Below are 63419 nucleotides of genomic sequence, written 5' to 3'. Positions count from 1 at the left end.
GAAGTTCTAAACTTGCAGAAACAGTTTCAGTTTCACATTATTAGTAGGATTACATACACTGAGAAAAGATGTAACTCCTGTGGTTACTTAGGAAATCTTGAAATGCCTAACTGTCTTGGTCTCATCTTTAGAGACATTTTCAGTCTGTTATCTTTTTCTGAACTTTAAAAATGGCATTTACAGACCTGCAGTGCCTTTCTAAGCAGCTTGCTCTTTTTCATGATGAAGTTAATGTTCTTGAAAATGAGAAGCTAAAAATCATTTGTTATTACATACGGGTGACTATGGCAGCTCTCCATAAAAAGCGGTTTATTTTAGACTGTTAAAGGGATGTTAGTATATTGGGACTGAAAGTGTTGAAACCTCCTTTGTTGAAATGTACAAAAAAATCCCTAGGTTTCATTTGCATTCACTGGCTTGTACTAAAGAAACTTTTAGATGGCATTACCTCTGAATCTAGTCAATTTATCCATCCCAGATAAACAGGTAATAAAAAAATTTCTCTTCCTCTTTTATCCAAATTTAGAGAGTTGGTAGATTTTGTCCCTCATGCATCAGACAATGGCTGGAGTTCTTCAAAGAAATTATCAGCCTCTGGCCTTTACAACATGAAATTGATGTCTTTTTTTGTTTTTGTTTTTGTGGGGTTTTTTTGTGTTTAACCAGAGCTTCAGCCTGTCACCACATACAACCATGTACATAGTTTTATGTGCTTTGAGACTGATACAATGATTTAAGAGTCAGGACAACAGAATCAATTTAAGGATATCTTCCTTCAGGTGCTGGTGGCAGTCCTGTATTTTTCTGCACAATCTAGGGCATACTTAACATATGCCAGCATCTGACTTTGAAGTAACTTGATTGCATTATTACAAATCTGAAGCAAGCTAAGATGTATTCTGCTGAAAGTGTGCACTGTATTAGTGCAGGCTTCCATGTGCCTTTCTCCTGTGAGTGATGGTCGTGTGTGGGATTAAAAAGCCTCTGATAAAACAAATCAACTGTGTTTATTGGAGCAGCCTTCAAGGTGTTGTTGTGCACAATGTAAAGGGGCAGTGACACCAGAGACAGCATGCAAATAAGAAACGCAGTGCACCCTGGATTTTTAGTTTTACAGTTTTTATAAGAAAAACCCCTAAAATCACGAGCCAACAAAGTGACTTAAAGTGACGTCTAAGGATGGGAGCATTGTCCCGTACCTGCTTGTAGCTTTTTATTTCTCACCCTTAACCTAAAAGAAACTGATTAAAGAGACCCCCCGGGTTTGTAAACAAACAAACCAAGGACTCCACGACTCTCCCGTGAGGACAGAGTCCCCAGTTCTGCCTGCAGACCAGCGGACAAAACTGCATCGTCCTCCTCCTTCGTGCCACGCCTGGGAGCAACGGCGGCGAGGGTGCAACCCGTCGATTTCTCCCCACCTGAGCTGATTCTTCTTAATAAAGGCATTAAAAAGGAGAAAGATCTCCTGCCCATTTATTTCGCTGATGACATGCAACTAAAGATGCTGAACTGCAAGAAAGTTTGTACCATTGTCTTCCTCCAATATAGCATCTTGTGTTGCAACTGCTAAATAAGTAATGCCACTTGAATAAAGGTAACCCCACAGTCTTTTATGTGATCATTTAATATGCAATAAAATAAAATAGTCTTTGGGATTTGAATGCACTGACCTGCTTTTAGTTGCTGAAGAACAACTTCAGTTATTTCATAGGGAATTTGAGGTGCTCAACACTTCAGAAAATCAGGCCATGTATATTCAGGTGCCCAAGTATGCATTCTGTATCAATTCAAAACTACAGCAAGTAGGAGTGGATTTTAGTTGCCCTCCATAACCAGTAGCTATAACCATGATTATGATGAGGTCTTAGTAAAAATCAGAAAAAGCAAACCTTATGTAAAGAAACACAGCCTTAACTGAGGTTTAAGGAGAGTTTAGTAGCAGTGTGTATGTATTTTATTCATTGACGAGGTTCATTTTGCATAAAAGTGCTGATGACTGTCAGCACCCTGGTCTGTATTTGACATTTGCCCATGGAATATGGTGTTTAGAAATTTCATCAGCTTGTGTGGATATTTTCAAAGGTGGATAACTAAGTTCTGAACAGGACGATTAGATCAGTGCTATGATACGGCACATGAACTGCTGATAGAACAGTGAAGCAGTGAATAAAAGAAAGCCAAAGTATTTGTTTCAAGGGTTGTGTTCAATCCTGATTAAGTTGTTGGTGGAAATTCACATGATATTCTGCATAATGGTTAGCTGGGCACTGTTAATGGCCCCTGAGATGCCCTGGGTGCTGCCTAGTTAAATGGACATGACAGAAGAACTCTAGTTTTCCTCAGCACAGAGAATAAGAGCCAATTCTGCTCGGTACAGCTTTCCTCCATCAGACAAGGCCATGATGCTTTTCTTGTATGTTGCAAGGTTGGTAATGTCTAATTCCTATTTAAAGAACAGATAATGCCTTATAATCCTGTTTAGTTATCAGCATGAACAAGTTTACTTCCAATGGCAGGAAATGAGAAAAAATCCCAGGTATTCCCAGCCTGTCCAACAGTAAGACACTAAAATGTTTTTATAGATTTGCATGTTATCCATTATATGATAGCTATATGTTAGCTTGCTGCTAACAAGTGTCTCAGAAGCAAGCAAGCTTCTGGTGTCTCAGAAGCAAACAAGCTCTTGATAGAAGAACTCTAGTTTTCCTCAGCACAGAGAATAAGAGCCAATTCTGCTCGGTACAGCTTTCCTCCATCAGACAAGGCCATGATGCTTTTCTTGTATGTTGCAAGGTTGGTAATGTCTAATTCCTATTTAAAGAACAGATAATGATTTATAATCCTGTTTAGTTATCAGCATGAACAAGTTTACTTCCAATGGCAGGAAATGAGAAAAAATCCCAGGTATTCCCAGCCTGTCCAACAGTAAGACACTAAACTGTTTTTATAGATTTGCATGTTATCCATTATATGATAGCTGTATGTTAGCTTGCTGCTAGCTGGTGTCTCAGAAGCAAGCAAGCTCTTGACACTGTAACTCCCCTCGTTCAAGATTTACACTGCTATTATTTCCACCACAATTTTTAGTTGTGCTTTGACTTCAGAAATTATTACTTAGAAGCTCTATATTTATCTTATTAGGGTGGATTAAAGCGTCCTTAAAATCCAAATTAAATCTAATCTCTAAGGGGAAAGAAGTCCTCTAGGATTACCTTTTTGTTCTTTTCACAGAGATCCTTCAGTAGGGCATCAAGTTCATTTTCATCTATATAGCCATTGCCATCCTAAAAAATACCATTAAAGATAAGTTAAAAAATTTATTTTTAGTTCCAGAGGCTATGGCTACTTCTCCACAAATTCAGAAAATAAGTGCCAATAAACTACACCATGAATAAAAATTTACACTGCTATTATTTCCACCACAATTTTTAGTTGTGCTTTGACTTCAGAAATTATTACTTAGAAGCTCTATATTTATCTTATTAGGGTGGATTAAAGCGTCCTTAAAATCCAAATTAAATCTAATCTCTAAGGGGAAAGAAGTCCTCTAGGATTACCTTTTTGTTCTTTTCACAGAGATCCTTCAGTAGGGCATCAAGTTCATTTTCATCTATATAGCCATTGCCATCCTAAAAAATACCATTAAAGATAAGTTAAAAATTTAATTTTAGTGCCAGAGGTTATGGCTAGTTCTCTACAAATTCTGAAATAAGTGCCAATAAACTACACCATTAATAAAACCATTTTTTAAAGACTTACTTGATCATACATCTCAAAGGCATTATTGAATTCTTTTGCACACATTTTGACACCCTAAATGCCAAAAGGAAAACAAACCCATTAATGACACCAGTTATGTGTGATAGTAATAGATTACCTGAATAATGTGAATATTCATACCTGAAATTTAATAAGAAAATTTTCCTGTACAGGGAGCAGTCTTTGGAGAGAAAAAAAAACAAAGGTCAAAATATTTAACTGTTTCTATTACAGCACTTGGTATGTGATATTTGTTGTGAAAAGAAACAGAAGACATACCTGGCCAGTTCAGTAAGCTCCAGCTTTCCATCATTGTTTGCATCAAACATCCTGAGCTGAAAGAATATATATATTTAATATATCAATCAAAATTAATCAACCTAATGAGGAAAACACTTATTTAGAAAACTTAAATCCAATTAACTTTGTCCTGACATGATGTCCCCAGGTCACATTTACTGTGTAATACGTTTATTTTAAGTACTGACTAAGTAATTTAGAGTAATTAATTCTAAATCATGATAAGAAACCAGCTGAGCAATTCTGATTAACCTGTGGTAAGGTAGGTCTTAGCCTGCCTACACTGCTGAATGAATGTCCTGTATGACAAATGTGCATGTTATTATTTACAAATGAGAGGAGTGTTGATGTGATAACATTTTACTTTTGACTTCATGTCATGATTGGGTAATAGAATTATTATTCTCTGTTCATAAAGATGAAAAACTGTTGGGTTAAGTGCAGCAGAATCCAAGGCATTCAATTCTGAAGACAGAAAACAATAGACATTTCATTCAATTGAATAGGTCTAACTATTTAAATAAAGTGAAATATTTTTTAAAAAAAGAGTGAACAGATGTTGCAGATGATCCTATTTTATTGATGGTATGAAAATGGGAAAATAAATCTTTCCAAATAAGCTTAATTAAATTATAATAATAACGATGTTAATATAATAAAATAAGTTGTTATTATTTTTAATAATTTTCAATAGCTCTACTATTAAACTGTTTTCCTTTGAGACCTTGAAAGAATGAGTTCCTGCCACTTGAGAAGCACAAACAGCTTATAATAGCTGTTAGAAGTAGATGAACATATTGTTCCTGCATAGGACTTTCTCTTCCAGTATTTGTCTGTATAGTTCCATTCTTCTACTTTCGAACATTACATTGCACTTACTGTGCAATAAAAGAGTCACAAAAGCAGCAGACTACAAAACATTGTATTGAAAGCACCACCACCCACACTCCATCCCATCACCTGCAATCCCAGAAATTTTAGATGTAATTTATAGATAAGAGGAAAAGTAACATCCTGTACTGACATATATACATTAACATATATCCTTTTAAAGAGGGAGCTAACGTAATGCAATGAAAAAGGCCTAATTTCACTTTGTTAATACAAAATAAATGACAAAGGATACCAGAAAAAAGTGACCAATTCTATGAACATTTATTTCTACACAACACCATGGTTCCTTTTAACACCTCCTTCCTTTGTATAAAAGCATCTGCCTTGTATGCATTTCCCAGGAAAACAAATTTGCATTTGAGGGAGGTAAGCAGAGGCAGCTGTGAACTTATTTTGTATTTTGATGAGTTGTTAGTGGCTGGCTCTGCCTGCCAGCAGCTGCTCAGGACTGTGTGTTTTTTATTATCCTTCTGTTTTCTGCAGAGATGATTGGAGAGCTGGGCTTATTTTTTTCACTTTTAAATAAATTCTTTGTCAATGTGTGTCTCTGCAGAGGCCAGAACTTACAGCACACTCTAGGATGGAGGTCAAAAAGCTCCCTGAATGAAAATGTTATCTTCAGCAGTAAATGAACAGTGACAATTCTGTGTAAATGGTTTATACTGGTACAAAGAACCAGCTGACTTTTTCCAGGAGAAACACAAGTTTTGTTCAGCCAATCTTAAGCCAGTTTGAGGGCCTGGTGCACCTCCCTAGCACATTTTTGATTGTTACAAGTATTTTAGAATAAAAACAAGCTGGTAAAACAAAAAATGTAGATTAATACGTTTCCTGAAGACGAGAATTCTGTCTTTTTTCTTGAAAAGCTCATACAGAAGCCAGTACTGGTCCTTACCATCGACTGCCATAGCAATGGGATGGATGGATTGTTCAAAGGATGGGATGACCAAGGAAGCAAGAGTTTTGCTATAGTGATTATCTAAAATATCAATTATCTTCCTTGAAGCAAGGGGAGATGAAATGGTATTTAGTTGCTTGAGTTCACCTGAGGAATTCAAGGGTTCATTTCAGTGGGAGTTCATTGACTGTAATCTTGAAGGATTGAGCCTCATTGTTTGAGACACATTTCAAGTAAAATGCATTTGCTTCCATATGTTAAATAAGACACAGAAATGCATCTGAGAAGTTGGATATAGCTAATCTGCTAACCTGGAATTGCTTCCAAAACAGTTGTACATGGAGGCAGCATAGATTTATTGGCATTAAGAGACAGCCCAATTAACTCCTTCTCCAGTACTTACTGGGAGCAGTGGCCTGGACATTCACGAAGTTGCCTGGCATAAAATTGGTGTAAAGTAAAAAGGGAGCCAGGCCAAAAAACCCAAGGATGCAAGAAGATAGGGCTGCTTCATAGTATAGTTCCCATTTAAAAAATACATCTCTAATATAATAAAAAGCAGAGCCCACCATGTAAACTAAATCACTAAATTGTTATAAAATCTGTACTATTTTTTCTTCATTTAATGTCAATTTTTAATGCTAATGAGATATACTAATAATTCAATGTAACATCCAAGGAGGCACATTTTTTTAAAATAGTCACTTTGTCTTTTACATGGTACAGATACAAGAATCCAGGAGATACACAAACTAGACACCAATCACCTTAGGATATTAAATTTAATTATAGATTACACAGAATATGATGTAAAAACAGCAATTTACTAGAATAATTATAACCTGCAAAATGTGAAAATAGTTTAGAAAATGGATTGTCATATTCTCTGACACAGCAATAGTCATGAAAGGTACACTTACAATATCATATGTTAATCTGTGTGTTAACTATACTACCTGTCATTTAGCCAGGATTTCAAGACAGATTAAAGGCATTTATTTCTGAAGTGCCTATGTTTAAATTCAGTAAAACAGCTAGATTGAGAACACTATACTTTTATCAGCTACTGCATGGAGATCTATTCCAGATAAATGCTTTGTCTATATGCTATGAATTCACAATGAGAAGAGTAATTGTAAGACTGCAGAGAGTAAAGACCTGTAAGTGGGTGGTTTAACAACTCAAAGTATTTCTTAGTGCCTTATCAAATTTTTAAAATCAGACATGCAAATGTCTCTTTCCTATTTTAGACCTAGATCATATTTAATCTGAATTCATGTTTCTTATTTAAAAAGCCCACATTTATTTGTTTTGGGAAAGATACGTGTTTATGTGTAGATCTTTTTGTTATGTAGTTTAACAAGAAATGTTGCAAGTGTCAAAGGATATGATGACCACAGCAATGTCAGCAGGTTTAATTTTTCTCCAGCCATGTTTAGGAGAGCAAAAACCCAACCAAAACCAACCCTGACATATGTAGTTTCTTTTTGAATATACAAACTGGCCCAAACACTGACATTCTCTTTATCAATCTTATTGTTACAAAAACTGTACATTACGAACAGTATAGAAACAAACTGAAAGGAATGTGCCACACATCCTGGCTAATTTTCTACACGCAGTTTAAAAATACAGCCTACTCCCTTACAGTGCACAGTTATTGTGTAGAGTACATCACTAGTTAAATGGACATGACAGAAGAACTCTAGTTTTCCTCAGCACAGAGAATAAGAGCCAATTCTGCTCGGTACAGCTTTCCTCCATCAGACAAGGCCATGATGCTTTTCTTGTATGTTGCAAGGTTGGTAATGTCTAATTCCTATTTAAAGAACAGATAATGATTTATAATCCTGTTTAGTTATCAGCATGAACAAGTTTACTTCCAATGGCAGGAAATGAGAAAAAATCCCAGGTATTCCCAGCCTGTCCAACAGTAAGACACTAAACTGTTTTTATAGATTTGCATGTTATCCATTATATGATAGCTGTATGTTAGCTTGCTGCTAGCTGGTGTCTCAGAAGCAAGCAAGCTCTTGACACTGTAACTCCCCTCGTTCAAGATTTACACTGCTATTATTTCCACCACAATTTTTAGTTGTGCTTTGACTTCAGAAATTATTACTTAGAAGCTCTATATTTATCTTATTAGGGTGGATTAAAGCGTCCTTAAAATCCAAATTAAATCTAATCTCTAAGGGGAAAGAAGTCCTCTAGGATTACCTTTTTGTTCTTTTCACAGAGATCCTTCAGTAGGGCATCAAGTTCATTTTCATCTATATAGCCATTGCCATCCTAAAAAATACCATTAAAGATAAGTTAAAAAATTTATTTTTAGTTCCAGAGGCTATGGCTACTTCTCCACAAATTCAGAAAATAAGTGCCAATAAACTACACCATGAATAAAAACATTTTTTAAAGACTTACTTGATCATACATCTCAAAGGCATTATTGAATTCTTTTGCACACATTTTGACACCCTAAATGCCAAAAGGAAAACAAACCCATTAATGACACCAGTTATGTGTGATAATAATAGATTACCTGAATAATGTGAATATTCATACCTGAAATTTAATAAGAAAATTTTCCTGTACAGGGAGCAGTCTTTGGAGAGAAAAAAAACAAAGGTCAAAATATTTAACTGTTTCTATTACAGCACTTGGTATGTGATATTTGTTGTGAAAAGAATCAGATGACATACCTGGCCAGTTCAGTAAGCTCCAACTTTCCATCATTGTTTGCATCAAACATCCTGAGCTGAAAGAATATATATATTTAATATATCAATCAAAATTAATCAACCTAATGAGGAAAACACTTATTTAGAAAACTTAAATCCAATTAACTTTGTCCTGACATGATGTCCCCAGGTCACATTTACTGTGTAATACGTTTATTTTAAGTACTGACTAAGTAATTTAGAGTAATTAATTCTAAATCATGATAAGAAACCAGCTGAGCAATTCTGATTAACCTGTGGTAAGGTAGGTCTTAGCCTGCCTACACTGCTGAATGAATGTCCTGTATGACAAATGTGCATGTTATTATTTACAAATGAGAGGAGTGTTGATGTGATAACACTTTACTTTTGACTTCATGTCATGATTGGGTAATAGAATCATTATTCTCTATTCATAAAGATGAAGATCTGTTGGGTTAAGTACAACAGAATCCAAGGCATTCAATTCTGAAGACAGAAAACAATAGACATTTCATTCAATTGAATAGGTCTAACTATTTAAGTAAAGACAATATTTTTTTACTGTGAAATATTTAAAAAAAAGAGTGAACAGATGTTGCAGATGATCCTATTTTATTGATGGTATGAAAATGGGAAAATAAATCTTTCCAAATAAGCTTAATTAAATTATAATAATAACGATGTTAATATAATAAAATAAGTTGTTATTATTTTTAATAATTTTCAATAGCTCTACTATTAAACTGTTTTCCTTTGAGACCTTGAAAGAATGAGTTCCTGCCACTTGAGAAGCACAAATAGCTAATAATAGCTGTTAGAAATAGATGAACATATTGTTCCTGCATAGGACTTTCTCTTCCAGTATTTGTCTGTATAGTTCCATTCTTCTACTTTCGAACATTACATTGCACTTACTGTGCAATAAAAGAGTCACAAAAGCAGCAGACTACAAAACATTGTATTGAAAGCACCACCACCCACACTCCATCCCATCACCTGCAATCCCAGAAATTTTAGATGTAATTTATAGATAAGAGGAAAAGTAACATCCTGTACTGACATATATACATTAACATATATCCTTTTAAAGAGGGAGCTAATGTAATGCAATGAAAAAGGCCTAATTTCACTTTGTTAATACAAAATAAATGACAAAGGATACCAGAAAAAAGTGACCAATTCTATGAACATTTATTTCTACACAACACCATGGTTCCTTTTAACACCTCCTTCCTTTGTATAAAAGCATCTGCCTTGTATGCATTTCCCAGGAAAACAAATTTGCATTTGAGGGAGGTAAGCAGAGGCAGCTGTGAACTTATTTTGTATTTTGATGAGATGAATTGTTAGTGGCTGGCTCTGCCTGCCAGCAGCTGCTCAGGACTGTGTGTTTTTTATTATCCTTCTGTTTTCTGCAGAGATGATTGGAGAGCTGGGCTTATTTTTTTCACTTTTAAATAAATTCTTTGTCAATGTGTGTCTCTGCAGAGGCCAGAACTTACAGCACACTCTAGGATGGAGGTCAAAAAGCTCCCTGAATGAAAATGTTATCTTCAGCAGTAAATGAACAGTGACACTTCTGTGTAAATGGTTTATACTGGTACAAAGAACCAGCTGACTTTTTCCAGGAGAAACACAAGTTTTGTTCAGCCAATCTTAAGCCAGTTTGAGGGCCTGGTGCACCTCCCTAGCACATTTTTGATTGTTACAAGTATTTTAGAATAAAAACAAGCTGGTAAAACAAAAAATGTAGATTAATACGTTTCCTGAAGACGAGAATTCTGTCTTTTTTTTCTTGAAAAGCTCATACAGAAGCCAGTACTGGTCCTTACCATCGACTGCCATAGCAATGGGATGGATGGATTGTTCAAAGGATGGGATGACCAAGGAAGCAAGAGTTTTGCTATAGTGATTATCTAAAATATCAATTATCTTCCTTGAAGCAAGGGGAGAAAGAAAGTGTGAGGTATTTGTAAATCTAAGGAAGCCCCTATGCAGTGATATCTTTTAAGACAAGAGACAGACACGCACTGAAAGAAAGCAAAATATAGAAAGTAACTCCAAATTAATTTGATCTAAACAATATAATTATGTCAAGAACAATTTTGCTCCTATGAAATGTGAGTACTTTGGTTTTACAGCTAGCAGCACAAGGAAGCAAAACAGGAAAAATACAATGGCATGGCATAATATTATATTAATATTATGGTTAAAAATTCCTGGACTTTCCTTTTTTTGAGCAGTACTGCCCATTAACCCATTATGGGCAGTTACTGAGTAACTTCCCATTAACCCACTACAGCTTTAAATAAACTTACCATTATTTCTGTGTATTCCGTTAGCTTTGAGTCTTCAATCTGCTTATTTGCTTTCTGTAACAAATCTTTCAAGAAGCTCTGTTAAAATAAATAGAGTAATAGGTGAATTTTTATCTACAGTATAAAATGTTTGCTAACTGACTTTGCTAACTTCAGATTAAAGTAATGGGAAATATTATTTTACTTCCACTTTAGTATTTACTACTGAAGTTCCAAACAAGTAGGGAAAAAAAAAGTTCTTAACAGCTAAGAGTATATGTTTATTTTGGTAAGTTCAAGTATATTGCATTTTATTTGAAAAAAGTAACTAACAAAACTTACTGCATTGTATGCCATTTGTTGTATTGTGAATTTGGAAAAAAGTTTGGCTTTCGAGTATACTGCTTCTTAATGTGCACTATCAGTAAACTAAACTAATTAACCTTGGGTCTTCTTGAAAACTTGTATGACTAATCACTTCCTGCAGCATCTGAACAATTTTACAGAAAGGATCAATGATTAATTGAGTTTTGTCCTTGCCTATGGCATTACCTGATGCTAGAAGTGAACATTGCTTCTTCCTACTTTGTATTTTACATGTGTGCAGCCAATTTCATTGCATTTTTGAATGAGAATTTGATATCACATGACTTGAAACACCAGCCATTTTTACTTTAAAAGATAAGATGGTTTTCACCCATTCCATGTTTTAAATTTCTTTACTAGATCTGTGACATTCAAAAAAAGGAAGATACCAAATTGCAAAGCAAGGGCATTACAAGACCTGATGAAGGACTTAATTCCTGTCATCAGCTGGAGTGTCATTATCCTTGCAGAATTTTTGGCCACATTTCAAGACAGTAAATGAGAGAGCTTGTAAGCAAATATACTTGTATACTTGTATTCCTGGACCTGAATGCAACCATGACAATACAACAGCTATGACTAACACTCCCAAAGCTATTCAGTCCATGTCTCAAGAAAGATTCTATCTATCTAAACTTCCTGAATTAGCCTCTGATCTGAGCTATTGCCAAACCTTTCCTAAATACAGGCAGTGATGAAGAGTCTGCCTCCCCCTTAGACAACATATTCTACTGCCATTACTATTGTTAGAAAGTTTTCTTGACTTCCAGCTTAAATTTCACCTACAAAGTTGTAAGTGGGTGTACTCCTCCCATAGCAAATGCTTAAAATGTCTGGGCTTGCCAAGAAACACTGATCTAAAAATAAAACTGGACATTATTGTCTTATTTTCAGTATTAAAATGACCTCTTTCTCTGAGGCAAACAAATGTCACAGCACAAGAGAGATGAACCATTAGAGATTCAGTTAAAATTTCTTCATTCTTCAGCTGGCCCTCAATCAACCCTACCTTTAAAAATCTATTTTAAATTATAGCAGTCAGCAGGCATCATCTAACAGCGCCAGGAGAAAAAACCCCAGAAAATAGGGAGGGTAAGGGATGGCAGTTCTCATTTGTCAGTCACAGAGATATGTTCAAAAAGAGCTATAAATACCAGAAAGAAATCAAGAGGGCTTTTAGCTCTGCAAAACCAGGGATGGTTCTTCCAATGCCTCTTCTCTACAAAAGGCGTTTTTAAAATCAGACATTATTGTACTGATTATTGAAAATGTTCATTTACTATAACTCAATTTTGGCAAGTGACAAATGTAGAAGATAGAAAGCATGCTGTACAATTTAATGTAAATTCATGATTTGTTTTTAACAAAAGCCCATTTTTTTTCTGTCCTCAAAATGTATGAAATTTTTGATTAAAAAAAAAAAACTTTTTACTTGAAGAATAGACCAGCTGTGCTTACTATGGAGAAAATGGAGAAAGAGATTTCTTAGCTGCATTCTTTTATGTAAAATGACATCTGCAGACTTTCTGGAGTCCCATCTTAAAATTTGAATTCAAATTTTTGTTTTTCTGTCTTCGTTTCACACCCTCAAATCTTTTGTTCTGCCTATTTCAGTGCTATTGCCTAATTGCTGAGGCTTTTTTATTGGGAACCAGCAGAGCTATAAGTAACTTCATCTCTCACCTCACAGACACAACAAAATTTTGGAGACATATCACTTGTTTCTCTAAAATCGTATGTGCAAGGAATCAGTTAAATTCTTTTAGTGTTGGTACAGCTGAAAAGACACATCAGAGCACTCTCCTTACAGAAATGGTGCGGCTGATGACAGGCTGTCAGTCCCATCAGAGCCTTCTGAGTGCTTTTGCTAAGTGGCTGAACATGAAATCAAAATCATCCCAAGAAATGCATTTTTGTCAGCAGCTTTCAAAACCTACTCCATTAGAAACAGAATATACACGTATGGGTGAGTATATATTTATGTGTACACAATAGCTAAATGCGTCTAACTCAGTCCTGATTTATGAAAAAATGTTTTTATTTCTCTCATGACAGAAAAGCTTTGATTTTTAGAGTATGCTCCTATTTATCAGCAAATGTTGAATGGAAGAACTCTTCAGAATAAAAATTATAAGTTGGATGTGAAGTGACTGACTATAACAATGGAAAAGGATTTGCTTGTGGGGAAAATATAAATAAGATGTCGTTCAATGACATAGCCAATTCCTGTGAATTTTGCAAGGGCACCATAAAATAGTAACTGTCCAAAGGATCACTGACAGCTTATTAGCAGTATAAAACTGTAATTGAGGCATTACCTCTGAAAGAAAATTACCTTATTTTAAGCTATACCTCTCACCTTTTGTAAGTCTCAGGGGAAGGCATTAAATTGCTTTTTGTGGAAAACTCTGCAGTATTAAAGGGATGAGTAGATTGTGTGGAAACTGGTTCAACTTCCCAGTCCCAGTTTTATACCACTGCCAAGAAGAAAGATGGAAACCTGGAGCTATTTTAAGTGATGACTTCTTTGTGGGGATAAACATAGTGGGACTTTGTGAGCATATTTGAGTAAGAGTGCAGACCACTGCAAGTCTGTGTATGGCAGTAATAGGAGTTTAGTGAGCCTTGAGCTTTGCTGCTTTTATGGAGAAGGTTGGTTATCTCTGGATCGCAAGTAATAGAGGACAGTTACAAAGCCTGAGACTGGTTTGACTTCTCTCTGGTCAACTGCAGGCTGAGGTGTGTCTTTACAGGCTACCTAGCAGAAAAATACTCTCAGTACCTCAAACAATATCAGAACTATTTTCTAGACATTGTTCTCTAAGTAAATTCCCTTGATATTTAATGCTACTTAAAATTCCTTTCACCTGATAGAGTGAATTTGCTTTTTAAAATCCCATAATAGAGCATGGGAGTACAAAGAACATTTTAGGCTAATAAGTAGTCGATTTTTTGGCAGCAGTAATTTTAAAATAATTCGAATGTGAAATTGCTGCAGCTCTGAGTTTTGAAATCTTGGGTTCCACAGCCACATTTTAGTAAAAGCATTGGTCTCAATGAGTACAAAAGGTGAATTAAAGGTCTCTTACACAATGGAAAGAAAGTGAGCAGGTCAGGCTCTGCCTTTAGCTGGAGGACACTGGATAACAGCCAGCAAACTAACTGCAGTGTGCTTGCAAAGAGAATCAACACTTGATCTGAGCTGAAAATCCATTTCTTCCTCTGTGAAGCCACCCTGGCCTCCTCTTTATCTCAGTCAACAGACCTTTCCTGAAAACTCATTATTGGCTGGCATATTCATTCTTTGTCAAATGCTGGGTGTCCATTTTGAGGGCTGGGAATCTGAATGGCTTTACGTAAGTTTTCTTGAACAGCGTTCACACAGTTTTCAGAAAAATGATTTGATGTTCTATGTATATGGGAACAATCTGGAATTACTGGATTTTTTTTTTAATATAAGGAAGGAGAGTCAAGTCCAAATACCAACTTTAATATCATACTGCTCTGCACGTACAACACATTTATTTCATGAGTCCCATCAGCAGTTTCCAAATCAAACCTCATGCTGATGTAAGGGAAACAAAATACAGCTATTGGGTTTGGAAACTGCTATATTAAGGGAGAAAGTCCCTTCAGTCACTGAACTACATACTATCACTATTCAGTTGCTTCCGTGAATGCTGAACATGCTTGGCCCTTCACTGGGGGTGGTGAGCCATACCAGACCCTGTTGGATTTGCTCATCTTCCCTCAGTCTAACTCAGTCCTGATTTATGAAAAAATGTCTTTATTTCTCTCATGACAGAAAAGCTTTGATTTTTAGAGTATGCTCCTATTTATCAGCAAATGTTGAATGGAAGAACTATTCAGAAAAAAAATTATAGGTTGGATGAAGTGACTGGTTATAACAATGGGAAAGGATTTGCTTGTGTGGAAAATATAAATAAGATGTCATTCAATGACATAGCCAATTCCTGTGAATTTTGCAAGGGCACCATAAAATAGTAACTGTCCAAAGGATCACTGACAGCTTATTAGCAGTATAAAACTGTAATTGAGGCATTACCTCTGAAAGAAAATTACCTTATTTTAAGCTATACCTCTTACCCTTTGTAAGTCTCGGGGGAAAGCATTAAATTGCTTTTTGTGGAAAACTCCGCAGTATTAAAGGGATGAGTAGATTGTGTGGAAACTGGTTCAACTTCCCAGTCCCAGTTTTATACCACTGCCAAGAAGAAAGATGGAAACCTGGAGCTATTTTAAGTGATGACTTCTTTGTGGGGATAAACATAGTGGGACTTTGTGAGCATATTTGAGTAAGAGTGCAGACCACTGCAAGTCTGTGTATGGCAGTAATAGGAGTTTAGTGAGCCTTGAGCTTTGCTGCTTTTATGGAGAAGGTTGGTTATCTCTGGATCGCAAGTAATAGAGGACAGCTACAAAGCCTGAGACTGGTTTGACTTCTCTCTGGTCAACTGCAGGCTGAGGTGTGTCTTTACAGGCTACCTAGCAGAAAAATACTCTCAGTACCTCAAACAATATCAGAACTATTTTCTAGACATTGTTCTCTAAGTAAATTCCCTTGATATTTAATGCTACTTAAAATTCCTTTCACCTGATAGAGTGAATTTGCTTTTTAAAATCCCATAATAGAGCATGGGAGTACAAAGAACATTTTAGGCTAATAAGTAGTCGATTTTTTGGCAGCAGTAATTTTAAAATAATTCGAATGTGAAATTGCTGCAGCTCTGAGTTTTGAAATCTTGGGTTCCACAGCCACATTTTAGTAAAAGCATTGGTCTCAATGAGTACAAAAGGTGAATTAAAGGTCTCTTACACAATGGAAAGAAAGTGAGCAGGTCAGGCTCTGCCTTTAGCTGGAGGACACTGGATAACAGCCAGCAAACTAACTGCAGTGTGCTTGCAAAGAGAATCAACACTTGATCTGAGCTGAAAATCCATTTCTTCCTCTGTGAAGCCACCCTGGCCTCCTCTTTATCTCAGTCAACAGACCTTTCCTGAAAACTCATTATTGGCTGGCATATTCATTCTTTGTCAAATGCTGGGTGTCCATTTTGAGGGCTGGGAATCTGAATGGCTTTACGTAAGTTTTCTTGAACAGCGTTCACACAGTTTTCAGAAAAATGATTTGATGTTCTATGTATATGGGAACAATCTGGAATTACTGGATTTTTTTTTTAATATAAGGAAGGAGAGTCAAGTCCAAATACCAACTTTAATATCATACTGCTCTGCACGTACGACACAGTTATTTCATGAGTCCCATCAGCACTTTCCAAATCAAGCCTCATGCTGATGTAAGGGAAACAAAATACAGCTATTGGGTTTGGAAACTGCTATATTAAGGGAGAAAGTCCCTTCAGTCACTGAACTACATACTATCACTATTCAGTTGCTTCCGTGAATGCTGAACATGCTTGGCCCTTCACTGGGGGTGGTGAGCCATATCAGACCCTATTGGATTTGCTCATCTTCCCTCATTAAGTCAATATAAGAATCAGAAATAGAATTTGAAAGGTAAAACTTCCAGTTATCATTACTAAGTGAAGAAGCACAGTCTTTTTTAGGCACTGGTCACACATTCTTCTTGCATCAGTGCTGGCTCCACAGATATTAAAAAAGACTAATTTAAATAAAATTCTTCAATAATAAATTAGTGTTTGTTAGTCCAAAACAAAAAGAGTTGTTGTACCAAATAAATTCCACTTCTTTCTAGTTGCAAAGGTACTTGATCAATGCTAAGTATTGTTAAAAGATGCACTTTCAAAAATCAATTGTGGCTGCGAGTGAAACAAATTATTCATATTTCTGTGGTAGTTTAGTCATAATTACATATGCCTTTAAACAAGTATATAAAATTCATACAACAGAGGAAAAAAGATATCTTGAAATGATCTATTCTATCAGCAGTGATACTTTCTATTGACTTCTACAGATTCTATACAGTCCTCAGTTTTAAAATTAGATACTGACCCAAAGCTGGTCACTGTAGAAATTTTGCAGGCCTGGCTTGTTTCCAGCTGTTTCTTAATTAGCTCTCTGGGTCAAGTTTCTTATTATCAGGAAAAAAAAATACAGTATGTTTTAATTAATAAAACGCAGTGTCACTGCACTCGGAGTGGCATAAATGAGTTGTTGATTTAAGCTCAGAGAAGTGACTTCTCAAACTGTAACCCTATAACGCCACAAACTCTCCTTTTTGAATTGCAGTGCTGAAGAATGAAATTCAGAGAAAACACAATGGTTCCCCCTTCCTATCAAGTTGTCTAAGTTATACAATTGTTGAGCAGCTGTACAAGGAGAAGCTGACAAAGGTACTTGATCAATGCTAAGTATTGTTAAAAGATGCACTTTCAAAAATCAATTGTGGCTGCGAGTGAAACAAATTATTCATATTTCTGTGGTAGTTTAGTCATAATAGGTTCTTCTCATTCTAGGCTATGGCAAGAAGTGCCAGTCTGGGATAAATATCTATATATTTGATTTCACACTTCAACTTGACCTGTCTTTCTTTGATATGAGAGGTCATCAACTTTCAATACTGATTGAACTTTTTATTTTCATTGTATTTCTTAGAGGTGGAAGCTAGTGAAACCATTCAGCAAGAATAGGATTACAGTTACATTGAAACAATGGATAATTCTACAGTTATAGATGAAGTTACATCAGACTTTGGAAATTAAAGGTTTAGTTGTTATAATAGATCTGATTGTATAGGACCTAAATGATTTTCTCACTGGAGACACGGGGACTCTCAGCTGTACAAAGTCTGTTGCAGCTTGTCCCAAATTTCACCTGCCAAAGCTAACTAAAATGTCAGTTCCTTGTGGCTGATACAGTCACGGCCTAGTATCCTATTTCTGTCAAAGTCATCCATAGCAAGTTAGTAATTTGCCGTGGCTTTAATTAGAGATGTGGTTATTAATACAATGGACTTCAAAGTCACCTTTCATCTAATGATCCCAAAGTGGGGACAAGTTTGCTTAGCAGGTAGAATGGAGAATTAGACACTTGGATTTTAATTAGTCCTGGTTAAAATTTTACTAATCTTTCTAATAACAGCTCTGCAGTGCCGGACAATGTCCAGCCATAAAAGGAGGTACAGCTGATTACAGGTTAAACAAACCAGGAAACTCATCCTCTAGTTCATTATTCAGAAATTATGATGAGTTTTTTGGTGTTCACTTAACCTGCTCATGAGTTGCTTGAAGAGTTATTTGAGTTATGTTATTCAAATAAATTTTTTTTATCAAAAAATTGCCTAAATTTAACCAAGTCTAGTTCTAAACCTGATAGAGATGCAGTGCTCAACTTTCGAAATGAAGAAACTAGCCCTTCATGCCTTAGTCAGACACCTCAGAAAAGATATTTTCCAACAAGTGGAAAAAATTGGCTTTTTCTGATACTCAGTTGCTTGAAGAGGTATTTGTGTTATGTTTTTCAAATAAATATTTTTTATCAAAAAATTGCCTAAATTTAACCAAGTCTAGTCCTAAACCTGATAGAGATGCAGTTCTCAATTTTTGAAATGAAGAAACTAGCCCTTCATGCCTTAGTCAGACACCTCAGAAAATATATTTTTCCAACAAGTGGAAAAAATTAGTTTTTTCTGATATGATTTGACAATGTAAGGATAATTGGCACTACAGAAACACTCACATAATTGTATTCATAAATAACATACTTCTGTGGAGAAATGTTGTCGTTATCTATACAGGCAGGGAAAGTGAGAAATGGATGTGGAATAGCTCAGACAAGACCCAACTATTGGCACTTTATCAACCTCTGCACTGGTCACTTATACCCCAGGGTTTCTTTTGGCAATTGGCACTCCCAAACAGAGAATGTATTGCATAAATGTGGGTCACAATAAACAGAAACTATGTTTATACACTTTTGCAGCTTTTATCTTTAAAAAAGAGTTCTTTTTAGCATGGCTGAATTTATACCAGGTCAACCAGTATCTACCATCCATAAATGTGGGTCACAATAAACAGAAACTATGTTCATACACTTTTGTAGCTTTTATCTTTAAAAAAGAGTTCTTTTAGCATGGCTGAAGTTATACCAGGTCAACCAGTATCTACCAGAATGTATGAAACAAAAGAGCCTAATGTTTCCTAAGCTCAAACACTAAACCTAAACAAAAACTAAATACCATCATGTATGAAACAAAAGAGCCTAATGTTTCCAAAGCTCAAGGACTAAACCTTCTGAGTAGACATTCCCCCCTTCCAGGGGGGCTAGCCTGAATCAAGATGCATGCTACCTCTCTGTCTGAGAAAAAGCAGCTGTGAAAGTACAGGCTTACTGAGTGGATTAATGCAAGGATTAGCATCAGAACATAATTAGAACAGTTCTGTAGTTGGGAAGAATATTGGGAAATATTAAACCATCCTATTCAATGACAGCATCAATGTGATTCTTTAATGCATATGGCATGACTGATGTAAAATCCAGCTATGGAGAATGCATAATTGAATATTTCAAAAATAGTGAGCAGAAGAGCGACCTGAAATGCAGAAGTTAATGATGACAAAGAAGCTTTGGAGTGTTAAAAGAAGGACAGACAGGGAAATTACATATAACCTACACTAGTTTCTCAATGTGTCCCTCCTGGCAAAAGAATAGATATTCAAAGATACTGAATTAGTATCCCGTGAGACAAGAAATGAACTAATGAGGTGCTTGTTTAGCAAATGAGCCTTCAAATGCAAGAATCAGGTTAGATTTGAAACCTAAGATGACAAATAGCCATACTCCAGAGCCCACAGACCAGGTGCTGAATTTGGTTTTGCTACTGTAGATCATTCTTTTCAGCAGAACACTCCAAAGCTAGGTTTCAATCAGAGAAACGGGACAGAAAAACTTAAATATCTGAGCATTTTTAGAGTACAGTGTCAGATACCGGCAGGAGTTATTTAAAAAAACCCCGCATACATTATAACATTTCTGACAGATAAGAATAGTCCTGCAAGGGTTTCTGTGTTGCTTTGAGTAGGCTATGTTTTTTAGAGATGCACACTTGCTTCAAGAGAGAAAATATTCTGACCTTAAAATTATAAATATTTTTTACCTTGAGCTTCTAATCAATTTTTAACTACTCAATAATATATTAACATTTCTACTAACAGTGTCATTCATACTAAATATAAAGAGGCTTTAATATCTTCTTTCAACTGAGCATACTTAAGTTTCCTGCACTTTAGCATAAAAGAGAGATTTGTTCTGTTGCAATACTTGAAATGTATTGAAGTTGATTAATCTTTTCTGTGAAAAAAATAGACTTTTTCCTTCAAAAAAAACCCACATCGATTTCCCAATTTTCTGTTTTGTTTTGAGTTTTTTAACTTCAATTTTGCTTTATTTTATTTTTAATTTTAGTTTGAACTTACTCAGGAAAATGAGAGCCTACACCAACATCTCTTACAAGAATTAACTGCTACCTAGACTACAGTAACATAAAAGGCATTGCTGAGAGACAGATTATCATAAGTTTAAAGTTTGTACTGATACAATTTAAATTATACGATTTTCCACAAAAACAATTAAGTTTCATATTAACTATTTTTTCTGCATTTAGGTCTAAAATATTTAGGAACTTTCAAAGCAAAGTTAATTATTGAAAAGCTATTTCTCAATTTGGAGGCATTCTTATTAGGAAGTATTAATCTATTTTCTCCATGCACACATCATCCACTTAAATTTTTTTCCTGTTTTTTCAGAATTCTTTTAGCACAGATTCATTTAGACTGGTTCCATTAAGTTATATATTGGGCTTTGATGGTAAGAGTGGCTGTATTTTTACATAGAATCTTTAATTTATTTTTATCTTTCTCCCTTTTCTCTTCTCCCCTTGCATGGATATAATTTGGAGGAAATTAATAATTAATGTTTCAATAACTCGTACACAGACATGTTTTGACAACACTGTCAAAACCTTCGCTGTCTCTCTGAGCCATTTAAACAGCCGGGATTTGGTACTCACACTCCTGGTGAAGAGCAGTAAGTGTTTAGGAGTCATCTGCAGATCTATTTAGTGACCACCAAGGGGCAGAAACGCATTTCAGCCCTTGCTGCCCATTACGTGTGAAATTGAGAGTCAAACTATCCTGAAGTGATGGGGTGATGCGTTTTTTCTCTTCCTCGTTTTCCTAGTCCTTTTTTTTTTTTTTTTTTTTTTTTTTTTTTTTTGGTGTGTGCGTGTGTCTCCCACTCTCCCCGCCAGTTTTAATGAGTACATATCTGGATCAGATAAGATTAATTGCAATGGGATAAGGTCCCATCCAAGACAAAAAGACAGCATCCGTACATTTCCTGACTTTTCTTTTTAAGCACTGCCAGGAGTATTTTCCTCTTTTTTCTTAGTCTTTTTTTTTTTTTTTTTTTGTGTGTGTGTGTGTGTGTGTGTATGTGTCTCCCACTCTCCCTGTCAGTTTTAATGAGTACATATCTGGATCAGGTAAGATTAATTGCAATGGGATAAGGTCCCATCCAAGACAAAAAGACAGCATCCGTACATTTCCTGACTTTTCTTTTTAAGCACTGCCAGGAGTATCAGCTTGTAGCCTTGCAAGGTACGAGCGGGAGCCGCTCATCAGTGAGGTGGACCCTGGTTTTACCTTTCCAAAGCTGACGATTTATCAGATTTGCAACTTGCTCCTTTCTAACCAAGCTATTTCCCTTTGCCCGCTGCGGCAGGTGCATGAACCGCGGGATGGCAAGAGAGAACAGGAGGAACCGGGACACCGGAGTCTGCTCAAGAAAAACTCTTCTTTCCCGAAGAAGACGGAAAAGTGGCACGAAACATTAACCTACCAAGCCTGCCTTCTTCCGTGCCTGCTGCAGCTCCTGGATGAAGTTTTGTAGCTCCTTCCCGTCCATGAACCCATTGCCTGAATGAACAACAGAAAGAGTTACTAAGGCTGCCGGCACCGCTCCCTCCAAACTCTCTCCGTTCTCCAGCGCCGGCAGGGGCGTCTCCGACCCGGCTGCTCCCTGCCGGCGGAGAGCGGCTCCCGCGCCCCTCTCCCGGCCCCGGCCCCGCTCCCGATGGCGCCGGGGCTGCGGGGGGCCCGGGCCGCCTTCGGGCGGGCAGCGCTGCTGTCCCCCCGGCCTCCCGCGGGCTCGCCCCCCTCGCCCCCCGCGCCCCCGAGGGAAAGGAGTCACCGTCGGAGTCGTAGTGGTGCCAGATCTCGAAGAACTGGGCTGCCGAGATCTCCACGCCCTGCAGATGGGTCTCCGCCGTCATGGTGGGCGCGGGGCGGCGCGGGGGGGGCGCTGTCCGCGGTCCTGACTCGCCTCTGGCCGCGGCCGGCGCGGAACGACAGAGGCAGCTCCGACGACTCTTCCCGCCGCCGCCGTCCTGAGGGCTATTTATGAGGCCGGCCCGGCAGGGCCACTCCCCCTGGCGCTGCCCTCCCCGCCCTGCGCGGGGGGGCCGGGGTCTCCCGACGGCGGCACCTCGGCCGGGCCAGCCCGGCGGCGGAGCCCTGGGAACCGACACCCCTCGACGTAGGAGGGGTGTGTGGGTGCCGAGCGAGGAGCCCCGAGCAGAGGGAGCAGCGCTGAACGACCCACTCAGGAGTTACTGCGCAACCCTTGCTGTGGAGAGCATGCCCATGAGACGTGGGGACAGAGGGTGAGCTCAGGCTCCCAGTTTGGCCGTGGGGTTTCCATGTGGAAGAGGGTCCTGAATATTGGAGCGTGGCTTGCAGCATCTCAGGATGTCCCGGTACAAGAAAAAAACAAACAAACAAACAAACAAAAAAAAACGCTTGGGACACCATGTGGACTGCAAGGAACCCGTTTTTCGCTGGTCCATCCCCAGTCCAGACCTGCAGACAGTTTTGCAGAGATATCTCTGAAGAGCCTGATATTCCTTCTGAGATATAATGGGATCTTGAGATACCCATATTGAGACAGCATAGAAACAGTGCTGAGGCATGAGATACACTACCACTGCCTGCTCTGACTGAGCAAGAGCTCCTTTTTCGTAGACCAGCTTTGGAGGCTTGCTCTCTTATAAGCACTGAGTTGGAGGAAGGGAAGAGAGCAGCCTATAAAAATCTTCCTCTTGCAGTGGGGAAACATGGTGCTGTGCTGGTAATGCTGACTGAATCCCTTTTGGGATGATTAATTTTAGTCATTAGGGCTACCTAGATACTCTGAAGCACTGAAACTGCCTTTCTCCTTCCAGCAGTATCCTTCAGATACTACACTGAGTTACGATGGTTTGATGGTCAAGATGACTGGCTGACAGGACATTGGCAAATGCATTCGGTAGTACAGTAAAGATGAGAGAGGCAAACAGCTGGGAAACCCAGAAATCTCCATGTGTTGAGTGATCGGCATGACTAACAGAAAGGCAATAGTATGTTAAGACTCACAAATAACATGAGCATAAAAAACCCCAGGATAATGCAGAAGACAGCACAATGTCAATGGGGATGGATAACCCATCAAGGATGAGAGTGGGATGTTTAGTTAAAAGCTGACATGTTGTGAGAGGGATTTCAGTAGATTGGGTGGCTGAAATCTTGTATGCATTATGGAACAAGATGTGGACATAGTGATTAAGAAATCATGAGACCTTATACTTGATTCCTTCCATCTTTCCATTCTCCTGTTTCTCCACATGTTATGTGCAGCCCTCTCTCCTTCTGGCACTGCTGTTTGGCTGTGAGTTGTACAAGAGATGCACCAGGTTGGCCTGTGTTTTTTAGCTACTGAACCAAACAGCAGCTAAGAGAAAAGACACAAGAAACTGATTATTAATCTCTTCAGTTCAAAATATTTGTATTAGTGAAAAATGTTTAGAGTACTTTTGCCATCACAGATACCCATTATACTTGCAAAAGGGCTGAAGAAATTTTAATATTTTCTTACAATCAGGCTCTGGGTTCCACCATGTAAAAAAGAAATAAAAAATCGAGACTGGACCAATTTCTCATGAAACTACTTTTCAGCTATGGCTTTCTCAGAGAAGGAGACTTCAGTGGGACCAATATCATGAAACTTTTGTCATCTGCCTACATCTTTTCTTGAAAATAAAATTCCGAAGCTAACACATTTCCTTCTCTAAAATAGCAATAATGACCAGAAAAGAGAGAATTCATGAAGTTTATTTTTACAAGGAGCAAGGACATGGCTGTGCTCTGGCCTCAATAAATGGAAGCACAGTGAATCAAGCCTGAGATTATTCTTTGTACTTGGAAAAGACAATGGGGTGCCAGTGACGCAAGGACACTGGAAGGAGACAAAGGTGGAACTAGCATTTACTTCATTTTTAGATAGAAGATGTCTGTGCCAGTGAGGCAACTTCTTATACGCCAAGTGTATTGAATTACCCTGTCCAGTGAAGAATTTCAGCTTCCAACAACCCTGCAGGAAAAGAAACCAAGTACTGAACCTGTTTCAACAAACCTCTGACTTGCATCTGATGTTGATTTGCTCCTTGCTGCTTACTACTTTCCAATGGCACATCACGTCTTGTTCTTGTCCCTTTTCCTTGACCCAAAAGCTGAATGGGAGCGAAGAATTTAGCATTGTTTGGGGCCAGTTCAACCTTGTTCATCTGACTGCTCAGACTTTAAACGAACAGGATCTGCAACGTTTACAATTTTAAATGTTCTCAGAATAAAATATTTTACATAGGTCATATGTGGCCAGGAGGATTTAAAAGAGGTCTCACATGAACTTTTGCTGCTTCTCCCTGTAACTATACAATTGAATGCAGATGCTTGGACATGTTGACCTCTCATTACACTAACATCTACAAAATCAGTATTGGCTCCAGAGCATTTATGAATCTTTGTGTGTTCTTTATAAGGTGAATATATCAAGGTGAATCGGTTTCTAAGTTCTCTGCTGCACTTGAGATGATCCTTAGGCACAACCATAAAAGTAGCAGACATTTCCGTGCCAAAATAATCACTTACATAACTAACTGAATACCATATTTTTATGATTAATGAATAAGCAAGACAGCATTCATATTTAATCCCACTGGACTCTGCTTATGCAAAACTAAATTGGAAACTGGTCATTTCAATTCAAGAAGCTATTAATTTCCATTGAAAGAGGAAGCACAGGAAAAGATTTAAAAATGTAGATATATACAGGATGTGATCCATAACTCAATGAAGTCCATGCAAATTTTCCCACTGATTCTAGAGGGCTTTATGCAAGGACAAAATTATTCTCATTTTCAGAAATTATATGTATGATAAGCATGTATTGATTAATGAATTACTTTACTGAGAAGCCCAAGCCTTGTCGTTCATTTTTACAAGAGCTACATGAGCCAGATCCATATCTGGCAGAAATCAGAAGGCCTACACTGAAGCCAGCTTGAAATTTGACCCAGTATCCCAGTGATGATGATTTTCTTTGAAAACATTTGTTGTTCAAATGCTTTTAATTAATTTTTTTTTTGTTTTGTATGTGGCTTTTCTGAGACTTCTTAACTTTGACTACCAGACTTCTCACTCTCAGAAAAGCACCTAATGATAATAGCCCAAGGATTTCTCAAGATGTGTGGAAATCAAACATGACAATTATAACATAGAATATCCCCCAAATAAATAACAGGGCAAGTAATTATCAGTCAGAAAACACAATAATTTAGGCCTCATGTGAAGCATCACACACTTGATTTTGTTGAGCAGATATCAAAAGAGATGTAAATGTAAGAACTTTCAAATGAACATGTCCAACATGAATGACATAAAAGCTCCATGAGGACCACAGAAGTTGTTTACTTAGCTATTCTCAGTCCTTCATCAGAAGTTACATCAAAGGCAAGGACTATTTTGTCATCTCTCTTTTGAAAGGCCACATTCTTGTGTGATCCTGAGTTGTGGCTGGATTTACCTTATGAATTTCTTCTTTCCTGTTAGATCCTTAGTGACTATTATCAGCACAATCATTCCTGAAAGATGTGGAAGGAAATCCTGGTCTTTAGCTGAAGTTGCCAGTTTTTCCATATGGAACCATAACAGTAAGAAGCATTTTGTAGCAAGTGGTTTCAGAAATTTTAATTATAACCTTTTCATGATACAGAGGTGTTTCTTGCTCTTCTACATTCTAACATTAAAATACATATCTGAAAAATATCTTAACTGGATGTCTTTCATAAGAGAAAGAGTATGAAGATTATGTTAATTCTCAAAAAAGGAAAACACTTGTACCTGTACAGAGTATAGCATAGCATAGCATAATAAATACTGCTATTGTCAGCCTTAATGGTGACAGCTGTACAAACCAGATGATATTTTAGCTTTATAGAGTGATCCTTGGAACCTAAACCTTGGAAGGCTTTTTTCTTTTAAATCTTTGATCCACGTACTCAAATAAGATCCCTAAGCTTATGCCTGACATATAAACTAGGCAGAGAAACTGGAACAGTGTTGGTACCTGGTTTGGGCTGTGGCAGAATTTATTGGGGTCTAGAAAGCACCTTGAGATGTGTGCAACTACCACCAAGTATGGCTGCCTGTGGCTGGGGGAATGTGTCTTTTCAGAATATTTGGCTAATACTACAGAATAGTTTATTGCTTACTTTTTCTTTATCTACATTTCAATTAGTATTTTTATTCTTTAAAAATGAAAAAGAAAGTGCAGCATTGAAATGCACTCTCTATGTTAAGCTGCCCTTGGATTATACAGTCATTACGGTAAACCACTATTGGCACAGGAAATATATTATGTAAATGGTACACAAACCTTTGCTGGTTTTTGCAGACAGTATTATATAGAGACAGAAATATATTTTTCATGCATGAGACAGAATTGTCCAAGATAATTTTGAGGACTTAAAATATATTTTAATAGAAAGTGCAAATTGATGAGTCATTTGTGAATTCAGATTGCAGCATAATCCAAGTCTTAACCTTCTGACAGGTGAAGCTAGAGCCTAATTCATCCCTTTCTAATCTACTTTATATCTTTACAGTCTCATCTGTAGCTTACCAAGAAGAAGCATAAGGACAAGGTAATGCTTAAAACAGGTCTGTTAGCATTAGAAGGTCAATAGTCTATGCAACCATGCTTTGCCATGTCTTCCCTTAGAGATCCTCAGAGATCCTTGTAAGGGATCCCTTGTAAGAACCTCAGAGACACTAGAACATTTCATTCTTTACTTTGCACCTCCCTTCTTTCAAGAAATAAATGGATGCCCAGCACAGACCTCACAGGTGGAACGGACCTGACTCCAACCCAGGCATTCCCAAAAGCTGGGAGCATGATAGCCTGTGGCTCCAGACATGGGGAAACAGCTGTTTTGTTTGAAGGAATACAACACCATGTTCATGCATGAAAGGTTGAACTGGGTTGTCAGAGTATCAGTACTACCAGAAATATCACCTGATGTGGATGGGATCTGTTTGATAATATGTTTGGTACTATAGACCCACTACAGCCAAGCAGAAAACAAGTGAAATTGCATTTAGCCTCAGCTTTGCCAAGATAATGCCTAACCTTGTATTGTCTTGTATTTTGCTGCTAAGCCTCTGGCTAACTATGAGATTTAAAAGAGCCTTAGGGATGGCCTAACTCATACCAGTAGAGAGCAGCTTGGGTGTGACCTAACTCATGCCAGGAAAAGCAGCTCCTCTTGCCCACCTGCCACAATCCCACAATCCCACCTCCCTGGTGGTCTGTGAGGTGTTGTGCAGTTGCTGCTACAGCCAAAGCTACTCCTGCCACAAGGAAACCTTCACCTGTTGCCTTGAGTGTTCTCCATGGCACAGACTGACTGGGGATGGGCTGCAGATGACTGGGTCCAGTGCTATGTGTGAGAGCCTGATCCACTGTGTACTAACATCATTGTGTACTAACATCAATGTCCACCTTGATTTTCAGTGAGTTTCTGTGGGATTTTAGTGGCTTCTGTTGCTATAGGACAGACTGGATTTTTATCTTCTTTTAGTTTGGACTTTCCTCCTGTTCCGCTGTTTGGATTATGTATATTTTTATGCAATTCCAAGCAAACTCTGCAGAGTTTAATTGCCTAGCAAGTACTTATCTGGAATGTTAGTGCTACTAATAGTGGTTGTAGTTACTGAAGGTTTCTGAGATCTGCCTTGTGAGACATTTTACTGGAAGACAGCTGGAAATTTAGGATCCTAGTTTGGAAGGTTTGCTTGCCTCTTTAGAGGATTTTAGAGCTCCTGTAGAGTATTTAGGACATTTGCATTCTGGAGAACTCAGACTTCCAGTTTACAGGGCAGCATGCATGCCTTGGCCAAGCATTAGCTCTGCAGTGGGAGGAGAGCTGGGTGTGTGTCAGTGGTCCCTGTTCCCAGAGTTCTCACTTCCTGAGCACTGACTTCTTTTTTTTTTTTTTTTTTTTTTTTTTTGCAAAGAAACTTGAGCTGACAGCTGAAAGGAAAAATAGTACACCCACAGGTCCTGCTGTTCTGGTGAGTGGGAGAGCAGGGCTGTGGGGAGCACTCTGGGACACACCTGCCCTGCAGTCCAGGCACATCCACAGGACACTATTCTACTTGGAGGAAAAGCTGATTGTGTGGCCAAAGGCATGGAACTAAGGGGTACATTAGATGTGATGGGATCCATGTTGAGTGGTTTGGTAGGTCAATGCTGTGGGGACAGAATGAGAGACAAATCTTCCTTCCTTTCTTTGCATCATCTGAGCTGAACTCAATGCTCTTTAAGAAGAACATGAATCATGAGAAACACAACCCGTGTCCCAGAGTAGTTATGTAGGATTATCGCATACTGTTAATTTGTAACTAGGAAATGCAATGTTCTTCATAAAGGTTGAATTAAAAACATAAACCATAGTCTTTTCTTGTTTGGGTTCACAGCACAGGCCTATCCCATACAATCTATGTGCTGCAAGGGTTCACCACGACATAACAGTTGCTTGAAAAAGTACTAATTTTATCAAAGTTACAGAATATGAAGTTGTTTAATAAGTAGCTATAACCTTTAGTAAGTAATGGAAAAACTTGTGTTATCTCATTCCAAATTCTTTTATTACAGTTATAGGTCAACCCAAACAACTTCAAAGCCATAAAATTACACAGTGAGAGTCTCAAAGGGTAATATGGAAAAAACAATAAATAAAGCAAACAATATTATAAGGTGAACAGGTTCATCTTCCAACTGTGCTGATCTCAAAACTAGCTCAGCAAAAGTGATGTAAGTGCCATTGTAATAAACATTTCAGTCACTGCATGCTGCTGCACAGCATTGTGAGTTCTTGGTATGGATAAAAATATGTGTGATCAATTATTACTGCAACTAGAAGTCCACAGAGGCAAGCATGTAACTGTTGAGTTTTCCATGCAAATACCATAACTATAATTCAGCTGTAAAGCCCATTCTTATGCACAGTTCTCACTGAAGACTGGTGCATGGTTGTCTTGTATATCAGAGGGAGAATAACTCTTCTTTATGCTGTTTATCTCCCAAATTAAATGAGCTCTTTTTACATAGATTTTTGCATTCTTCTAGTTTTAACTTTTATTCTATGTTTCATATTTCCACCATCTTATCCTCTTTCTTATCTACAGATTAAAATATGTGTGTGCTTTTTTAAAAGAATATAGAATGCTTCACTCTGCAAGCAGAATTTAGAGCACTGTTTTTCATCCCCTGATCTATTAAAAAAAAGTTCTTTAGAAGTAAAATAATTTACTTTGTAGATGAGTTCAAAATTAGAAAAGAGTAATTTAGTAAGGAAACACTTTTTTAATGCTCTTAGGCATATTACTTTTGAAGGGAATTGACAGCTTCATCTAAGTAGTTCCTGGAAATGATTATAGCATCTGATAAACACAATGGCTTCTTGGAAATTTGTAAATGTTGCATTAAAAAGCATTTATTTTGTTATATTTCAACATTTGATCCATTCTACATGCCTGCATTCAAGTTCAAGATTAGAAGCTTTCTTTGTAACAATTCATAACATAACCACTTATCAAAATTGTCCAAGGTTTGCAGTAAAATTATGATTAGAAGGTTTGATATAAAAGCTGGACCCCTCTCTGAGCAAAGATCAGAACCTTAAACCTCACCTCATGATTGTGAAAAGCAATGACATTTACAACAGCCAGAGAATGGAAAATGTTAGCAATTTAAAGCAAACAGAAGCTAAACATTAGGCTTTCACAACACAACAGTGCAGTGTGTACAACCTGTTATCAGTTTACAACTTTAGCCTCACAGTCCTCTTTCCAAACTCACTGAGTTCTTTGTAACTTTTTGATTGAGATCGACCTGGATTGCACAGCCATTCCCACCATTCCCTGTGCAGCACTGCTGCTGTGGGAGCCAGCAGAAGTGTAAGGGCTGTGCAGACCAGCCTTTTGCATTATTCCTCATCAGTGAATGTGAGTATTTATTACCTTCATGGAAAGATTTTGAGGAGTTTGCTTTCCCTTCTTAGCTAAGGACTAGCTGTGGCCTTCAGCAGGGCTTCCAGTATCACCAAGTGGAAGCAAAGTAAACCAGGAAAAGTTCATCCTATATTTAAATAGCTATGAAGTAAGCAAAACCAATGAAATTTTGCACTCAATTATACAGGAAAAATTGTCATTCATACTTAAATTGGTCTCTGTACTTTCAGGGCATGGACTTACTTGCCCAGGTTGCTTTGTTTTGGTCTCACTAATTGCGGCACAAGACTGACCTCAGCTCCAGGTTTCTGGTCCCACATCAGTTTGTCTGAGAATTATAGAGACACTTCCATTCAGCCTTTTGTCTTCCACAGTCCCACCAGCAGGATTTTTACACAGGTTTTCTTTATGTTCCACCATTAGCTGTAGTAGGGCTCTTCACATGAAGCATGGGAATCCTACATATCCAGGTGCATGGGCTGGCTCTCAGATGCCAGTTTGTCTGCAGTGAACTTATCCCAGACTTGCTGGGAATGAGAATAATGGCCAGAGGTTTCCCACAACTTTTCAGTGACATCTCACTGGCTGTAAAAGTCACTCAGTTTCAAAATTACTATTTTGAAATATCTTTCCCTCTGCTTTTCAACATATCCCTACTCTTCCCACAGCCTGGAAGAAGGTAAGGAAGTACTTGCCTCTGTGCCATGGAAAAACATGGAAAATACAAAAGTGACAGATAAAAGCTGTACTCTCAAAATGAGTGTGAAACAGCCTAAAACAATATATGAATCTGTGGCCAGAATGGACAGAGGAAAATATCCCAGAAAGCCACAAAAGAAATTATTCAGTCAACTGAGAAATAGTGGAACTTGTGAGCTTTAACACCAGCATTGTTGCAGCCTGACAGAGCCTGAGTTAGATCTGAAGGAGGACCCAAGAAAGGATTATTATTCTCCCTCCACCTGTATGGAGGGTGACTCTATCCAGCCATACCTACAAAGATGAACTGTTCTGATGCAGACAGCTCCAGTAGCTTCTCTTGAATTCATTCTAAAGGACAGACTAAAGGACAGACACACCAGAAAGTAAATATTTGTTCTGGTGGTGAGCTGCATTCAAGTGCTGAATTTAGGTCATGGAGCATATGCTTGACTGACCAAAATCGTGCACTGTGGGTACCTCACATAGTTTAGAGCAGGCTTATTCTGATTTGCCATTCTTATGCCATTCTGATTTGCCAAACTTTATTGTTCCCTTTATTTCATGGATATCCTAATGCTTTTTGGGTGGCACTTTTCTCTGTGGCATTCTCTAGTGTACAGATTAGGAGTGTTTCACATAGCTGCTCTTCAGATTCTGAAACACATAGAGCCTTTATCTTTGAGAAAAGTTTGCTAACTTCAGTGAGTCTTTTCATTACTGTTTCTAAAGACTTAGAACAATCTCTTTCACGATACATTTTTCACTAACATACCAAGTTCCTAGAGTGGGATCAATCTTTAATCTTTATCATTAATGTTCCTAGTAACCTGAAGATTTATTTTTAAATACTGCAAGCTGCATTTTCCCTGGATGCAAGGACAGGACTTCTTTTAATTCACAATGCACATGTGTATGTCTGGCTTGTTGATGCTTTGCATGTTGATATAAAAGCCATAATACTTCTCCAGTTTCTTAGACAGGACTCATATTCTTCCCTTCTGTTACGCATACATCTTCAAGGTCATTTGTTCTTAAAACTAATGTACAAAGCAGATACAATTCAAGAAAGTGGGAGGAGGCTTTGATTTCACAGGAGGCACAGTGGGCAGGCTGGATTCTTTAGGCAGCAAAGTCAGCTGCCTAAAGAATCCAGCTTTTTTCATGGTCACTTTTTCATGGGGAGAGCACCGGTAATTGCCATTCACGATCTCCTCTCTCTCCATATAATTAAAAAACAGTAAAGCACAAGCAAACAGCAATACAGTGCTGCTAAACTGTTGGCAACCAGAAAGTATCTGTAACTTGCACGTTGAAGACATGGCCCAGGAAATCCCACCAAAGGTGACCCCCATGGAGCAGCCCAAGTTCAAGCAGGATCTTTACACTGAGCTAAGTGAATGCCCAATGTTCTGTTCTTGGAACCAGAGTTGTTAAGAAGTGCTACAAAACAAGTAAAAACACTCTGCATCTCGGTTTTTCAAGCTGATCTTTCTCCTAAGAGGATGAAAGTTTGGCAAGAGAATAATACGTATTGTTTAGTCAAATTGCCTGATAAAGGCAATACAGTTTAGAGATATGTATCTGTATCCAAAGTCTATATCTAGGCACCTGTGAACGCACTGTAGGACTTTCCAAAACTCAAATACACACAGTTCCTATTAAGCATTAGATACAGCAGATGCTCACTATCATTTCCTGAAGTCTTTTTCCTGAAGCTTGTAAAGATTATCATCCTTATCAGTTTTAGGATTTTTTATGCTGTGTACTGTAGCTCAGGATGGAAGAAAGTGAATTTCCTAAGTGGAATAATATTTTTGTTTTTATCAGGACTATAGCTAATTTATGATTACAACTGCAAGGATCATTGAAACATGCACAACTATGCCTGAATGGTCTTCATATTTAGGTGTCTGATGTTTCATTTAACTCCCCTGAGTTCAAGCTATAAATTTGGAAAGTCCATAAATTTCCTGTATCTACAATTCAGTGCAGGCTACATAATGATCAAGACATTGTATCAAATTTTCCCAGCACCAAAAGAGAAGAGATGAAATGTAGTGACTAGTCTAAGATAAAACTAGTTGGATCAGACATAGTTAACTTGAATTGCTAGTGAAGATCTATTTTAAACTTAAGATTAACAAGTTTGTGTTGCCGCAGGCATCATACTCTCAGACTGGTTAACACCAGTTGCTCTCCCGGACATGCTCTCCAGATTAACCAGGCATGAAGTAACAGAACCTAAATATAGGTTTCTATTTTTGTTAGAAGGCGTTATCCTTACCAGGTAAAATTTCTCATTCTTTCTCTTAGTAGCATATATAGTTTTTATACAGTCACTTCCTTTAAAGCAGAGGCAAAGCAGCTATAGAGTGATCATTGATAAGTATTTGAGACTGGCAAATAAAAGTATATGGAACCATCAAAGGGAATTTGGTGCAATTGTTTTAGTAGCTCTTCTTAATGATGTTGAAGTCTTTCTAATGCATTTAAGTATGTGGTGTTTATAAAAGTATGACTTAAATCATTGCTCATGCAAATGCTGTTAGCTGTCAGGGAGTGCTAGTCTGGGAGATGTACCTTGGCTTCAGTCTCCACTATCAGCTTTTCTGGTTTGTTTATTGTTTCTTTTTTCTATCTCCCTGTGGATCTGAATTATTTTTTAAGCAAACATTTGTGCATTTGTGTATAATTCAGAATATTCTGGAGACTTTTTTATTTTTTTATTTTGTGGAGGGGAAAAAAGAACAAAAACTTTCAAATGTGTCAGTTTCTGTGGTGTTCTGTGGTGTAGTTGCTCATTTTCATTTTTTTCCCCCTCAGGGTTTTATTTAGGAGAAGGTAAGAAGAAAGGTCCTTTAAGCTTTAGCAGGAAATACCCATGTTTTACCAGCTCCTGCAGTCTTGGCTCAGTAAGGCACCTCATTACCAGTGCCAGGTCACCATGCCCAAGGAATCTCACACCACTGGAAGGAGTCCCAAATACTCTTGTCCAAACACTCCCCTAGCTCAGCTTTGTATCATCCACACAAAGAAGCCCTAACATCAGATTAACTGGCCTCCAGATGACCCCCAGCTTGTGGTGACCCTTGGTACTGAGAAAAATCAATTTGACAACTGCCATGGCACCTCGGTGGACCAAAGTAGCTGGGTTACTGGGAAAATCTCTCTCAGTAATTAGAGAAATTCTTCAGCATCTCTAATGACCAGGACAGAACATTTAGGGGAAGACTAGGAAGAGGGTGAACACCCAGGTCAGAGGGCATAAAAGCCGCCTAAGTGCTTCCTCATTAAAGTGATGAGCAGCACCACAGGTCTCTGTGGCTATATATTTGTGTTAATGCATTGAAACCTAATTTTTTTTCACTGCATGGTACTTCACATTTGCTGTTGGATTAATGACTGACCTGCTTGTAAATGAGTTGGGCAATTTTTTGTTCCCACCTGTGCTTAAAAAAAAGAGTGATTCTGGGAGGGAAAGCCAACTCCTGCAGAATAGAGAAAATAATCTAATAAAGGAAGGGAATTTAGATAAAACCAATCAGTGGGAATCACTTCTAAGTTAGTTGCTGTTATTTGTATTTTCTTGACATTTACAGCTTCAAGACCTGTAGGGTCAGTATTCAAGATTTTTACACCCGTGATAAATATGCCTCCAGAATTAACACATCCCACTTCATTTGTATGTTGACAAAACTTAGAAATACTTTGTTTTACAAGGTATTAATACAAATGTTGCTTGCAAAGCAAGAATCTGACCCAAAAGAAAAGAATCTTATGTTCTCCAGAGGAATTTGAGTCAAACCTAAAATGCATTTGTATTGAAAATTGTGTGCAGATTTGTCCCAGGTGTGCAGATTTGTTTCTAAAGGTATCTCTTAAAACCATCCAAGGCACTATTTCATATCTAGTTCATTTGGGTAATATGAAATGCAAGAAGGGATTAATCAGTCTTCTAAGATATGTGACATAGAGTTCTTTATTTACATGTTAGACATAAAAAGTGCCAGTTTGTTTAATACAGGTTTGAATTAAATTTTTATTTTATTTTATTTTTTATAAGTGAACTTCCTGCTGGTGAACTGCATCTGATGAAGGACACAGAGCTCTTTCCATGCTGGTTCTGCTCGCTCAAACCCTGTTAGCAAGTCTTGCATGGTGACAGCTGGGTATGGCATTGATGTGACAAACTCTCTTTATCCACAGGAATCTCTTGTCTTTCATTTCTTCTGCATAACCTAAAAATCCAGAAGGCATTTGAGTCTCTGACTCACATTTGAAAATAAGTGTATAAAGAGCACAGGTAAATTTTTCAAGGAATATTTTCCCATTTTCATGGGTGATTCAGAGCTAAATAACCAAGGAATGCAAGTTGTGCTTTTACTGATATGTAGAGTGGATGACCATAAGGCAACCATCAAGCTGGGACACATGGGTCTTCTGCCTCAATTCTCTCTTCAGAGTTTGTCAGGTCTTCTCCTGGATGCCAGATATTAAACCCTAGTGCTGCTTTTCCTAGGCTTGTGATACCTGCTAGTGCAGCCCTAGATGTCACCTTTCTTTATTTCTGTTTCCCTCAAATCCCTCTTTCTTTGCTGAGGGGTATGTTGAGCTCAGGAGAGGAGAATCATTACCAGAACTACAGTTACTCCAGATTTCAGTGGACTCCCATTCTTGTGAACTCTGGTAAGGAATCTATCTTAGTCCAGGATTTGTACTTTTTCCCTTTCTCTACCAGCATCTTCAAAACTGTAAAGAGCAGTTTTGCCCTCTTCTTTCTGCCTGTGAGTCAGCACATGGTGGGGTACTTCAGGCTGGGGTTCCCTCCCATCCTGTCCTTGCAGCTATTTGACACTGAATTGTGTAGGTGCATGTTCCTTTGTCCAAAGAGAAGGACTACTGTTCTGTGGCTGCCCCATTCTTAAGTGTTCTTTACACTGTAAAAGTAGACATACCAATTCTGAGGAGAAATGCTTCAAAATTCTCCATTATCACATCATACAGCCAGCATTTAGGGGCTGTGAGGAATACCCTTGGGGCCTGCATGGCCCCAACCACACCGAGCACTTTGGAAATTTCCACTTGGTTTGTAAGAATCTTCATTCCTGCCTTCATCCAGCTCCAGCTCCCAAGTCTGGAGGCAAAGGTCAGAATACATGGCCAGAACATTTACTGGCACAATGGATGGGTTTTACAAGGTCTGTGCTGAGGACTTTCAACAAAGTACTGGCCCATAAAGAACTGTATACTTACAGTATGTAAAATTCGCCATCTCAGAGTATTTTGCCATCTCAGAGTATTTTGCCATCTCAGAGTATTTTGCTGCCTAGGTAAGAGCATGATAAAACACATTGTTTACTTTTATGGTCAATAAAGTAAAGCCTGTTCTCAAATGCAGAGCTCTTAAGTGGCTGTCCATTGCTAACATGAGACTTTAGACAGATTTTATCCTTCTGACGTCCAGTGGAACAAATATCCTGTAGTTTGCAGATAAGGATCACTCCAGGCTCAGTTTCAGTTTGACACAGTTGTTTCAAAATTCACCCTGGGTATATTTTTTCCCTTCAACTTTATCTAAAAAACTAATCAGCCTGGCTAATGAATTAAAGGGGTCAGAGGAATCAATGGTCCTTATTTGCATTAATTTAAATTAATACATACCTGTTTTATTGAATAAGGAGAGACAGGTCTGGTGTTCATAAATTACTGATAGAGAATAAACATAATTCAGTAAAAATATTCTGGTTCTCTTGTTATAAACATACACTGAAAATATAAGTATTTTTAAAATTAAAACAACTTATCACGTGAAAGTGATCTCTGGACAGGTAAATGGTGCAATTGAAAGGAAGGATGATTGAATAGCTGAGCTCCTGCTGTTAGACTTAGGAGGTCTGGACTCAGTGCTCCCTGAACTGACTCCCTGAATGGCTCTGGGAGTTCTTTGGATCTCTGGTGCTTCAATTCCCCATTCATGAATTTTCTTTCTTGGAGCAGTAAGGTGAAAATGAATACCTGAGAAGCTAAGGATGTCAGATTTTCAGTTGTGCAATATGGTAAGAATAGAAGACCAATACAAAAGAAAAAGGTCAGTCTCTTCTGAATGGATTAAAGAAATGTAGTGGGAAAACTGGAAGGGCTGACAATGCTCTTCTGTCAAAGTCCCTCTTGTTTTCCCATGATATGCTAAGCTAGCTCTGTAATATGAAAGGCTGTAAGAAGCCTTATTTGAAAGGACAAGGTTTGTTTCCAAAACTGTACAGTCCTTAATCATTCTTGAGACCTATGGAAAATTGCACTGCATTCTTCTGGAAATTATTATATGTATTTAAGGTAATGAACTTACTTGACTGACTGCAGGATGCAGAGTCCAAAAGACTCATGACCATTCCTGTAATATTTGCTCAGAAAAAAAACACTCTGAATTTATGTCCCACTTCTGCTGAAGCATATCTGCTTTTCATTGCAAGGACGGGATATCAGTTGGCAGGACTATTAGAATCACTGAGATGGCTCAGATGGGAAACAAAACGTTTCTGAGCAAGTTTCCTCTATGCAGAAGTAATGGAAGTTCAATGCCACACAGTTCAGTGCCATGCAAAGAAACCTGACCCATTCCTGTGGCTCCAGCTGGGACCGGGGGAGCTGGGTAAGCGGTGGCAGCCAGTGTGAAGTGCTGCACTAGCATGGCCCCACTGAGGCAAAATGGGGTCATTTGCAGTAACTACTAAAGGTGAAATATTTTATGCAACCAACCCCTTTTAGTTCCTGAATAGTTATGAAAATTAACTCAGATTTTCTGTGGTAATCTTTTATTGAAAATTACTTTATATAAGCCCCATAGTAACTCTTAGGTGTCTTATTTCTTGTATAAACTTCCTCAACCACTAGACAGGGAAAATGTTTGTTCCCCTCTTCCATGCCAAAATGAATGGCTTTTATGGCAGGGAGGAGATGCCTTTTTTGCAGGTCACAAAGAAGCGTAGACAGGGCCCTCTCATGCTCCGAGTTCAACCCTGTTAGGGCAAAAGCAGAAGCTAAATGCAGATCTTTGCATCTCAGGCAGCTGCAGACACCAACAGGGAAAGCAGATCCCCATCAAAGGTTTGAATGAAAGGGTTGTGTCATAATTGGTTTAGAAAAGAAACAAACTTCAGCAAGATTCACAAGCACTGTGGCACCAGTTCAGCATTAATGAGCACCCAGTGTAACTCCTGCAGTCAGGAGAAGATTGCCTGGTATGACACCAATTCCTGAAACACCACCTCCATCTCCCTGAGGACCTCAGTGCTTACCTGTATGGGAGGAGATTTTTAGCTAACATTTGCCAAAAGGGATGATTTTAAGACACCTCTTTGGGGCTTTTCTGCTTTGCTGACTTAGGAAGCTTTCCCCTGGGTTACCAGTTTTGCCTAGCTCTTTAGAAATGTTGTTCTATTTCCAGCCTGTGTAAGCCAGGCAAGCTCCCTCTCACGACCTTACTTTGGAGGGCTAGAGGACAACTGTCTAAGATTCCTTGTGTTTCTAGCCCTTTGTTGGTATTCATAACAATAGTTCAAAACTGAAGGCATTCAAATCTTTTCTGTCTATAGAGAAAGAAATGAAACAAATATTTAACTTAACAGCAGGGCAGGAAGGAATGTTCCACAGAGCTCCATGATGTTCCTACTGACTTTCTCTGTGCATCATGCTTCTGAATTTCTTCCCTTTTATTTGGTGAAAATATAAGGACAAAACTCCTCAAGCTCTTTTTATCTCTGCAACAAGTTCTGGTTTTAACAGGAGTAGTTTTCGGGGTACTAGAGAAAGAAGAGGGAACATTGGACCCTGGGGACACATTTCCATAGAGTAATGCTATTGAGCTGCTTGATTTGTGCACAACATTCTGCCTGGGGATTAAAGCTAGGAAGGCATTTGGAAAAATACCTGCTAATTCAAGTTATTTGGTTGAAGTGTGCTCACAGAGCACCCATTTGTGTTTATAACTGCTCTGTGCAGATTTTTGGCAGATGTTGGGCTGTTAGCCTGAAATATGGCCCTTTGTTTTCCTTAATGATCAAGAGCTGTTAATACCATGCTGTATTTCTGATGTCTTTTTGTTGGTCAGTACTCTCTGCCCTCTTTGATCCAGCAGAAACAGGAGTGGAAGCAGTGATAGCAGACCATTGCAACTCCCACTCGTCTGATGTTACAGGCTGGAAAAGTGAGAAGATGTCTAGGAGGAAGAGCCATTTTCTTTTAATCAATTATTAACTGGTAGATCACTCCAGCTAATCTTTGCTCAGCTGAGTGAACCTTGTGAGCAGTTTTTTGAGCAGACCAGGCTTAGCTGAAACCAAGTGCTAGAAAAAAAATATTCTGGGGAAACCTATTGAAAAGTTTAGGCAGATTATAAACTCTGGAGAAAATGAGAGCATGCCTACTTATAGACATATTCTCATACTAGGCATCATAAAGCTCTTTAGAAACCTAGAAACACACACAGTGTGTGACAACTGTGTTGCTTTACCCCTAGAAACAATAAGTGAATGGAAGGGGCCTTTCTATTATCCCACATGGCAGCACTGCAGTGAAGTGTAGCACTGCACCCTATCTAGTAGCAGGTTATGTTGGCCAAATATAACTACCTAGAACCAGCTTGGCACAGTGTTGTTACTAGGGCAGCTATTTTTACTGGGAGTGATATAACACCTGTAGCTAGTAGATGTTGTCAAAACACTGGTGATGTCTTCATCACCACAATACCCCTTAAAATTGAGAGGTGCACAGATGCAGTGCAGAAATAAAGCCGCCATTTAAACTCTTTTTTTTTCCCTGGGAAAAAAATGCAAAGCTACTAATTTATTTTTAATTTTTCCTCACGATAAACACTAATTTTCCTCACAATGAACACTAATAGTTAATATGATAAAAAGAAATATACCTCCAGTTTTGCAGTCACACAAGCTAAGTATTCTGATAAAGGTCACAAAAAGGTGCATATCATTTAAAGAAATAGGGTCAAAGTTTTGGATTTGCAATGACATTGGAAGTAAAGCCAGCATGATCCAGATTATGGTACATCATAGTAAGCACCCAAGTTAACCTGCTGGAAAAAGTAATTACTGTAAGTTTTCTGTTTAGAACTGATATATGTTCTCTACCTCTGATTCATGGTTGACGAGACACACAAACCTTTTAACACCAGGAAGACTTTTTATGGCTCTGCAATTGTAGCTTTCTTGGAAGAAGCCCTCTGGGACCTCAGATTACCAGTCATATTGCAACAGTGTGCTAGATTTTAAATGGGGACCTGAAGTAAACAAAGACCAAACATTTTTTAGAAGTGATTAAATGTTCTCAGAACACTAGTTTCTTAAAAAAAATGCACCTGTGTATAATTGTTATAGTTGTCTTCAAACGAGAACTTACTCTAAGCCATGGAGGTGTATTGATAATGAATAGCAAATTAATCAAAACATTCTTCTGATAATGTGTTTTTCTTCAACTTACATAAGCATTACTTTCAGCAAAGAATTTGTAAATGAGTTTCCTGCCACAGGAGGACTTACTTAACAGAAAAAAATTGAACGATCCGCAGAGAGAACTATGTGAGGGTATAATACTTCTAAATAATCAGTTATTCAGATGCAGTCCTCAGAGCAGCTCCGTGTGAGCTGTCACTTCTATACATTAAAAAAAAAAAGCTTTTTATTTACTTTAATGCACTATTTTGGATCAGAAGACTGTTTTGAAACAAATGTCTCTGCTCACGCTTTGGTTCCTGTCATATATTTGAAACTTGAACTGGATTCCTTTTGCATGAAACTAAAGGGAAAATGTTCTCTAGCAGTGTAGCTAATGCATTGCAAGCACAAACAGGTCTTCAGTCTGTGAGACTGGACTAGAGCTGCTCTGAAGAAAATGGTAAAACAAAACCCAGTGAGAGTTACTGTGTGGATGTTGGGTTCTCAGACTCTTTCCTTGTATAAATCTACTCCTACTGATCCACACAATTAAATAATACAGATGGAGTTTGTATCATCAGTTCTTGCTGAACCAAACTAACAAAGCTGCTCTTTGGTTTTGTGTGTCACTTTCCAAGTTTTCTTCTAATCCTGTCATTTTCTAGACCATTCCTATGTATAATCAACAGTCTTGCTTTATGAAATGCGAAGGATAACATTTGGCAAGTTCACTGAAGTAAAAAAGGTTGCAAAGGTCTCACTGCAGACTTTTGAAATGCCATGGAGTTCATACACGCAGCTTTATTTGACCTTGGCTGCATTATTAATGCAAGTAAGAATAACATTTTTACCTTTGTACTGATCCCCTGCTGAGTTCTCTGGGCTGTAATTCATGCACCTTATATGTATAATAAGATGGTACAGGTAGATCCTAGAAGCACTACTTTCAGAGAGAAATGGTGTTGACATGAAGAGACCCAGGCTAAGAGATTGGAGATGGATTTTAATGTATAATTAATGGACCAAGAGACAGCATTCATAAAAGACTAAAGTTGTTAGGTTACTAGAGTTCTGTAATTACTTTCTGTGTTAGTTCATAATGTGTGGGTCAACCCTTTTGTCTACTGAAGCTGTTAAAAACAATCCACCTGACATCAGAAGGACAGAGCCAGGGTCCATCAGAAATGAGCAGTTCCCTGACAGGCAAATGCCATCATATGCATAAACTCTAATGCTCTCACCATTGCCGTGGTGGTAATATATAAATCTCTGTATTAGATTTTTATGTCTCTGTATATAAATGAAAGAGAAACCAATGTATATTCAGTGGTAGAAGTACCATGGTAATTTTTTAAAAAATTTCCAAGCATATGTATGTCTTCACAGTGAAAATTCTTCAGATTTTTTATAGGATGGGCATTGGCTAATACCACTCTGTGATGCATTTATATGCCTTAGATAACAGTCTATGTTTTCAAACTGAAGATGGAGGTGAAACAAGTGTCTCTTTTCAAGTTAATTTCACTTCCAAGCCATCTCAGTAGTGCTACTAATGAATTTCTGTCTCTATGTATATGATATTTCTGAATGTCTATCACCAGGGTACCCAAATGTCATTATAAATTTAATGAACAGCTGCTGCCCATTAAAAGTAAGTGTAACTTCTATTGCTTAAATTAAATTAGTTTAAAGTAAAATGAGCATTTAGGTTAGGCAGGTTTTGCTGCTATTTATATCCAAAAGTTGAATTTCTCCCAGACTGAGGACTAGTTTCAAATTGCATTTTTTCTGCCACCATTATTTTGACAGGAAAAAAAACCAACTCCATAAATTAGTATCTAAACTGCATCTGAGCTCTGATCATTTCTGAAATATAAGTAATCATGGCAGAGGATTGAATGATATTAGATGAGGAACTTTTAGCATTTGCTTTTTATATTGCCAATTGAAGATATTATGCTGAGGTTAATTGGGCCATTCAATCGTGTTCTGCCACTTTGTCTTTCCTGAAAGGATTCAGTTAGATGGCTTGCTAAAATTCCTATTATCTCTGTACAAATCTTAGTTTTACTACTGCTGGTCTAAGAGCAGAGGGAAAAGAATGGGGCAGTTTCAGAGTAGAAATAATTTGTGTCTTTGATGCTCTTTTGAATATTCCATTAACAGAGTTCACAGAGGTGTCCAGAGCCAAGATTTGTCAGGGCAAACATACCAGGACAATTGTAAACTCTCTGCCAGGTAAGTAATAGCAGCAAAAAAAGGCCAGGCTCAGTATGTCTAGGATTGCTCTTTGCAATTGACTGAGCAAGGTTCAGTCCCAAATCACAGAGCAGTGCCCTGTGCTAGCAGAACATCCAATTGCTAGCTCTCTCTAATTGTAAGAAATCTGTTTGTTAGGGTGCAGAAAATGGACATAATTGTAGGGAAATAGAGAAACATATCACACATGCACAAATATTGATAGCATCTGCAAGTCAAGAGGAAATGATGTTGTAAATAAGCCATTTAGCATCCTTCCTCTTCACCAATGAGTATCTCTTATCACCCCACTTTGGATATTAACACCACCCTCTCCTCAGCTGAGCTCTGCACAGAGCAGCTCTGTGAAGGTCTCTGCCTGTCTCAGGTCCTCAGGGAGCTTTTTCAATCCAGCTGTGAGCTGCTGCTCCGTAGTGATTCAGCTGCATGAAGAGGCTGAGAAAGCAGGACCTGATAGTAGCATCACTGAGTGATGCTTTCCATCCCACCTTCTCTCATCCAAAGGGTTTCCTGCAGTGTTTCCTCAGAGTAGGTTTGCCAGCCTGCAGAGCAGCAGTCAGGGATTGGCCTGGCTGTTTAGAAAGGAATGGAGGAAAAGGGAAGGTGAAGGCAGAGCCCCCAAACCCCTTTGTTCTTGTGGTGAGAATCTCCTAAATGTTGCTGGAGGACATATTATCCTGTGCCCTTGCCCAGGGAGGTGCCTGATGCCTGGGGCTGCCCCAGCTGCCCTGCTCCCTGGCTGGGACACTGGGATGGCTGAGGGCTGCCTGGCCCTGCCCCTGAAGTCCCCAGCCCTAAGCAGACCCTGGCTCCTGGGAAATCTGTGAAAGACCACACTTTGACTGTGCATCTGCAAATATTTCTTGTTGGTTTTCTATGCATAAGGTTAATTATCAAAAACCTCAGAAGACTTTTGACACATATGGCTGAGGAGATCCTCAAACAAATTTGAATGGAGAGTAAATTTGTCATTATCTAGTGGCACTGTTTGGAGCCCCTATGTGTTTGGACTTCTCACCTGCTGCAGGGCACTTAGCAGAAGTCAGGTGGAAGAGCTCTTTCAGATACTCACTGGCCAAGGCTTTCCCAGGTGATCCCAGCAGATGCAGCACAGAGGTTCTCTGCAGTTCTCCAACAAGCAGGCACCCATTGAATTCGCCATCTTATTCAGGTGATGGAAATGTAATCCTCCTGTTCAACAGCATCTCCCTGGGATTTTTTCTGCTCTGGGTATTGATCTGTTGCTGGTGTTATTAACACACTTACTTCGTCCTACAGTTTGCTACTTTTATTTTGAGGAGAAATTAATGCACTAGGTTTCTTTGTTAGGCTGGTGAACTCTTTGAGTAACAAAAGCAACACAATGTCTTTGTAATTATTTAATTTGCTGGGAAAATATCCTCCTATCCCTATGAACTTTAAACTTGGCATTTCCTGCATGGCAAGGGAGAAATAGTGGCTCTGTGAAATGGTGCCTGACAGCTGACTGTGGTGCAATAGTGCAGGTACAGGTCTCAGTAGGGCAGTAAGGAGTTCATGTGGCACCCTGCCTGAAATAAAAAAAGGAAAGACTCAGTGTCCAGGAGATCTTTTCCAGCTCTGTGTTATTTTCATGTTGTTTGTTGCTGGATTTAGATGATCACCTCAAAGGAGGACATTGAAAACACAGGTAAGAAGTTTTCAGGACATATCACATCCTGTATGTCAGCCATTGTGTCAGTCACTCTCTCACAAATGTTCTCTTTTAGTTGCAAGTAGTTCAGTAACAGCTTGGTTTGATTCATCCTTTACAAGTAACTTGAAGTGAAGAAGGAAAATAACTGAATGATTCACAGCAGCAGTCTGGCTTCTTACAAAACCTTGTATTTTAATCCCAGCAAGGGGCAACAGAGGACTAGAGGCAGAAGTTAATTTACCATATCCAAACATCCTTCTATGACATGAGAGAAAACCCAAATCTTTTACACATCCTGAAGCTATTTAAAAAGTGTCTAAACACAATATTTTTGAGGCATATAATTGATGAATGGACTTTGATACATGCTGAGGGAAGTCTTTGAATTGCTGTTGTATGACTTGGAACGTAGGATTTGGAGGGTTTGCTCCAGTTGTTTGGAAAAACTGAGTCCAGAGTTTCTAACACTCTTAAAAAGGCTTAAAGAAATGCAAAATCCTTTTTTCAAGTTTCCTCCTTTGGTTTTGTATAAATGGTTCTTTTCAGAAGTTTTCGTGCTTGTAACCTCCTTATTTTGGGTGAAGACCTATTACATCAGATTGTGAATTCTGAATATCAAGACCCTGAGCTCTATTCCAGATGCCGTGTGCAACAGGAGTGACTTTTTAAATCATATATATGCATTGAACTATAAAAATGCTTGGGTGAAAGGGGCTTAAAGATCATCTAGTTCCAACCTCCCTGTCATGGTCAGGGACATCTTCCACTGGGCCAGGTTTCTCAATGCCCCACCCACCCTGGCCTTGAACACTTCCAAGGATGGGAATAGCACCATGCCCCACACCACTTATGCATGTACATTACAGTTCATAAGTCACACTACTCCAGTGGAAGTGGTCATGCACATATATATCCTCTCCAGCCACTGAACTCAGTGTCAGCATGAGCTTGTCAACATTAAAGCAACATCAAAATGAAAGATTCCCATGCCAGTTGCAAACTACTGTGTGGAGGTGTGTGTATATATATATATATATATATATATATATATATATACACACACATATCTTGTCAACATTAAAGCAACATCAAAATGAAAGATTCCCATGCCAGTTGCAAACTACTGTGTGGAGGTGTGTGTATATATATATATATATATATATATATATATATATATATATATATATATATCTCTGTGTGGGTGTGTGTGTATATATATATATATATATATATATATATATATATATACACGCACATATATACATATACGTAAAAAAAAGAATTTAATGAAAATTATAAGCAGGTCTGTTCACCGCTTCCCCAGTGGACTCACTCACATCTGGTTACTTAGTAGTCTAAAGAGAGGTAAAATGCTGTGCAGAGTCACTTCTTCCATGAGAAACAGGTCAGAAGACTACAGTTTGAAGACAAATAACAGATGCGTAGAACAATTTATTTTTTTTTACCTCCTCATAGCAATAGGATGTTCTTAATTACAAAGAACTGATTATGAACTAAATGTTGGCCAAGGCATGGCTTCACCAAGGACAAATCCTGCCTGAGCAACCTAGTGGCCTTTAGTGATGGATTGATTACATCAGTGGACAAGGAAAGAACTACAGATGTCATCTATCTGGACTTTTGTAAGGCATTTGATGTCATCTCCACAACATCCTTCTCTTTTAAGTTGAAGAGAGATGGATTTGTCAATTGGACTGTTGCATTAGGAACTGGTTAGATGGCCACCAGCCAGTAGTGGTCAATGACTCAATATCCAGACCGACACTGGTGACAAGGGACATCCCTCAGGGGTCTTTATGGTTTAATATCTTCATCAGTGACACAGACAGTGGGATCATGTGCATCCTCATCAAGTCTGCAGATGACACCAAGCTGAGTGCTACTGTCAGCACACCTGAAAGATGGCATACCATCCAGAGGGATCTGGAAAAGATTGAGAAGAGGGCTCATGGGAAACTCATGAGGTTTAACAAGGCCAATTGCAAGGTGGTGCACCTGGATCAAGGCAATCTTTGGTATAATGTAGTCTGTGGGATGAAGGGGTTGCAAGGAGACCTGTGGAGAAGGACTTGGGGGTACTGGTGGAGGAAAAGCTGGGCATGGGTCAGCAATGTGCACTCACAGCCCAGAAAGCCAGTCATGTCCTGGGCTGCATCAAAATAGGAATGGTCTGCAGGTGAAGGGAGATGATTCTCTACTCTGCCCTTGTGCTCACTTGGATCACTGTGTCCAGCTTGGGGGTCCTCAGCATAGGAAAGACCTGATGGAGTGGGGCCAGAGGAGGGCCATGAGGATGATCAGAGGGATGAAGAACCTTTCCTGTAAGAGAGTTGGGACTGATCAACCTGCAGAAAAGAAAGCTCTAGGGAAACTTTATTGAGGCTGTTAAATATTTAAAGGGCACAATAAAAAAAAATTAAAAAAAAAAAGGAGGAGAAACTTTGGTAGAACCTGTTCACATACAACAAGGGGTAATGGATTTAATCTAAAGGAGGGTCTATTTAAACTGGAAAAAGAAGAATTTTTTTACAATGAGGGTGGTGAGCCACTGAAAGAGATTGCCCAGACAGGGGGTAGATGCCCAATCACTAGAAACTTTCAAGGCCAGGTTGGCCAGCTCTGTCTAGCCCAAAGTATTCTATGAATCTATGATTCAAAGACTTCTGGGCAGCCTACTGAATCCTGTTTAATACTGACCTTGGGGTGTCACAAGTAAGTGTAAGGCACTTCAGAGATTTAAGTACATTTTGCTGCCTCATAATGTAATTGATCTTGTTCAAACCTCCAGAAAAGTTTGAGAAATATGGTAATATTTTTCACATTGCAGCAGCTGCAGTAGTGTGCAACATTAATCAGTTCTACATGATTTTAATTAATGGTCTTCAGTTGCTATGAGTGTACAGTGGGAGTAGTTTGCATTTGTACTCTACTATTGTATTTGCCTTCCTTTAAGAAAACATGAACAGTTTAAGTCTGTAACACTGCTCAACATGAAAATTGAGCTCTTAAATTTTAAAGCAAAACTACAGTTAACTCTTTGGATCTGCAAAACCATCAGTCAGGGAAGTGACATTCAGAAATTCATGTCTGAATGTTGATTCATTAGGATTCCATTTCAGAAAAGTTAGTCATTTAAAGAGCACAAGATATCTCCACATCTCTCCCAAAAAGTAGAATTGGGATAGTAGAGATGTCATCATCAAGCTGAACAAGAACTGTTAAAACAGCAGCAATCTGCTTAACAAAAAAGCAAGACAGTGGAATTAAGAGTATATAAATTACTTCTTGCTGAGGACACAAGTTACTGGAAACTCCTTTTCAAGGGATATTATGCTTTATCTTGGACATGTGTATTGCTTCAATTAGGTAGTTTGCTCTTTAACTTGGAAGCATGAGGTGTCTGGACAGAATTATAAGAGCTAGCTGTATTCTCAGGGCCCTGCTGCGCAGTCAGCAGGAATAATTTTACCATTCTCATTTATGAGCCTTTGGAGCCATAAACACCTCCCAGCTTTTCATGAGGAGCCCTGTAACTGAATAAGCAGTAAGTTCATTAGCAGTCTGGTTGCAGAGAGGGAGCAGGAGAAAATGTACTCCTACAGAAAACCATATACCTTCCATGTACTAGCTGGTGCAGCCTTCTGATGAGGACTGACAGCAAATTCCTGCTTCAACACCGCCATGTGAAAAATTCAAGGAAAGCAGGTGAAGATCAGATAAGCAGAATCAACCAAAGATTTTCCTCCCCTTTAAACATATAGATGTGTTTATAACTAACCCTTTGTCCCTTAACTGGTTCCCACCCAGTTCTTGTTAGCAGTACTTAAAACTGCCACAATGCTTTAAGGTGTTCCTTTCCATATGGATGGAGAGTGGCATCACAAGTTCCATGACCATAGCTGGCCCCAAATCTGACAGTCTCAGATGGAGTGCAGAGTTGTAACCAAATCTCTTAGCTCAGAGATGGGTCTTTCTGCATCAGGGCTGGTGGGGACTGGTGGGTCTGCCTGTACCGGAGCAGACCCTGATGTTAATATTCAGAGGTTAAGTGGAAGATGCTGGTCGTCTCTACCATTTCCCTATGAGTGTTAAATTTCCTTGATATTATGAGAAGTGTATTAGAGGATTAAGTGTCTTGCATCTTCATATCTTCATCTCTGCAGAATTTTCTGATGCCTGGCTGTGGGATGGTATGAGGAACTGTCATATGTGACAGGTTAATTGAAACAGATTTTTACATGCATGAGACCTCCACAAGCGTGTGGTGGGAGGGAGCATGGGGCTTTTTATCAAACTTTTTGCAAGGCAGAGAACTTGTGATCTTAAATGAACAACTTTTTCATACTCGTGTAAATCTGACACGACCCAATTCTGTGGGAACATTAACAGGGAAACACACACCTTCACTGAGTAAATGTGCATCTGGCTTCCTTGCACGTACCATATTTTTTCTTCATTCATACATTCATTAATTCCTTGTTAGACCATGGAGAAGGATTCCTCAGCAGCAGGGAGGAAGGGACAAGACAAGTATTCCTCGTGTTCCAATGGGCGTATACAGTTGACTGATTTTAAAATCTAGTTGTTTAAATCCAGATTGTCTCTCCATACAGAGTCTCTTGAAGGAAAAAGATAGGAAAACAGGAAGAATTTCACCATGAAAGGAAGAATTCCCAGTTTTACATCTGGGACAGAGACATGCTGAAGCCACACATACTCTCCATGGACCTCTAAAGAATGGTTCCTCTACTGGCCAGCAGCTGACAGAGCTCCCTGCAGTGTCTGTGCTGTCAAATCGTGTCAGAAAATGTCACTGGACAGTAAAATCTTATTATATACTATGCTAGACTGTTAAAACTGTCCCCATTGCAGCTCAGGCTAGCTGCCACTTTCCATACAGCTTCCATGAAATCTGAGGCCCAGTGCAAGCTGGGGACTATTGCCCACACACAGTTTGTCTTGGAGGCTTTTTAACACCACGGTCACAGTCTGATTGCTGATAAAGAAATGGCATAATTCGAGTGTAAACATACCTGGCTGTAGAGCAATACATCTTTCAGTCTCTGTTAGAAGATGAGTGGTTAAACTTTAAATAAGATGTGCTCTTCTCCTGGTATAATAAATTGTGTTCCTGCTTCTGAAAAAGTAGTGGTTTGTTAATGGGAAGAGTGGTTGAAGTGCTAAATTTGTCACTGGGAAGAGTTTTGTGGAGCACTTTATGGGCGCTAAAACTCAGCTGCCTAGAGGGTATGTGCAGATGAGAAATGGGCACTATGGTCCCAGACATAAGAGAAAGATGAAAGAATTCCTTCAGGAAAAAGACAAAGCCTGATACCAGAGAGGGTGAGTAGGAGGCCAGAAAGGGTTTGGAATTGCAGGGACATCTGGCTTTGCTGAAACAGCAACCTATGACTTGTGATTAGCTCATCAGCCGTGTCATCTGTGCAACCCAGAGGGACCCAGGAGTGCATGGGAGGCTACCCTCCTCCTCAGGAGTTTTCCACACTGGTGTTAGCACAGGCAGACCTTGATCCTGGGCAGCACAACATGTGCAAGGCATTAAAGAACACAGCTAGACCCTTGCTTAGAATGTTTTGAATCTTATGTAGAATCTTACACAGAGTGTGAATGATACGGATCCCTAAACTCTTATTAAGAAATAAATAATAAGGTAACTGAGACCACTTTGGAATAATCAAATAGGAAATGAATCTACAGGAAATGAAATGTGTCTAGAACAGAGACCATGTATATGGATCTCTGTTCCTTACCCACTCATTAGCCTCTTTTCAGTAGAAGTTTCACAATAAAGGGGGTGACTGTTTTAAACACAATATCAATGAGAAAAATAGAAGTTAAGCTCACTTTTTTGGCTCCGACTTTGTTCTCAAGCTGAAGCATGTGCAATCAGGATGGGATGCAGGGTAAGGCAATATGCTGGGGAATGCAATGTCTTATTAAGGGATTTGTGAGTGAAATACTTCCAAAATCTGCATGCATTCACCCAGTGTAAAATAATTGTTACATCCTGAAAGTAGATCAGCACAATGAGATAGGGAAGCTGAGTACAACGTTGTTTATGCCCCTTCTTGATGTATGATTTTGGGAGTCCCACAGCTGTTGGAAGAGATAACTCCCTGATTGCTTTTAATCTTCACAGCTAAGGCTGATTTCCATCTCACCTTCTAAAACAAAGTTTCACGCTACACTGCTGAAAAAGTTTTCAGGGCTTATGTACAGGAACCTGATGTGTTTGCATTTTTCTCTCCCCGCCCTGATGTCTCTTTTCAGGGGTAAAAAACAGCTGCAGTATTAAAAGAGGAGTTACAGAGACTGCAGGCATAGCATGATATCCAAAGTTTAGGTTAGCATCATCATCAGAGTTGTGGGATGAGATGGGGAGAAGCATTACATATGCTAGGTAGTTCAATAGAAGGTGGCATTTTGGTCAGCAGCCAAAGCTATATTGTTTGTTTTCCCAGTGAATTAGTACAGTTCTTTTTTTTTTTTTTTAATTTTGAAAATCTTGGATTCTGATCTCCAAGCACTGTGTGTGTTTTCTAGTATTTTTATCTCCAATGCAGGAATGCAAAGTAATCTATTTTTATATTTTCATGTCTGTTTTTGTGTTTTTATATCTGTTTAACATATTTTTGTTTTGTTTATTTTATCCAATGTCCCTCTTGTATTTCTTTGTGACCTCTTCTTTTACCTTGACCTTCAAACCTTTCACCCTCCTTTGCACTTTTGCAAGGCTACAAACAAACATGCTTGACTAAAATGGACCTGGTTGCCATGCAGTCTGAGTCTTGTAATTAGGACATCAAATGCTTTTCTTTTAAAGTAAATCAAGTCTGATGCAGATTGGCTGCAATCATGCCTCTCTGTCATCTAGTTGTCCACAGAGCAGTGTTAAATGCTCCTTATTTCCTTCCTGACAGAGAATGTCTCAGCAAAAAAATGTCTGACATTATAATTAGTTCTTCTGTTAACAGCTTCAATAGAAAGACCTAGGTCAGAAAGAACTGGAGACCAGACTATCTTAGCAACAGTGATCTGCTTATTTATTTGATCCATGGTTAGCTCAGAGCTTTCCAGACAAGGAAAATTAGGATCTTCACTCAGATGTACTGAAGATCTAGGTGTTCGTGCTGTGTCTTGTACTCAAGGGCAGCACACCTGATAGTCCACACTGCCAGACCTGGTTTCTCTAAGCAATGGAGAGAAATGGGAACTGGATTCAGGCTGCCCTCTACAGCTATGCAATATAAATGTTTAGCATGAATTGGAGAGTTTACCATGGCCATGCAGCAACAGGGCTCCCTATGCAGTCATGGGGCTTCCTAGGCAGCCAGGACAGTGATCAGGATGGTCAAAATAAACTGTGTTGTGTCTGACAGCCCAGACTGACACCAAGCTGGATGTCACAGAGTCTACATCACCCTGAAATGGAGTCTGCCTCTTGCCAGCATTTGAGACACCGTGGTTCAGGTCCTTGCTGCTGCTGTGCTTGGCTTCCTGTGTGCCTCTTGCCAGAGGACAAGTAGTGCCCCTCATCCACCTCTGTGAAGAGGGTGTTTGCTGAAAGTCACCTTGTCCTTCAGTGTAAGTTAATAACTTCAGTCTTTTGGCCATCTCCACAACAGACGTCAACTGTGGGTTCTGAATAACTCTGCCAGGCCAGGAAACTACATCTAAGTGATATAACACTGAATGTTGGCCCATCCTAAATTGCATAGATAAAAAGTCTCTTTTCCTAGGAAGTTATTAATCCACTTCATTGTTAATCCCATTTTCCCAGGGACCAAGTCTGTTGCTTTGTCTTTGCAATCTTAATATACATGATATTAATAGAAGTCAGGAATGAAAGCATTTCCCTAAAAGCATCCTAAAACCCTTTTTTGTTCACACTATACACAAACATTCTTATTGCTCACATTTGTGTATGATTGTGGAGTATGATGGATTAGGGGGTGTGGGTGTCATTCTTTTTCTAACATCACTCTCTGGAGAGCAATTTTGAATTAGTTGCTGAGCTTTAAGTTGGTTTCAGAATGATATACTGAGTCTGTGTGTTGGGAGAGTTTCTTGGACAACCGGCTTTAAATGTCCTTTCTAAATTCAGGGTTTTTTTAAGTTTATATGATTTATTAAAAAATTCTTTAGGAATTTAAGCCAAAAAAGTCTTGTATATTTGAGTGAATGAATTGTTCTCCTAAAAATTTCAGCTAGCTCTGTATTATCTGTTCTAACACATCCACCACAGTGAGTTTTTGAACCATATCCAGTATTTTTAATGAGTGATAGGCCAAGTCCTCAGGTTTGAATGCAAACCCACACATCATATCTTTAAAGGTTCTTATCTGGATGAGGTTGGTGTTACTACCACCAAACTCCACTGTGAAATGAAGCTGAACACAGAACTGAACTCTCTGAACACAGAGCATCTCAATAGATTTTCAATGTTACACCTGTATGAACAGAATTAAGCCAAAATCAACTTTGCTGGAGTCTGCCAATTCTAAATAAAACTTGTAGCAGGAAAATCCCTACTGTGTACTGAATCAGTTGAGATGTCAATAAACTGAATTTGCAAGAGATTCAATGTGTAAAAGGATCAATGTCTCCTTGGGTTCTTAACAGCTTCTCTTGTCAAGAGACTTCTAGTACTTAAATGCCTTTAGCCTTCACTACAGCCCTTATGTTTGCTCTGCTATCATGTGTATGTGATAAAGATATTTAGGATAAGGTGGGATCTCAAGATCTGCTCCTTGTGTGATGGGTGAGTAGGGAAGGAGAAGGATGAAATTTGACTACAAAGACAGATAAAATATTTTTGGGTAAATTTGCTACCTAGAAAACTGACAGAGCTTTATTCAGCTTACTCATTTAGACAGCTTCAAGTTATGGAGGAGGAACAATTAATTTCATTCTCCAAGCTGGCAGACTCTGACTCTTATGAAGTCTTTCAAGAGAGGACGATGGGACACTCAGGTTAGACAAGTGTGTTTTAACAACTGGATCTCTTAATGAAATGTGCAGGAGGTCCAGGGATAAGAACCCTGGACAGCAGTGAGCTTGGATCAATAAGCATCAAACTTATATTAATTCTAATTCCTTAACTCCACCTCTGCATTTTGTATTTACCAAACTTCTCATATGCAGCTACTCTAGGCTCCAGCCTCACCTTTGCTGCCCATCTGTAAAAGACATACAGATTATATTGTTACTGACTCCTCTCTAAATGCCAGTTAGGATAATGCTGCCAAAACCCAGATCTGATCATCACCAGGCTCTGTGCTCCTCCACTTTGTATTTGGACAAGAAATCTGCAGACAATACCAGGGTTTGAGACACACTGCAGATCTATGTGGCCCATTATCTTTCTTTGATGATAACCAACACTGGGAAAAGTATAGAGAAGGGACATGAGCATCATGTTCTCCAAGATCTCAGCTTTCTGAAATTTGAGACTCAAGTATTTCCTGAACCAAGTTGTTTAAAGACTTGCAGTGGGTTCTTCTTTTATTATCTATAAGAATGTTACATCTGTATGAACAGAATAAAACCAAAATTGTCTGCTGGAATCTGCCAATTCTAAATAAAACTTGTAGCAGGAAAATCCCTATTGCGTACTTCATCAGTTGACATGGCAATAAACTGAATTTGCAAGAGACTCAATGTGTAGAAAGATCAATGTTTCCTTGGGTTCTTAACAGCTTCTCTTGTCAGGAGGCTTCTAGTACTTAAATGCCTTTAGCCTTCAATACAGCCCTTACGTTTGATCTGCTATGATGTGTATGTGATAAAGATATTTAGGATAAAGTAGGATCTCAAGATCTGCTCCTTGTGTGATGGGTGAGTAGGGAAGGAGAAAGATGAAATTTGACTACAAAGACAGATAAAATATTTTTGGGTAAATTTGCTAGCTAGAAAACTGACAGAGCTTTATTCAGCTTACTCATTTAGACAGCTTCAAGTTATGGAGGAGGAACAATTAATTTCATTCTCCAAGCTGGCAGACTCTGACTCTTATGAAGTCTTTCAAGAGAGGACGATGGGACACTCAGGTTAGACAAGTGTGTTTTAACAACTGGATCTCTTAATGAAATGTGCAGGAGGTCCAGGGATAAGAACCTTGGACAGCAGCGAGCTTGGATCAATAAGCATCAAACTTATATTAATTCTAATTCCTTAACTCCACCTCTGCATTTTGTATTTACCAAACTTCTCATATGCAGCTACTCTAGGCTCCAGCCTCACCTTTGCTGCCCATCTGTAAAAGACATACAGATTATATTGTTACTGACTCCTTTCTAAATGCCAGTTAGGATAATGCTGCCAAAATCCAGGTCTGATCATCACCAGGCTCTGTGCTCCTCCACTTTGTATTTGGACAAGAAATCTGCAGACAATACCAGGGTTTGAGACACACTGCAGATCTATGTGGCCCATTATCTTTCTTTGATGATAACCAACACTGGGAAAAGTATACAGAAGGGACATGAGCATCATGTCCTCCAAGATCTCAGCTTTCTGAAATTTTATAAAATGGAGATTCATACAGAACTGTCTCATAAATATCTCACAATTCCCTCCACCTTTGGTCACTACACTTGCCTACTTTGCCAGGGCATTCAGAAGCTGCTGAATGATTCTTTCCTTTGCCATGGTAAACTGAGAAGAGAAGCCTCTAGAAAGGTCTGCTACATGCTGACTGGGAAAATTAGGCTTTCAGAAGTTCCCTTTGTCCTTTGCTTACCACTTACCTGTTCTGCTTTCCAGAGCATGGCTAGTGGTTTGTTGTTTTTTGGGGATTTTTTTGTAAAGTGATAAAGCAGGTTTTTGTCATCCTATCCTTCCCTGTATGCTTCTTTTAGCAGAAAAATAATCCAGTAGGAGGAGGAAATGTCACTTTGTATGAGTTAGCCCCTTTCAGCAACCTGGCTGAAAGGACCTCTTCCCTTTTTCTATTTAGCCAAATGCTTTAAAAAATTTACCTTCTCAAACAGAAGTTTGTTTGTTCTTTGTTCTTTTGTTTGCCTTTATGGAGACTCTTCAGCAGTTTTAAAGCTTATTTTTGTAATTATTGTTTCCATGTATGAAATAAAATAAATCCCCAAACTTTTGTTCAAAAACATATGACGAGTGTCAGTAGTCACTTCCAATAATCTTGAGTTTATATTTGACAGCACATCCCATTAGTGGGTGTTGAATATTTCTGGAGACAGGAGAGAAGTGCTATTACAATACATTGCCATCCTTGGCCAGAGTCACAGTAAGGCAGAAAGCCTCAGTCAAACTTACCAACTAGGATGGGTATGAGGCCCTGTACAGGTGGTTTCTTATGCAGGCTGGTTCAATCTTCCATTTTAGGTAACTATAAAGAGCCAGATTTGAAGGTAATGCCTCTGCTCTATCTATCCCCTGAAGACTCCAAATCACGCCCAGGATGGTCTCTCTCTAACACCCCTGGGATGGTTGGAGAGAGACCATCCTGGGCATGATTTTAGGTCTAGCTTTCCCTCATCTACAAAGTTTGAGTAGATGCCAGAGAAACTGTGTCTTGTCCTTGTGGTTTATGGCTTCCTGCTATGTTAAGTCCAAACCAAACATTGGTTTCTGAACCAATGGCAAGGTAGAGGCAGGGCAGAATCATGTTTAGGATACAGACTCCCATCTCCTGTCCATGTAGCTCTCTCTGCCCATGGTCACATCAAGGAGTTTAAAGATTATAATCTCAGTATGAGAAAAGGTAGAGGAAGTCGTTAGTTACCCATGGATCACTTTTCATGAATGGAAGGCATTACCGCTTGACCAGCAAAAGAAAGGAGGACATGTTTCTTAGTCAGTGTTTTTACAAGTTTTATATAATTTTTGTTGCCAGTGGGGTTTCCCTGAGTTGCTGTGATATTCACTGTGGTATGGGGAGACAGAGGAATTTTGTTGTCTGTTGCTTAAGGAGCATCTGCACACCTAACGAAGATGAAAGGTAAAACCAAGGAAACCAAGATACTGTTAATTGGGAATGGTCACTAGCACATACTGACCTCTGAATCATCCACAGTTGTTATCTCCAGAAGTGCTGTGCCTTCAAACCCAGCCTGTGTTGGGCAGTTGCACGATGGGCAGGGCACAGGCTTGTTTCTTTTAAATTCAGATTTCCCAAAAGTGGGGGATATGTTTCTGAAAGGAGCAGAGAGAAGCACTGCTTAGCTGTAGACCAACAGCAAACCTGAGATGTGCATGTCTCAAGTCCAAAAGCTGGTCTGTATGGACATGGAGCTAGCAGCATGTTTCAGATCTTGCACTTCTAACTGATGAAAAATCTGATACGTTTGCAAGTGATGGTGTTCCTGTTCTTGCAGATAGAGGATAGAGGCATCACATGTCATGGCATCATGTTGCCTTTCCACAGTTACCATATGCTTTGTCATCACATCAGTGTCCTGCTTCAGAGCAGGGTGTTTTATCTGAGGATGAACCTGGAATTCCCTCCCCTATGAATGCAGAGAATGAGCCTGGTGGACTAGGATACTCCTAAAATGAGTCCTGTTTCACCGTATAAGGATGTACATATCACATTGCAGTGATGGGTGCCTCAGATATAAGCTAAAGATCCAATTGCACTAGGAGAAAGGGGTGCATCCAGTCTCTAAAGCTAGATCTGCTTGCTGCCTCTAAGGAAAGAGAGGCACAAAGATGCTCACTGCAGACCTGTGGACTTGGATATCCCAGAGATCGCTCATTCCCTGGTACATTTTGGAGCAAAAATCTTTCAAGACAAAGCATGTGATGATGATAAATAAGCTTTCAGAAACACAGATGTGTGCCCTACCTACCTCCCTAAGATTGCAGCTGGCAAACTCAACAGCTGCTGTCTTCCTCCCTCTTCCTTAGGCTCTAACTAACCCAGCATTTGATTTCAGCTGGTTTCCTGGTGCCTCTGGAGGTGCAGCTTCACACCTAGCCTTCACTAAACAGACCTCCCCAACACATGAACTCTTTTCCAAATCAGATTTACAGAATAATTCCCCCTTCCACTGCCAAACAGTGCCTTGAATCTGATGAAGTATTTAATATACTTCCACTTGGGAAAAAGCTAACTAAAAACCACCCTTCCAACTTCCTTCTTTTTTTCTTCTGGAAAACTTAAGTCAAAATGTTTTCTGAAGTTCTCAGAAGAACCTGTCCTGAAGAAAAAACATAAATGCAGTAGCCTTTTTCCTTTCCCTAGGAGTGGAAAATATTCTACTGGTGCCCATATATCCTGCAGGAACACATTGCCCTGTGAAATGTGCTTAGACCTTGCCAAGGATAGAGAGTAGATGAAGAGATTATCTGATTTGGTTGAGCCTTGCTCAGACTTTCAGAAAAAACTCTTCGCTCAAATACAAATTTTCATTAATTATTTATTTTTCATGCTCATTCTGACAGGTTATAACAGAACCGTTTTGTAGGTATTGGACAGCCATGCTCTGCATGCAGAGCTGGTGGTTTTACTAAGTTTGAACCGTGGAAATAAATTTGCTTCTGCAGTCCTTAGTAAGAACTGTATTTTGGATTAAAGCCTTAATTGTCTAATGACTACCCAGAGTTTTTCCTGAGGATTCAACAGATCTGTTTCCAGTTGTTTTTTAAGTTTTTCTTAAACTGTCCTTTTCCCACATAACTTGTAACTTTGCAGTTCTGAGGTTCTGCTGCTTATACTCTGGCTGAGGTTACACATGAAGGTCAGTGGGAGCAGTTCCTCATGTGCATTGCAAATGCATACCTATTAGGTAGTGTTACCTAGTAATCATTACATTAGCTCATTTCTGGTTGTTCTGATCTCTCAGAACCACAGAATGGTTGAGGTTAGAAGGGACCCCTGGAGGTCATCTGGTTCAACCCCCCTGCTCAAGCAAGGCCACCTAGAGACACTTGCCCAGGACTATGTACATACAATCTGGGAATATTTTCAAGGGTGAAGTCTCCACAGTCTCTCTGGGAAACTTGTGCCAGTGCTCAGCCACCCTCACAGTGAAAAAGTGTTTTCTGATGTTCAGAAGGAACCTCTTGTGTTTCGGTTTGTGCTCATTGCCTCTTGACTTCTGCAATTCAAACTGTCAAGCTCCTTAGATGATGCCCAGAGTGTTTTTGTTCTTCTTTTCTGAGGAACTTCCTGTAATCTTCCACAGTTCTCCTTAATCCACTCTCCAGCTAATTCTAAAGACAAAAAGTTTGGCGGTACTCAACTTTCATCACATTTAAGGACGACCACCTTTCAACCAAGAGATTGTTCCTCTAACGCATATTTACACCAAAACTGGAGCTCAAAACACATGTTAGAACATGAGATTTCTTGACTAACAGTCACTAGAAGTTGGAATGGAAATAACAGCTGTGACTGTTCACTGGGCTAAAAGCAGGTCTATTGACAGTGTGCCATTCCTTACCATTGGGAATGGGAATGATGGGCAACCCTGTGTCCAACGAGGAAACTCACCACCCCCACTAGCCTTGCTGCCCTCAGGGCAGACTTCTCTGGGCAGCTCCATGCAGAAGTTACTGCTGGAACCAGAACACAAGTTCCTCTGCACCTCTTCAGGGCTTAGCTCAGGAGTAAGCATGCACTTAGCATGCATCTATGGACAGGTATGCAGGTGCGGATATATCCTAAATGAACCCATTTTTCCACAGAAATCAATATTTAATATGTTAACAAATAATCAGCATATCCTGATGGCTAAGCAGGAAATAGCAATGGAACAGCCTAGGGAAGCTAACCTTTTCAACCCTCTATAGTCACTATATAGATGTCAGACGCTATAACCAAGGTAAAGCTAGCCTCTGCAATTGCTGCCTTAGTTGCCTGAACTCAAGGTACTTAAAAATACCGCAGAAATTTCTGGAAGAATGCAGTGTGCCAATACTGTCATCTCAGTGTGGTGCTGAAATACCTGAGCTCTTCTTCTTAAACCCCATCACTGAGGCTAAAGGACTGGGATAAAAGCAGGTCTATTGACAGTGTGCCATTCCTTACCATTGGGAATGGGAATGATGGGCAACCCTGTGTCCAACGAGGAAACTCACCACCCCCACTAGCCTTGCTGCCCTGAAGATCCTGCAGAAAAGAGTGGGAATCTGCTGTGCAGGAAGTTGTCTTCACTGTGGAAGTGGCTCCAGTTTTCCATACTTGAAAGCAAGTCCGAGTGAGGAAGTATCTCCTTCACTTGTTAGTTTTGGAGAAAAATATATTTAAGTTGCTTAAATGCTCTTGATTTCTTTATTTTTCTAGATTTCCAAAGATTTTGTTTACACATAATAAAATGACTCCAAAACACAAAAAGATTTTTTTAAAAAGGGTAAGGTTCACTGTGAAAATGTTGCTAATGAACTCCTCAGACCCAAAATTTTAACAAGCTCCAGAAAATTACATTTATTATGAAAATAGCATGAATTTATATGAGTCACTTCATCTACTTGTCAGCACCAGACTATAACATGGACCATAATGAAAAGTTGCTAGAAAAATTTTATTTGTACTTGAATAACTGTTTGAATTTAACAGATGTTGACTAGATCTAATACACACTTTACAAACTAAGATGCTGAAATTAAGTCTCATTAATTTAGAGAGATGAGTTTTTTGTTCAAATAAGAACATCCCAGAGAGCAGATAAAAAAAAAGATTTTAATCTCATCTTCACCAACTCTAACATCAAAACTATTTTGTTTAACAGTTTATTAAGCCAAATGGAGCTAATTTCTGCATGTGTCTCCTTAGAAACTAACACTGTTGAGCTCATTATGCCTTCTCTCACATCAAAGATATTAAAAAATCAGCTCTGTTTGGGTGTCTTTCTGCTGCAGGGAATCTTATCTGGACACCTGGGGTTCTGTAGTGTTTTATTCATTTTAATACTTTACTGTTTAAAATTTAAAGGCATTTTAGTGAATCTGCTGTTACCAGAACATTGTGGGAAACAGGCAACAGACATGTAGCTATTTCTTCAAAAGGCCTCTATTTGAATGGCTTTTAGCATCAGGGGTCTTAATTTCCTTGAACTCACAATTCAAATTACCTCAAAAAATTCGACCTTGCTCCCTTATTTACAGAAACAGCGTCTGAACTTGTATTCTTTGCATGAATTTATTTACTCAAGGATTTTATGTCAGGCATAATCTTCACCTTTCAGAGACTAAATTTCATCTAACTTAATCAACGCATGAACTAAAAATGGTTCTTTAAAACATTTTAAAACCAAAAGCCTATACTAAAATTTAGAGACGATAGACCAGATTCCAAGGAAAATGAAGAATTTCTGAAGGAGACACATATTGAGTACAGGGATTCTTTTGTTTATTATCCTCATGCCCATGGGGAAATAAAACATTTTGATTGTATCTGAAATTTTTTTTGCAAACTGTTGACCCAAAAGGACTGCCCTGGAAATAATTTGTTACAAGCTTCTTAGTGAACTACTGTGTGAACTGACACACAGACATCTGCTGCTGCTGGAAGGAGAATTCAGTTATTTGCAGATATTCTCCAAAATCTAAATTCTGATACAAAGCTGCTGCAGTATTCAGCACTGGAATCCATGAGAAACATGATTAAGTAATATGGCACACCTTCTGAGTGAGGCTGCAAAAACTGGTTCTTTGGGGATCAGTATGCTTTACTATCCAGAGCAATTTATAAACTGTGGATTCACAAGGAGAAATCCCCAAGAGCAGAGTAATGAAGGCAGTTGCACAGGTGCTGTGGGTTGCTGGAGCACGGAAAACATCCAGGCCCTTGAATCATAATTCTGGGTGTCAAAAATCTTATATGACTATTTGCAAGACTTTGTAAACACGTATGTGAGATAAATAAGTGTGCTCCTGTGTCTGACAAGAACTGTATAAGGAGGAACTGGGGAAATGTAAAATCATTATATTTTTCTGAAGATGAAATATATATTTGTTTTCTTCCTTGAAACCATGGCAATATTCTGTAACAAGGGGAAGGGCGGTTGTTTGCTCTTGGTCATTTGATGGGCAGAAATAGAAATGCTTTTTCTTGTCTCTACAGCAAAATCTCCATGCACTCAGACCAAGATGAAAACATGAGTGGGTCAAAGAGGCATCTTGTTTAAGTGACACACCTAAAAGCTCTCTGCCAGCCATGGGCAAGAATGTGTGCAGATACTTTGACAGGAATTCCTGGGACTATGGCAATGTTCTGCCAGACCTTAGGGGTCCATGGTCTGCTCCTAGTCCAGTCCCTGCACTGGTTAATGTTCATACTTCCCTGGAGCCTTTCCTAAAAGTATCCCCAGTGTGCATAGTGCAGGAGTAGATCCCACAGTCTGTAGAGGGTCTGGACAATGGGACCTTGGGAGGAGCTGCAGCAGAGAATGTGAGAGCTCCTTCTGCATGCCCGTCTTGGAGCATCTGTCCACGTGCAAGCTCTGCTTGGGTAGCTTGAGGAATAATAAACTCAGTGTTAAGTGTTACCATAATGGTCTTGGGGATGTTTGGCACAGGGCTGAGATGCTCTGTAAATGGCAAACTTAAGTCTCAGTTCTGCATTTGCTACTCTCTCTGCCACCAGCAGTGATCACTCTGTGTGCCATGCACCAGTTAAGAGGGAGGATGGGCTTGGCTGAGAAACCCCTGAAACGCTATGGCTAAAAGTTTTGTGATGGAGCTGGGTGGAGAAAGGCTTTGCCTGCTGAGGCACTGCAGGTGGAGCAGGCACAGGTGATTGCAGCATGGCATCAAAAGCAGCTTCCCTGAGCTCTGGGCTTCTCTATCCCTGTGTGCTCATTTAAATGGACTTGCTTGCTCTGACATCGTAAGAAAAAGACATAAAGCCCCCACAGGACTCATAGCCGTATCAGAAAGCTTACAAGTGTTGCATGTCTTCCTGAAGTTTGCACCTTTCAAACTTTCAAAGAAGTTTGCACTTCTTTCCCTGCTGCAGAAGCAGCAGCAAAGGTACAATGAAGAGAGCTTCTATGTTACCTGCTAAACTAAAATGTTATGAAAGAAATATTTTATTTCTGTTTCTGAACGAAATATCTGAACACAGAGAAAACCTCCCACTCTAAACTATCTGCATTTTTACTGGAAAATAAATCAGTTCACTAGCAGATTTTACTGTTACAAAAAATACACTTCAGTTTCAGATAACCTGATAACTGAGCCCAAACTGTAACTCTGTGGTCAGGGGCATCTTCTCTGTCCACAGCCCAGTGGGAGAGATCCCTCAGCAGTTGTACAAGGGCACAGGGGAAAACATCTGCAGAGCAGCAGGTACCACACCTGGCCATTGCTCTGTGCAGCACTCCTGGACAGAAATCTCAGACCCAGCAGCAGGATCCAGCAGTTTGATTTGCTGTGAGATGGATTTTATAAACTGATGGATAGAGTGGTACCACCTGGTAGTCTGCAGGAGCAGGTAAGGGCTCTTGTGGGCCTGTCTGCCTACATCCCTTTTTCATCTCTGCATCTTGGAGACATTCTCAGTGCAGGGCTCCTGTTCTGAGAAGCCTTCAGGCCACCTCTTTAGGGATGCAGCTCAAGGAGAACTCTCAAGGGCCATAGCTGTCCAAGTTTCCCTGTAATTATATTGGTTTATACAAGTAACTCTCTCCAAATCTGCTGCTTTGCATGGTCTCCCTTCTTCTGCAAAATTACTACCTTCGGTTTCCTCCCCCCCTTTAAATGTAACCTCGAGATT

General features: G+C 39.0%; 1 protein-coding gene and 1 long non-coding RNA gene across 2 annotated transcripts; both read right to left on the bottom strand.

Annotated features, from left to right (window-relative positions):
* Positions 1-2691: 2691 nt before the first annotated feature.
* On the bottom strand, positions 2692-22577 carry CALB1 (calbindin 1). The gene is made up of 14 exons (XM_039714929.1): positions 22410-22577; positions 22059-22135; positions 16620-16635; positions 11638-11656; positions 8557-8607; positions 8420-8459; positions 8279-8332; positions 8075-8146; positions 7590-7673; positions 4042-4097; positions 3904-3943; positions 3763-3816; positions 3561-3632; positions 2692-2814 (listed from the first exon to the last, which is right to left on the bottom strand). Exons 1-14 carry the CDS (start codon positions 22489-22491, stop codon positions 2701-2703), a joined length of 831 nt encoding a protein of 276 aa, XP_039570863.1. The 5' UTR covers positions 22492-22577; the 3' UTR covers positions 2692-2700.
* Positions 22578-35406: 12829 nt separating this feature from the next.
* Positions 35407-49804, bottom strand: LOC120504948. The gene is made up of 3 exons (XR_005628148.1): positions 49741-49804; positions 36560-36632; positions 35407-35544 (listed from the first exon to the last, which is right to left on the bottom strand). It is a non-coding gene; the product is annotated as an uncharacterized LOC120504948 (long non-coding RNA).
* Positions 49805-63419: the final 13615 nt, after the last annotated feature.

The sequence above is a fragment of the Passer montanus genome, unplaced genomic scaffold, assembly GCF_014805655.1.
Source record: "Passer montanus isolate IOZ18808 unplaced genomic scaffold, ASM1480565v1 scaffold313, whole genome shotgun sequence".
Classification (NCBI taxonomy): Eukaryota; Metazoa; Chordata; class Aves; order Passeriformes; family Passeridae; genus Passer; species Passer montanus.
This window is presented reverse-complemented; position numbering and strand designations above follow the sequence as displayed.

Excerpts from the sequence above, each read along its gene's own strand:
- CALB1 (XM_039714929.1), bottom strand. The coding sequence starts at position 22,491 with ATGACGGCGGAGACCCATCTGCAGGGCGTGGAGATCTCGGCAGCCCAG. Across the intron at positions 22,136-22,409 it reads GCACCACTACGACTCCGACG|GCAATGGGTTCATGGACGGG; the intron begins GTGACTCCTTTC and ends TTGTTCATTCAG. Across the intron at positions 8,147-8,278 it reads CCTTTGAGATGTATGATCAA|GATGGCAATGGCTATATAGA; the intron begins GTAAGTCTTTAA and ends GGTATTTTTTAG.